Source organism: Emys orbicularis, chromosome 1 (assembly GCF_028017835.1).
Source record: "Emys orbicularis isolate rEmyOrb1 chromosome 1, rEmyOrb1.hap1, whole genome shotgun sequence".
Lineage (NCBI taxonomy): Eukaryota > Metazoa > Chordata > Testudines > Emydidae > Emys > Emys orbicularis.
The window spans coordinates 168750356-168822444 of NC_088683.1; the positions used below are offsets into that span (position 1 = coordinate 168750356).

The following is a 72089-nucleotide window of genomic DNA, read 5'->3' on the forward strand; positions in this document are numbered from 1 at the left end:
GGAACAACTCCAATGAAGTCAATAGAGTAAAACCAATGTAAACTGGCATGAGAGAACTCTGAATCAGACCTTTTATCCCTCTCAGTAGTGAATATATTTTAAAAAGTAAGAAACACTGTTTATTTTACAAACGTTCTGCTATTATTTCACACATTACAAATTCTTCTGGAATACACAATCTATAGTTAGTGCTTGTGAAAACTGTAGACTGTATTGGGCAATCATTTAATAAAAATGATCAGCTTCATGCACTTCTTTATGAATTAACAGCATATTTGTTATATAGTATATTTATTACATGTGCTGCCTGATCCCCTAGTCCCTAGGCAGGTGAAACTCCCACTGAGCTCAGCTGGAGTTCTACCCATCTAAGGATTGCAAGATGAGGAGCCCGGGATTCATACACTATTATTGATCTTAAAACAAACCTTTGCTGATTCCAACAGGAGTTCTTCATAGCTTTATGGGCATTACATGGCTTTATTATCCACTCAGCATCCACATCTTGTTGGCATCAATGTGACGAAGGTCAGCCTGAGATGCCTAATTCAGATACATATCTAGATACATATCATTCAGAACATCTTCCCATTCAACGGTGCTTAGAGCTGGTATTTTGGTTCGACTTGTTAAAGAGATGGGGACCATTTGTACTTAAAACTACATCTGGGTTTGGATTTTAGTTGCCCACACAGAATTCAGGTCTGGGGTTGAAATCTTCTCTAACCTACCCCCAAGCCCAAACTTCAGTTTGGTTTGGCCTCCTCTTGAAATGTGATGGTTTTGTATGTTTTTAGAACTTATATTTAGTATGGTTTGAATATATTTGTAACATGATGTCCATTTCTCTGTCTTACTCCTGTGTTTTCCCTGCTTAAAAATAAAAAAGTTATCGGACAGAGATTGGCAAATAAATCAGAATATTGCAAACTTTTGCTTTAGTTTGCTTTACTCCAATGTGTTATTTTCAAAGGGCCAGATCCTGATGTCACTCAGGCTTTCATCCTGCAAACACAAAGTGTTTGATGGTTCAGGGCCTTAGTAGTTATCTCTTTATTCAGGCAAAGCATCCATTTGATTTCAGTGGGGGTTGATTAAGGGCTCAGGATTTTGGCTGAGGGTGAATTACAAAGATGAGTTGAGAATGAAATTATCAGATTTATGTGTTGACTCATACTAAGAACTGCAAGTATACAAGGATGATGCTTGGATCAAATATTTGATGTCCAATGCAAGTATTATGCCTCACTATGGACACTCCTGCATATTCTATGCATGATCTTTGTTGCATCATTTGTATGTTCTTCTTGCCCTATTGTCAATATAATAGTATGACCCAATAACTGAGGGTGGGTAGGGGTGTCAGAGAGAAATGAAGCTAGCAAAGAAGCAGATCTTAATTTACCTTTTAAAAAATGAATATCTCTTTTTCCCTTTTGTAAAATCCCCCGGCACATGAATGCATTGATCTTCAACATAACTGATTCCCTTACTCCCATTTAAACATTATTTAACAACAAATTAAACCTTAATTATGTGCTGAGTGCCCCGAAAAGGTTGGCTAGTGGGCACGTTCAGCACATATTTATGGTCTTAACTCGGTTTCCAGTTTAGCATTGCAATTCGCCGTTTGGGGATTGCTGATCTGCAGAATTTCTCTCTGCATTTCTGTGGGATTTTTTTGTTTTGCTTGATTTCAGAATTAGAACTTCATGGTATGGTTTGAAACCAGAGAAATCTAAATCTGAAAAGGAAAATAATTCTTTGTTCTTCAGAGTCTATGGATTGTTCTCCCAGAATGATTGTTCTGTCCACTAGTAAACCTTATAGTTGAAGCACATCCTACAGCTTCTTCATCTCCCAGGTGGAAGTATGACCTAACTTCCCTAAGAAGCTATCTAAAAACATATGCTTTTAATTATTGATATGCCTATATTAAAAAAAAGGCAATTTTAAAGACCAGAATCCTGTTGTATCTGTGTCAGAAGACCCAGGGATTCAATGCATTGATGAGAAATAAGGGAAGACTTAGTATTAAAGACACAGGCAGGATGATGATAGTGTCTGATCATTTAGTTAAAGTGGGATATGTTACAATAGAGAGTTGGCCTGGTAACAGGAGGAAGTTGGCCCATATTTAAAATGGCTACTGCCATCCATGTGGTGCTGCCCATTTTAATTGGTATTTGTATTTATTTTTCCACTCATATTCACTGGAATATGAATACTGGCAAAATGACCATGTAAACATATGGAGTGAATAGGACTGGAAGAATTGTTCCATAATTACAACTCAAGATATTTCACCGCATCCATCACTGATACAGACTCGAGGTTTGAAATCAGATACTGTATTTTCTTGAATAAAAGTAGTGATTTCTGTATGCTGTGATTTGTAGAGTCATACATCGTTCAATAGCATTCAGACAGCTAGTAGGCATGTGTGAAAATGCTTGCAAACTTCAAATGTTTTGTAATTTTTATCATGGATTTTTCATGTCAGAAAATTTGTGTTGGAAAAGTTTTCTTCATTATTAATTCCTTTAAAAAAGACATGTTTGAGTCATCCAATGAGGGAGCATAAACAGTATCATGTGAGTTTGCTGATCTGTCATACACTGTGAATAATGATAGATTTCTCTCATAAATTATTTGGTGAATACTTAAAAATAATAAATATATTCATGGAAATCAGGTTTGGCTCACAAATGAATTGTGATCAAAACATAGGGCTAAATTAGTAACGAATCTTGTTTATAATGAAAATCTAGCCAGCCCTACCAAAGAATCATATCAGATCTTGATTTCAAGATGGAAGGATGCGAACAGAAGAAAATAAGTATGATAGACATAGAGCTTATTTGTCCGCTGTAGAAAATCAGAGAGAGGAGCTCTAGCTGGATAATCCACAGACAATTACTTTGCCATAAACGTCAAGTTATAGATTGATTTAAACAAAATGTTTTTGTATTCAATCACAAATAATACATTTAATTCTGGACATTTGTGAAGATTTTCTGGCATGGCAAAACTTGGGAAAGCAGGGTCAAGGTTCCAAAAAATGGTGATAATGATGTTACTGGGAGGTTGTTGTCACCATGATCTATTTCTTTATGATGCAAAGTGTAGAACAGTCAGAACTGCCTCTGTGCTGTGCATATAAAGAACCAACTTGATTCAGTAAAGATCACTGCTAGCTGTTTCTATGTTGTGAAAATTTATTGTTTCATTAAATAGGGCCTTTAATTTGTAGGACCATTTACATTTTGAATTGATTATTGTTTAAAAGAACGGAATAAACTGCAGTTTACAAAATGACTTAATTAACCTGGCTTGATGGGTCTTTTTAAATCTCTGACTGTCCCTTTGTCCGTGTCCTTTCTATTAATGCTTGAGATATTAATCAAGTGAACGTCTGTTGGTGTTAATGGAAGTCTTGTACACAAATTTCACCTCTGCCCCTAAATCCATAGGGAAAATAGAGCCTTTCAAAGCAGAAAATACCATACTTAATACGAGGGAGGGGGTAGGGGGAAAATCATTTAGAAGTAAAATTATTAAACTGTTTAGGAAAATATTTTGGTGTGTTTGGGCCACATTGTCAGTTTTCTTCACAAAGCCAAAGCATTACAGTGTTTTTTTTATAAACAAAACACTTCAAATCATTAAAGATTACTTGAGAAACCCCTCAGCAGAGACACAAATGGGAAAGGAGGACTTGGAAAAATAAATGAGAACTCAGCGTGTGTCAGTCGAAATTGGATCAGGTTTTTCAGCTAAGGATTTCATAGCCATTAAGGATCATATTTCCCTTATGGCATATGTCAGCATCTTTAAAGTCATAAAACTTCAAACTTCAAACTGTCTTTTTGACAACTGACTATATTTCTTTCCTAGGCTAAGCAGCATTTTCAGGAATGTGCTGTGTGTGTTTTTCTTTTTCAAAATAGGCTCAAAGGACTTCACATAGTAGGGTTAAAAAAATAGCAAAATGATGTACACTATGATTAGATGCTCATTTTTTTCTTGTTTAAATAGAAAAAAAATATTTTCTGTACCTTGAATCTAAATACTGAAACTAGACTTAACGCCCACAAAAAAAAAAAAAAAAAAAAAATCAGTCGTGACTTGATTACAGTGTATAAATATCTTCACAATGAGAAAATACAGGATACTAAAGGGTTTTTTAATCTAGCAGAAAGAGGCATTATGAGATCTAATGGCTGGAGATTAGTCAGACAAATTAGAAATAAGGCACATGTTTTTAATGGTGTGGGTGATTAACCACTGGAACAAACTACCAAGGAAAAGTGATGGATTCTCTATCTCTTGAAGTCTTTCTAGAAGATATGCTTTAGTCAAACACACATTACTGGGCTTAAAACAGGAGTAACTGGATGAAATTCTATGGCCTCTGTAATTCAGGAGGTCAGACTAATGATCTAATTGTTGCTTTTGGCCTTAAAATCTATGAATCCGTATCTATATAACAGTCAGCAAATAGACCAGGTAAAATGATGAGGTTGATAATTATAATAGTCTGGCCATATGAGGTTATATAGGTATATAATTTTACATGGACTGTTTGGTGCTGGTGTTGGTCCATTCACCAGCTGGGTAGTCACTAGCACTTTTGTACTGGAGTATTGCAATGAGTACTGTGTGTTTTAATAGACGGTGGACAGGTGATGGGGAGAGTTGGCCGTAGGTGTGCTTGCACCGTGGGAGGCTAGCCCCAGAGGTGAAAGTAAACCAGTACGGACTGGACCGGCTTCCCTGGTGGTGATTTAAAGGGCCCAGAGCTCCAGCCGCTGCGGGGAGCCCCAGGCCCTTTAAATCGGTGCTGGAGCCCTGCCGCCCCCAGGTTGCGGTGGCAGGGCTCCCATGGTGATTTAAAGGGCCTGGAGCTCCATGGCGGCTGGAGCCCCGGGCCCTTTAATTCGCCCCTGAGCCCTGGGGCTCCCAGCCGCCTCTGCAGCTGGTAGCTCCGGGGTGATTTAAAGGCTCTGGGGCTCCCAGCCAGAGCCTCAGAGCCTTTAAATATTGAAAGGCCCCGCCTCTTCCGGTTGGGGCCCGGCCCTGCCCCCGCTCAGGACTCCAGCGTACCAGTAAGTCCTTTAAGTTACTTTCACCCCTGGCTAGCCTGGACTAGTGGTCCCACCAAACACCGTTGTTAATCCAAAATATGGTGTACTAAACTTGAGCCAATGGTTGCTGAGGCTGTTCTAATTCTGTTTTTGCACAGGTTTTTAATACTGCACTCATCACTTGTATTATCTGTCATAAGATCTACTCCATCTCATGTTGTATATAAATATTTCCTTAGGTGTGGAATAAGCAACATAACTACTGAAGATGCAACTGATTATGTGTCTCAGCTTATACAAGTTAGGAATGCGTGCTACTTTTTATACCTCCTTGGAGAAGAAATCCTACACCTCAATGGAAAATAACCAAAGTCCCACCTTTAAATTGTTGTTTAAAAATAAGATGGGTAACATGAAGCTATTGACATTTTTTTATCTAATTTTTTGAAAAACGTAAGTTGAACAAAAAAGTAGTCAGGCCCCCAAATCAGATTGCCTGGGTATGAATATGAAATGAAGGATCCACTAGAGTATATTATACCCATAACAATCTGAGTATGTCTGTCTTTAACATGCTAGTCAGAAATATACAGTAGAATCCTGCCAATGCCTGTTCCTGCCCCTATGAAACCTGTTGGAGTTGTCATTGACTTTAACGGGAGCAAGCTGAGTCCTAGAGATTATGGTGTAGAATGTCTGATTACTGTCTTTCTGATTTAATATGCTTCACTTCAAGGCTCTCTAATTCTGCCTTTATACTGCAGATAAGACTGCAGTTCCCAGGCCAAATCTTGAGGTTCTTCTTCAGTATTTACTCAGGGCCCAATTGTACTCTCCTTATGCATCTGTGGAAGGGACAATCCATGCATGAATCTCACCTCCACTAAATGGAAAGGGTGTGGGCTGCCTCTGCCCCCCCATACATCCATCTTGTCCTGCGCTCCTTAAAAGATGACTCATGAGTGCGGGGTTCCATGAAAATCTCAGAGATGCATGCTACCCCTTAGCTCCTCACACTGGTTTTCGAAGGGTTGGTAGGGGTGGGAAGATGGGGAGCAATTGAGCTCTCTTCCCTTAGGGTATGTCTACACTACGAAATTAGGTCGATTTTAATATAAGTTGATTTTTTAGAAATCGATTTGATACAGTCGATTGTGTGTGTCCCCACTTAAGACCATTAAGTCGGCGGAGTGCGTCCACAGTACTTACATGGAAGTCCAGTGAGTAACAGTAACTAAAAACTGAGTAGGCTCGTTAGATTCTGGACTACTCAAGAGGTTACTGGAGAAGAAGTGCTGCAAAAATTTTTGTTTATTTGGGTCCATTTCTTTCTTCTGTTTTGCTCCTCTCCTGCTAAGACAAATAAAACATCAGCAGCTGAGGCTGGGTTAAATATTTAAAAATTTAGAATTGACCGTAAAATCTGTTTTACATTGAAACTGGAAAGGTTACTGTTATTCAGTGTTTTCCTTAGCTGCTTTTCAGATCAGAGATTTTGGTAGTAAGAAAACCAGTGTAGCAGCTAGAGAGGTAAAGCCAGATGGGTGTAAATCCAGAGTCATTCACTGAGATCACAATGTAACTGGATCAGAATCTGGCCCATATACAGCAGAACAATAATTGCAACTTTGTCCAGCCTGTACTGTGAAAGCAGAGGCGCCGGGATCTTTTACTGCAGGAGAGATGTCATTTTCCTGAATGAAAAATATGGTTCTTACAAAATAAAAATACAAATTGTAGGGGAAAGAGCATTTCCAGCAGTGGGAAACAGAGGGCGAGGAGGAGAAAGTGTGAGAGTGCAGGTAAAGGTTTCTGCAGCAACCCATTTAGCCATTTTCTTTCATAGCTTTTTCAACTCTTCTTGTCAACATTCACTGACAATAGCATCTAAGGAATGAAATAAGAAGGCCAAAATGTGCTCTCATTAACAACGCTTGAAATAAAGTGGGATCAAACTTTTGTGACCGAGCTAATTTGGCCCAGAAGCTGCACAATTGCTGTAAGACCAAGCGTCTTTTGTATGGACCAATCAAAAATCTAGTTTGATTATAAAGTACCACGTCTAATAAGCACCTACTGTGTACAGTATTCCATTTTTTACTCCTTGTTCAAGCAAAGTTGCACAGAAATTAATGGGTCAAATTTCTCCCGATTACACTCATGTAACTCCCTTGACTGTGCTGGGATTGCAAAAGTGTAAATGAGAGCAGAATTTGGTTCAAGATTGTATATGCTCCAGTTGCTTAAATTTTGCTTGGGGGGGAGGAGGAGTTTTTGTATACAGGGAATGTACCATATGAGGCGCTCTCTGCATGAGCCTTTTAAAAACTCATGTTTTGTTGGCTCTGTGGGGCCCATCCAAAACCCAATGGAATTCATGGCAGCTTTTCCATTAATGTCAGTGCGCTTTGGATCAAACCTTGTGCAGGCAGTAAAGATCCATTGGTACTTTTGCGAGAGTAATGGGTTTAACCTAATGTCACTGGCTAGAACTTTCCCTCACCCTACAGTTGTCAACTGTTCTGCGCTATGGCTGCCGTTCGCCATGCTAGAAATGGCTGCGTTTCAGTCATGTTGTATTTATACAGCTTGTGAAGGACTTTGAGATTATTTGGGATGAAAGACTGATGATAGTAATCTGAGTAATGTATCAATAGTACCAGCATTACAGAAACCCAAACTTCATAATTGACCACCTCTTAGAATTTCACAGCATCTACTGTCTGGAAACATACGGAGTATCTTAAGAGCTATACTAGGGTGCAGAGTTCTTTCCTAAAATGAAAATGTTCCATTTCTTTTAAATTCTGCAAGTTGTAGATCTTTTGTCAAACATTTTTGACATTTTGGTAAAGCAAACATTCTTCCTGATTGGCCTGTGTTATATATCTATTGCATATACACTATACCTTGAGGGTTTTCTGTCAGTCAAGGTGTGCTCTAAGATGTCCATTTGTTTTGATTTCGTAGCCTGGTTGCCAAATTTCATTTAAAATAATGTTTTCCGTTTCTATGCAAATTCTCTCTAGTAAAGGCCAGTGCAACTGCAGTCATGCTTCCAAGGGCAGAATTTGGTGATAAGATATAAAAAGACAGATTTATTCCAGCACCTTAAACTTGAGAAGTAACTTACATACATTTAGCTGTATTGTTTTCAATGGTTTACTGAAGCAAAACTGTTGTTCTATCAGATCTATCTAATTTGGCATTACCTCTCCTTAAGTATCTGAAATTAAAAGAACAAAAATACTCTCTGTATTTAACAGTTAAATGCTCTATTAAATCTGTCATATACTTGTGAAGCCTTTATTTCTTAGCTGTTTTAGGAGCTTTTTGTTTGCCATAGGATATAGGTCAACTCTGTAGAAACTCCTATCCAGCAGTCAGAGAAATGGGACCCCCTCTCCGTGGTGTGTTATCTATCTTGTTTCTGATTCCTGGGTAGAAAACCTGAGTGGCTATAGAATCGTTAAATCTTTGCATTAAGTCTCTTTAATGCAATAAACAGATGCATGCAATAACTTCATAATGTCTTGCTAGGTTTTGCAATGGAACGAATATGGTTACTGCTCCTCCTGACAATTCAGGTGCTTTCGGTGACTGCACAGTTCAATGGATATAACTGTGAGGCCAACCTACATAGCAGGTTTCCTGGTAAGTGTTAATGGGCTTTTTAGAATGGGCTCTTTATTATGATTTCCAGTGATGATTATTTTTAAGTACAAAGCTTTAATCTGTAAGAAGTCTAGAAACAGACCTTCACATTAAGGAATGTTAACTGTCTAAGTGACAATGAAACTCCTCTGTAGTTGCATGTTATGCCAACATTAATGGGGAAAAGGCCAAATTCAGTTCTGGTACAGGCAGGTGTAATTACATTGACATCACTGGGGTTTAACCCATTTATGCCCTTATATTATATCCAGAAAGTTCACCAGAGTTAATGTTGCTAGAATGATTGCCCCCAAATTTAAAAGGATTGGCCACTTGGTATAAAACTGGGTGCAGCTAACTTCTTAGACATTTTAAACTGGAATTTTTTTACTTTTTACAATTTTTACTCTGGTTGCATAATATGGTCATTTAGTGCCCCCTTACGACAATACATTTTAAAAAAAATCTAATATTGAGGAAGCTTAAATTAGGGCTGGCACAGAGTTTTGCTATTGACTTCAGGATCAGGACCTTAATAACTAGACACATGAGTAAGCCAGTGTGTGTGTGTGTGTATATATACACATACTTTTTACAATTATAGCTTGGATTTGCTAGCACGAGTCAGTTGTTATTGTCAAAATTATGAGCCAGCAGCAAATCTACAATATGTAGTATTGCTATTTTTTCCATACTGCCAACAGTGTGCTAGGTGCCTGTGGGCATGTTTAAAGACAATAGGTTTGATTCTCGTCTCACTTAAACTGATATAAATCATGGGTAACTCTGTTGAAGTTAATGGAGTTACACATGGTGTGAGAGGAGGCTGAGGGGAGGGATAGCTCAGTGGTTTGAGCATTGGCTTGCTAAACCCAGGGTTATGAGTTCAATCCTTGAGGGGGGCACTTAGGGATTTGGGGCAAAATCAGTACTTGGTCCTGCTAGTGAAGGCAGGGGGCTGGACTCAATGACCTTTCCAGTTCTAGGAGATAGGATATCTCTATTAATTTATTTTTATAGGATCAAGTGCATTGGATCTACCCTAAAGAGTTTATTATCTAAATACACCTACAGGGAGAGCTTGCATTACAAAATTTAACTCTTGTTAGTTACTGACATTGCTAGAGTTGTGCAGCTGTTCACTGTATATGTTTTTTTATTGGTACCATTCAAGGCTCCTTGCTTCTAAATGTTAATGAGGAGACCAACATGTTATTTGTAAATAGTGGCCTGAACTAGATCTTGAATTCAAATACCAGATTCATCAGCGCATTACATTAAAAGTACAGCTTGAAACTTACTCCAGGTTTACTCTACAAACATGTCTACATTTACACCTCTGCAGCTGCAGCACTTAGTGAAGACGTGATCTATGCCGTCGGCAGATCTTCTCCCATGAACATAGGTACACCACCTCTCCAAGAGGCAGTAACTATGTCGATGGGAGAAGCCCTCCTGTTGAGGTACCACTGTCTATGCTGGAGGTTAGGTTGATATAACTACATTGCTCAGGGGCATGGAAAATCCACACCCCTGAGTGACATAGTTATACTGACATAAATTGGTAGTGTAGACCAAGCTTAAGACTGGGTAATTCTCCTCAGACAATCAGAACTTGTGGCTGCCTGATTCATCAGCAGCATAAAGTGGACTCTCATTCCACTTATCTGTCTCCTTTCTGGTGTAGGGGGGCGGAAAAGAGGGTGTGTCTGGCAAAGACAGGGACATGGCAAGGCCAGACGTAATGTAACTTATAAGTATCATTCATGTCAAGAACAAATCATGTCAAACCAACCAGATAGCTTTCTTTGACAAGGTAACAAGTTCTGTAGATAGGGGGGAAGTGGTAGACGTGGTATAGCTTGACTTTAGTAAGGCTTTTGATACTGTCTCGCATGACCTTCTCATAAACAAACTAGGGAAATACATCTTAGATGGAGCTACTATAAGGTGGGTGCATAACTGGTTGGAAAATCATTCCCAGAGAGTAGTTATCAGTGGTTCACAGTCCATGCTGGAAGGGCATAACGACTGGGGTCCCGCAAGGATGGGTTCTGGGTCCGGTTCCGTTCAATATCTTCATCAATGATTTAGATGATGGCATAGAGCAGGGGTCAGCAACCTTTCAGAAGTTGTGTGCTGAGTCTTCATTTATTCACTTTAATTTAAGGTTGTGTGTGCCAGTCATGCATTTTAACATTTTTAGAAGGTCTCTTTCTACAAGTCTATAATATATATCTAAGCTATTGTTGTATGTAAAGTAAATAAGGTTTTAAAATGTTTAAAGAAGCTTCATTTAAAATTAAATTAAAATGCAAAGTCCCGCGACTGGTGGCCAGGACCTGGGCAGTGTGAGTGCCACTGAAAATCAGTTCGCGTGCTGCCTTTGGCACGCGTGCCATAGGTTGCCTAACCCCGGCATAGAGAGTACACTTATAAAGTTTGTGGATGATACCAAGCTGGGAGGGGTCGCAAGTGCTTTGGAGGATAGGATTAAAGTTCAAAATGATCTGGACAAACTGGAGAAATGGTCTGAAGTAAACAGGATGAAATTCAATAAGGACAAATGCAAAGTACTCCACTTAGGAAGGAACAATCAGTTGCACACATAAAAAATGGGAAATGACTGCCCAGGAAGGAGTACTGCAGGAAAGGGGTCTGGGGGTCATAGTGGATCACAAGCTAAATATGAGTCAACAGTGTAACGCTATTGCAAAAAAAGCAAATATCATTCTGGGATGTATTAGCAGGAGTATTATAAGCAAGACACGAGAAGTAATTCTTCCGCTCTACTCCACGCTGATTAGGCCTCAACTGGAGTATTGTGTCCAGTTCTGGGCACCACATTTCAGGAAAGATGTGGACAAATTGGAGAAAGTCCAGAGAAGTGCAACAAAAATGATTAAAGGTTTAGAAAACATGACCTATGAGGGAAGATTGAAAAAATTGGGTTTGTTTAGTCTGGAGAAGACAAGACTGAGAGGGGACATAACAGTTTTCAAGTACATAAAATGTTGTTAGAAGGAGGAGGGAGAAAAATTGTTCTTCTTAACCTCTGAGGATAGGACTAGAAGCAATGGGCTTAAATTGCAGCAAGGGCGGTTTAGGTTGGACATTAGGAAAAACTTCCTAACTGACAGAGTGGTTATGCACTGGAATAAATTGCCTAGGGAGGCTGTGGAATCTCCATCTTTGGGGATTTTTAAGAGCAGGTTGGACAAACACCTGTCAGGAATGGTCTAGATAATACTTAGTCCTGCCATGAGTGCAGGGGACTGGACTAAATGACCTCTCAAGTTCCCTTCCAGTTCTATGATTCTATGTATTGGCGAGTTTTAAAAAAATTAAAGTAAAACACTCCTGTGGTTTAGAGCAGCCCTGCAGCTGCAGTGTTCACAGCACTGCCAGCATGACTGTATGCTATGAGAAGGTTATCTTGGGAAAAGCAATTTCGTCCCTGATGTCGAGCCCGCTGAAACATACATGTGTGTTTTTGATAACAAAATTAGAGCTCATTCTACAGCTGAGCAGAATTTACACTCTGAGCACAGGAGAGGAGAGGAAAGTAGCTCCAAGCCAACTTTCTGTGCCCCTGTTCCTGGTCATCTTGGAGCCAAAACAACTTAGCTAGCCACTGCACCAGATGGCATGCCCACTATATGGTGGAGGGACGAGAATGAGTGGCATAGACCCAGCTTACACCATCTTTATTCCAGATGACAATTCCCCTGTGGCAGAGGGATCTTTGGCTGCCCATTTAGGCTAGGTTTAATTGGGGTTACACTGGCATAAAACCAAAGTGAAGCAGTGGAGAATCATGCCCTTTGTGTCTCAGGCCCATCTTTAATTATTATACGTGGAAGTCTGTTTCAGGCTTCTTAAATTAACTTTTTAACAATGTTGGGTGTACGCTTTCCTCTCAGTGTGTGACAAACTCTGTTAGGATAATCCTTTCCATTGTATATGCATCAAGAGGTGTATATTTGCTATTTGATACTCATTAACTACTCAAACTACTTGTATTAGTTTATTGTGTGCATCCAGAGGATGTGGTTCCCACTCTGAAAATGTCTCCGTAGCAATGGCCCTGTTGGATGTCATGTCTATGGTCTCAATGATTCCAGATAAAATTTGTTCAGTTTACCAGTAAAAAGATGCTTTTCCCCCCTACTGCCATTCTCCAAACTAACCCTGGGATGTGAGTCAAGCTGAGTTATTGTTGGTGGTGCACAAAGCCCTGCATGCTGGACCAGAGGGAGTTCCCCCAGACAGAGCACATCTCCCCAGCAGGCAGGTGCATGAGCTCACAGTCATGTCCATGAACCCCACAAAGCAGAACTACATCAGCTTCACTGCATAACATATATCTGCTCTGCGTGTGTATTCACAGTGTAACAGGATGGACTAGGCTCAGAAGCCTCAGGGTCCTGCCACATCCATCCCAGGAAAGGGGCAGTGGAGCTAAGTCCTCCAAGCCACCTAGAGAGACTGTGCAGGAAGGAACCAATCAGGAGGGGAAGTTGCAAGGGGCTATCCAATCAGAGGTTTCAGGCTAGTATAAAAGGAGCTGCAACGCACACCTGAGTCAGGTTCTTGCTGGAGCCAGAGGAGTGCAGAGGGTGTTCCTGGCTGGCCAAAAGCAATTGCAGCACCACGGACAGCTCAGTGCTGCCAGAGACCAGGGAAGCTCTGTCTGGAGAGCTACTAGTAATAGTGTCTGGGCTGCGATCTACCAGGGTCCTTTTTTCTCATGCCTCTTTGCCTTGAGAACTTGTCTTAGGGCACGTCTTCACTACCCGCAGGATCGGAGGGGAGCAATCAATCTATCGGGGATCGACTTATCGCGTCTACTGAAGACACAATAAAATCGATCCCTGATCGCTCTGCCGTCGACTCCGGAAATCCACCGCGGCAAGAGGCGGAAGCGGAGTCGACGGCGGAGCGGCAGCGGTCGACTCGCCGCCGTCCTCACAGCCAGGTAAGTTGACCTAAAATACGCAACTACAGCTACGCTATTCACATAGCTGAAGTTGCGTATCTTAGGTCGACCCTCCCCCCCCCCCCCCCCGTAGTGTAGACCTAGCCTTAGTCCTTGCCCCTTTCAATCAGGGCTCTCTTTCTCTCCCCCAGACTTCTCTGTCTGGAGAGCCTGTACCTGGTCTTTGCGCTGATCTCTCAGGCTTTACTCTCCCAGGTATTTCTTACCTGGAGATCATGTCTGTGGTCCCTGACTCACTTGCTTCTCCTGGATTTTGGGGTCTCTGTATGCCGATCCTCTAGATGCATCACATAATCATATACTGTGTTGAGCAAGTGCTGTTTTTCATCCTCGGTGAACCAGAGATCTTTGGTCAGCTGCTCATTCTTGAACATGAGATCCTCCAGCTCCCTTTCGGCTGCCTCCAGTTGTTTTGCCAGGTCATCCTCTCTTAGGAGGGAGTTCATGAAGCCTGCCTGTGCTACTCCCCTCCCTATCCTAGTGTCCTGTTCTGTACCCCCACCCTTCTTTCACCTCTCCCCATTAGGGCGATTCTGTCTGGGCCTTTGTGCTAGTTAGCACACTGGTTATTTGAGTCTGAGTTCCAGGGCTCCATCTGTGTTCCCACTGTTCTCTCTCTCTGGGCCTGGGCCAATGCTTCCTGCAAAGCCAAGCACTGGTCCCTCTGCCCCTGGACTTCCAGATGTGCCTGGGCCAACTCCTGCTCTACTGGACCAGCTGGCTAATGACTTTTCCCTCAGGAGATGTTGGCTGCATCCAACTCTTGTTGGCACTTCCTCAGTGGGTCCCTCACATCTGGGGTATTCTGATCTTGCCTTCATGCTCTTTTCTGGGATCTCCTTACCCTGGATCCCAGCCCTTCTGCTTTCCTTCCCAGCTGAGCTTGGACCCTTGATGTCCTGGGTCACTCTCCTGGTCTTTCCCACATGAGGGCTGAGTAACTCCCCAGTCTCTTCCCAAAATCGTGGGCCATGGCAGGTCCTTGACCACACCAGCACAGTTGAGCTCTCCAGCCCTTTATCTCCAGCCCAACTTCTGCTGTGGGATAGACTCGGGTCTCCTGATTGTACACAGGAGACGTACTGGGAGGTGCCAATCCAGGCCAGTTGCCGTCACATGGTGGTCCCACACAATAGTGTATCCATACTCTGAGTCTACCAGACCCTTAACTATGGTTCCTCCCATCCTGACTGTCACTACCCATGGTGGGAACACCCTGATCTTTGGAGTATACCCCCACAGATTGGTCCCACTGTAACGAGTTTAGTCACACTCCATTACTGGGCAGTTCCTTTTAATATGCCTGTGCTGGCCACACCTGTAGCAGACTATCGGGTCTCCTAGCTCCTTCCCACTAGTACTTCCTATAGGCTGCAGAGCTTCCTGGACCCCTTGCTGTTGCAGTGCAACCCCTAAGTCTAGAAGCCTTGGGGCTTTTCCCCCTTGTGAGCTTATGGACCACCAGTTCCATCACCAACTGGGTTCCTGGGTGTGGCATGACCCAGCCACCTCTGTATCCTCCTGCCATCTCCTGCCATCACCTCTGTGCTGCAACCTGAGCTTCCTGTTTCAGCAGGTTCTCCATCAATTGCATCAGGAGGGCCTGGGTCCGCTTCTGCTGCATAGCAGCCCCCTGCAACTGCTGGCCTTCCATCCACAGGTGAATCGCCTCTTCCATAGTCATGCCCCTTGTTGATCAGGGGTTGGTCTGAAAGATCACCACTTCTGATACCAAATATAATGGTGTGGCACCCACCTGTTGAGAGCACCCATTCTGGTCAGGTGTGTCTGCAGTCTTTAAACAGTCCCAGCCCTGATATTGAGCCATACCCCCAGAGCTTCCTCCCTGGAGGCAGTGGTTTTGCCCTCTGTGGGCCCTTATGGCCTCAGGTCTCCACTGGGCCACTAAGTAGTTCAGATCCCCTTCTGGGGGTTTATTATTGTTCAATTGTAGGTCACTTCCCCAGTGGCCTATGGCGGGGGTGGGGAGTGGGGGGTGGAGGGGACCTGGCCCATCCACTACTCTGGGTCTCAGCCCAGGCACCCTGAGAATAGCAGCCATGTGCTGCTCTGTCTCTTTAACAAAACTGCTTTCAGTTCCCTGTGCCACTTCCCCGCATCCCCAGCCTTCACCGATGCTTCACCCTTACCTCAGGGCTCTTATATGTTCATCCCCTGCAGCCATCCAGGAGCTCTTCCTCACTCCCCTGGTCCCTGCCAGCCCTGAGCTGTCTGTAGTGCTGCAGTTCCCTTTGGCCAGTCAGGATCAACCTCTGTACTCTTCTGGCTCCAGCAAGGACCTGACTGTTGTCTGCAATACAGCTCCTTTTATATTAACCTTAAACCCTCTGCTTGGCTAACCCCTTGCAACTTTCCCTCCTGATTGGCTGCTTTCTTCACAGTCTCTCTAGGCAGCTTGGAGGACTTAGCTCCACTGCTTCTTTCCTGGGATGGGTGTGATATGACCCTGAGGCCTCCAGCAGAGGGCCTCTGGGCCTACTCCACCCATCACACTGTGAATACACATACAGAACAGATATATGTTGTGCAGTGAAGCTGATGTAGTTCTGCTTTGTGAGGTTCATGGACATCACTGTGAGCTCATACACCCGCCTGCTGGGGAGATGTGGTCTGTGGGAACTCCCTCTGTTCCAGCATGCAGGGCTTTGGCACAGCTTATGGGCTTGACATGGGTATGGATCATGGAGCCTCTGACCTGCCTCTTCTCAGATGAGGCGAGTAGGGGGAATGGATGTGCCACCAAGTCTATTGCAATGATGAAGGTGTGACAGCAGTCCCCGAGCCTTAGTATGGTAGAGATTACCATTTGTTCCACATGCAGAATTTCCCTTGATGTTTCTTGCTTGGAATTCCCCACTGGCAAGTGCAGAATTTCCAACTGAGAACTGCCCTGCAGATTCCAGATGAAGTTTTGTTCTTGAAAGTTGTTTTGCACAAAAATAATGAAAAAAGGTTGGCAAATATATGCAAGTTTGGCTTCTGCAGGTGTAAACAAAAGAAATAAAATCTCCCTAAAGCAAAATCAGAAAAGCAGCAGTAGCAGCCTATCCATTTTTCATTTGATTATGTTTTTATCATTTATTGCTGGGGTGGCATCTTGCACACCTGTGGCGTTGCATAAATAATCTCACACAACTTTGATTTATGCTGTTTGAAGGTTGATTCCAAGCTAAGGCTTGAACTAGTCTGTTGGATAGAAGAAAAAGTGTTATTCTGATGAACTGAAAATCATATACCTTAATATTTGAAGACTAGAACGTTGTAGCACAGACTAAATTTTGCTGGCATAGTTCTGTCAGCTAGGGGTGTGAAAAAAATAATCACTCCCTTTAGCTGAGATAGCTATGCTGGCAAAACCGCCAGTGTAGACCCAACAATGTTTAAAAATCAAGGTTGATTTTTCAAATTATACTTTCAAGGATGCTTTACTTACATAAAAATGACATTGTTCTTTGGTAACCCTAGAAAAGTTAGCATTGAAATGTAGGGCTGAAATTCATTTACCCATTGAAGTCTTCAGTGTCATCTTCATCTAGGGCGATATATTATCATACTGATCCTTGTCCATGCTGCACTTGGATGTTTTCCTACAAGGGAGGCTGCTTGCCAAACATTTGCAGGGTGGTGTGCATCTGGTCTTTGGACATGAGCATTTAATTAGCTGAAAGATTGATTCATGAGGGCAAAGTATTTGACAGATGGTTGGTGTGATCAGCTCATCCTCCAAGACCCATCCATGCCCAATAGGGGAGGGTAGTTTTGGATGCACTCAATCATCCTGCAGCCATTCCATTGCTTGATAATCTGCCCTCTTGGTAGAAAATGCAAGAGGGCATTGATAAATACACAGCTTGTTGGTGGCAATTTTTCTTTGTTTGTCTGCTTCTTGGAAAATATTCACTGATTATAGCGCTGCAAGTGTCACAGTGTTGGTCTTCAAATGGTAAATTCTGCAGATAAATCCCTGGAGTGCATTTATGAACTCATCAGTGACTGTTTCAGCTGTCCCTTGCTATGAAAGTGCTTGGAAGAGTCTTCAGAGGCTGAATCAAATGCCTTCTGGTAAGATAATTTGGTCTTTCCAACCAACCTGCCAGAAATGTCACATTCTGAAAGGGCATGGAAAGCTAGCAGTGTGTCAGCTTTTAATAGCCCGAGTGATAGGAAAACATCTGTGAGGGACATACAGTGATTCTGTGCTCCAGCAGCCTGCATAAAAATAGAATCTTGTGGAAGTTTTGGGTAGAGTCTTACAAAGAGCACTAGAACATCTGTGTCTTGTGCAAAAATCCAGAGTTTAGCAGCACTTCTCTCTCTGGCACTGATCGCAGGCAAGATCATTTTAGTGTCAGCCTCCTCATGGAAATGACGAAGAAATTCCACTGAGCAGTGCAAGACAGCAGCTTCATTATGCCATGCAATGGTGAAACTCTTCAAGCAATTCTTCACAATCTGGAGCATTTCTCATGCCAGATATATGCTTAACTCATCCTTCATGTGAGTATGGGACAGTAGCTTCTCCATTGTGACATTGGAGATGTTTATGGAGTCAAATATTTTATATTGCACAAGTGTAATACCATGGAGTCTCTCCTTTCTTGTAATATTTTTAATTGATTCCTCTGCATACATGTCAAATAAGAGGTGGACGTCATCATAGGTCCAGTATTTTCTCTGTAGCCTCATAATGAAGTGATCAGCCAACTCTCGGCAAGTGTTAACAGTTTCTGGTTTGTTGAGAGCTTCTACCTCAGCTGTGTCATCTAGATTGCTACACTGAAAGGCCTCTGCTGGCATAAAGTACTGGTCATACTGTCAGTAGATGCTGGCTTAGGAAGACCGTGCAAGAAGTGCATGTTTGCTGTTCACCTAGCAAACACACATTGTTCTGTCGCATTCAAACATCAATTTGGTACCATGGAGAACTTGTACTTGACCTATGTGAGACTTTGGGAAACATCACGATGAGATCTTGACGTGATCAGGAGATGAGCAAACAATGACCTGTCTGTGGTTAGCTCTGTAATAGTCCCTGACACCATCATTCTGAATGTCTTCTTTGCATTAGAGCACAGCTTTAGGCTGTTCTTCTTGATTCTGTAGATTTTTATGAATCAAATGATACCTCCCTTACCTTTCTGTCTTGCCCACGCAGGGGTAGCTCTGTTTTTTGCTGCCCCAAGCACGGCAGTCAGGCGGCTTTCAGCGGCGCGGTCCACTGGTCATGCAGATTCGGCGGCATGCCTGCGGGAGGTCCGCCGGTGCCGCACCTTCAGCGTCCCCACGCCGAATTGCCGCCGAAACCGCGGCACCAGTGGACCTCCCGTAGGCATGCCGCCGAGGGCAGCCTGATTGCCGCCCTCACAACGACCGGGAGGCCGTCCCCCCGCGGCTTGCTGCCCCAGGCACGCGTGGGGTGACCAGATGACAGAGGTGAAATATCGGGATGCGGGGGGGGTGGGGGACGACAAAAAAAAAAAAAACCAAGCCGGCGGCGGAGCAAAACAAAAAAACAAAAAAACCCACCAGAGCACAGGAAAAATTGGTGGGGGCTGGGAACCCACCGGCAGCTCCACGCCGCGCCCCCCCCCCTCCGCACCAGCTTGCCTCCGCTCCGTCTTCACCTTCCCCCTCGGGAGGGGGCAGCACACAGAGCCCCTCCTCCCCAGCCAGAGGGACCTGCCAGGGGGCCAGGTGAGTCCCAGCAGTGCTAGCCTTACCTGGAGCGGCTCCCAGGAAGCATCCAGCAGGCACGTCCCGTCCCTCTGGCTCCTAAGGTCGGGTCGAGGGGGGCGGGGGGGCTCTCTGCCCGCTGCCGGCTGCCGGTGCCTACAAGCCCCGCCCCTGCAGCATACAGCGGAGACCTTCTCGCCGCCTCTGTGCGTGCCTGGGGAGTGGGGCTGCAGCACTCTGCATGCTCCGGCCGGCCGGCGGGCGGGCGGGCGCCGGGAGTTCAGCTGCGCTGCCCCAGGGCCCACGAAGAAGAGGTGAGCGGCGCCGGCAGCGCCGGCTTGCATCCTCCACCAGACTGTCCCCCGATATTGGGACAAAGTGCGTCCCGACCGATGTAAGGTCGGGACGTGGGACAAGTCCCCTAAAATCGGGACTGTCCCGATAATATCGGGACGTCTGGTCACCCTAGGCATGCGCTTGCTGCGCTGGTGCCTGGAGCCGCCCCTGTGCCCACGGAATTACATGTGCTCTCAGACTAAACAGCTGTCTTTGGGTTGAAAGCACAGTTGCCAACTTTCACGCGGTAAATAAGCACCCCGACTTTCACAATAAGGCAAATATCAAGCTAATCCCATTTCAAAACAAGGCCAAAACAAGCCAATCCCTAAGAACCCCAACACTCTATGTGACCGGCGAGGAGGTCTCCGCTGCATGCAGTCTGGGACTGTGGTGGGCCCGCTGTGCAGCTCTGACTCTCTCCCCCCTTTGCCCCTGCTTGCCCCCCCCTTGCCCTTGCTTGCCGGGAACCGATAAAAAAAACAAAAAGAAGAAGCAACAAGCTACAACAAGCAGCAAGCTACAAGCCAAACAAGCTACAAGCCAAAAACTAGCCAACAAGCAACTCACAAGCCAATTAAGCCAAAAACAAGCCCAATTTCTGCGTTTTTAACCCGGGGTTGGCATGTCTGGTTGAAAGGCTCAAATTTTCAATTCAGATGTTTCTCTCTCTCTCTTCTCAGAAATGACCAGAGAGCAGTAGACCTCAAAAACCATCTTGATGAAAACTTCATCAAAACAGATAATCTCTTCAAAATGTTCTGGCTTTGTCAAAGCCGAATATTTTGATTAAATTTTATGGCGTCTGAAGTGTTCCAACTAGCTTCCTTAGTCTACTTTTAATTCAGTTGGTTCTAAGGCAAACTTTTGGCAGCATATGGAAGTGTGCCTGAATAAAACTGAGCTAAGAATCTCCCTGGATGTGGGTCATACTGTTCTGAATCTATATCTATGAATATATATGCCCCTCAGTACACAGTATCTGAGCACTTTGCAGTCTTCAATGTATTTATCCAACAAACACTCCTGTGAGGAAAGACAGTGCTATTATCCCCATTGTATAGCTGGGGGACTGAGGCACAGAGACTAAATAACTTGCCCAAGGTCACACGGGAAGTCTGTGGCAGAACAGGGACTTGAATGCAGGTCTCCCAAGTCCCAGGCTAGCACCACTAGACCATCCTTTCTCTCTGCTCCTGTTGTTTATGAATAACACAAAGGACATGCATGTTGCAGTGGGAGTGTGAAAAATTTGTAAATTAAGCCCACACATGTAAATTACTAGTGTTCAGTGTCATAAATTCAGTAGAAACGAGCCTGAATTAGAGCATGCAGGGAGAGGTGTTAGGGGTATTTGCCTCTGGGTTCAGACTCATCTCTAACATCTGTCCTCTGTTTTTGTGTTGCAGAATGGGAAAATTATACAAGAGTAACCCTAGGTACAGTGACAGGGAAAAACTTGGTATTGGGAAAGGCCAGATTGTTATAATATAATCCAGAGGTAATAAATATATAATTAACAGAGCTAGGGCACTGCTCCTCTTAAAGTCAGTGGGAGATTTGAAAATGACTTTAAAGGTAAAGTAAAAGCACACTTCAAAAGTTGGTAGGAGTGAGGGTGAACACTTTTATTTTGCATTTACATTTGGCTGGTGGTAACACTGCAGGATAAACTTAACTGCACATTCCTGTTGCTATGTCCTCTTTTCCTGCTGCCCCCTCCTCCTTAACATGACTTGTCACCCGTATCTACTGAAGGCAAAGGGCCTGATTTTTCTCATACCTTTGTCAATTGGGGAGTAATTCCACGGAACTCAACAGAATTGCATAAGCTTATGTGTGAGGAAAATCCGAGCCCAAGTCAGCCCAACTCCTCCTACTTGCCTCCCACACCCATTTCTGCACAGTGCTTAATGTCTAATGTGTAGAGCGGGACAGAGTTTGGCCTGTTATGTACTGTATTTGATTATTTTTTCTTTAATGCCACCATTTGAGGCTACATGTAGTGTTGCTGTAGCTGTGCTGATCCCAGGATATTAGACACCCACCTTGTCTCACTATTAAGGCTATCTAAATGAAATTGCCTGGGCTTCTGTTGCATGGGGAAGAGCCAGTGCATTGTAATGGAGATTCATTTCCTTCTGCTGTGGCAAATGCAGCACAACAATTTATTTGAGCAGTCGTAATGGTATAGTATTGACTGAAGTTGTTCTGCCATTTTTAATAGCACTAAATCATTAAGCAAATGCAATAAACTAGTTGTTGTTTAAAGGAGTAATGCCTGCATTTAACATGCTGAAAAATGTCTCTTTGTAGAGCATTGAAAAAAATGTTTAATGGTGTGCAGTCAGGAATGCGTCTGAAGACAAAAGCTACATTATCTTGCACTGAAGCTAAACATAACTATCACTTGTTCCTCTTGCCCAGGGGTTCTCAAACTGGGGGTTGGGACCCCTCAGGGGGTCATGAGTTCATTACACGGGGGGTTGCGAGATGTCAGCCTCCACCCCAAACCCCGCTTTGCCTCCAGTATTTAAATATGTGGAAAATAAAACAGTGGTTTTAATTTATAAGGGGAGGTTGCACTCAGAGGCTTGCTATGTGAAAGGGGTCACCAGTACAAAAGTTTGAGAACTGCTGCTCAAGCCTGTTGTGATGTGTACATTTTTTTCACTGAAGATCACAAGAGTCTTCAGGACTTTCAAACACAAGGCCATTCTTCATCTAAAAATGTTTGGAACAGAAAGATGTGACTAGCTCTAATTGCCATTTTCTAGGTGTTTTGTATTCAAGGTGTTACAATGTGCAGTATGGTAAATCTCCAACATACTTCACTGTATTGATCACTGTCTCTCACAAGCCAACTGATTTGTATTAATGCTAACGCTGAGTGTTCTTAAAAAGGAAAGCTTCAGAACAGTCATAATGAATTACTCTTATAAACTGTTGATTGCACTTCAGTCCTTTAACTGTCCTGTTTGAGCCTTTACTTGGCACCTGAAGTGGACTCTATCCTGCCTCAGATAAGCACTCTCAGCTTCTGTGAGAGTTGTACAGTTGCAATGGAGGGCAGAATTCAGCTCCCTGAATTTCTATTGAAATCAGTGGGAATTACAAATGTGTTTATACAATGCCTAGCACAATGGTGTTCCACAAAAAATAAGGGCTTCAGGATCAGGCCCTATACATTTAACCCTTTGCCCATTTGTATCCCTTGGCATTCTCTCAGTTTATCAATGAGATTATGATTTATTTAATGGTGAGATTTTGGGTAATCACTTAAATTCCATGGTAGATTATATTGCCAAGTATTTTAGTTCTGATTCTTCATCAGCCTAGTTAAAGAACAGATTAGTGAGGTTTTTACCTGATAACACAATACGGATCAAACCCTCTGACAATAGTATGAAGAGTGATTTGATAGATCTGTAGAATATAACCAGACTAGCTGATGTAGGAGTCATCCTAGCATTCCTATATAGTTGTCAAATGAAATCCCAGTTCTTACATTTGCTTTTCCTGTATTTTCCTTACAGCTGAACGAGATATCAGTGTCTACTGTGGAGTTCAGGCAATTACTATGAAGATTAATTTTTGCACAGTTCTTTTTTCTGGTTATTCTGAAACAGATCTGGCCCTGAATGGGAAACATGGGGACGCTCACTGCAAGGGGTTTATAAATAACAACACCTTTCCAGCAGTGGTCATTTTCATCATCAATCTCAGCACTTTGGAGTCCTGTGGAAGCACTCTAGTGGTAAGGCAAGATCACCGACAGATTGTATAATCGCTAGTAGTGCCTGGAATAGAGTGTGGGGGGGTACTCCAGCATTGTATCCTTTACAAAAACCTCTGAAACAGTCTTATACACTTAGTAAAATAGTTCACTACACAAAAATTTGCTTTTTGAAAGAAATGGACAGCTCATCAATTTGAGTGCTAATAAGAAGCCAAGGACTAGGATATACTGGTAGACAACAACTTTATTCTTATAGAGCTAGTTGGGAATTTTCCTTCAAAAGGCTTTTTCACTGGAAAATGCAGTTTCTTCACAATCAAAACTTTCTGCAGGAATGGTTCAATTTTGTGTAAGTTTTCCAAATTTCCATCTGGAAAAATGAAACAAATATTTTATTTGGGTTGGTTTTTCATGGGAATTGTAGTTCAAGCTCCCTGACTGAACTACATTTCCCATGGCACAACATAGTCTGCCCTCTGAGTGGCATGGTGCATCATGGGAGTAACGTGTCTGCAGGTTTATCATGTGAGATGTAATCTGGCCAGGAATCCTGACCCTGAGTGGAGAATGGAGACATCAGGTATCTGAACTACAGCTCCCAAGAGGCACCACCGCTGGGAAATGTTGTGTAATGCTGAATTGACCTGAAACAAATGCTTTGCCATTTCTGAATCAAATGTTTTTAGAACTTCTCATTACAATATTTGAATTTTTCATCCGATTTCAGGACAAAAATAAACATTGAAACGTCGGAATTTCCCACAGGAAGGAAATTCAGATTCTCACTCAGCTCTAATTCTTATTTAATATACTGCGAGTGTATGTACCACAGCTTCTGCTGGATGGTGTAAGACCTGCTCAAATGTCTGATTTATGTTGCTCTGTAGTGGTTGGTCAGCAGAAGGATGGAAGCCTTAATAGTGCTAACAACTAGTTGAGATTCTCTTTTAGCGGAAGGGGTAAATACTTGTGTTTCTAGAGCCAAACATCTTAGACTTGATATGCTATGCAGCATAAATGACAGCTATGATATCTGGCTGTGTGCAGACAGCCACAGATTTGTTATACTCAGATTGTCACTTAAGGCAAGATTCTGGTACCTTTTTTTGCAGCGCTGTAATTTAATTAACTTTAATGGAGTTACTTCTAATTTACACCAGTGTGAATGAGAGCAGAATCAGGCCCGCAGTCTTCTAAACTGTTGTATCCAACAATGCCTCAATCTGTGGGGCAAGCCCAGATTTTAGACTTGAATTTCCTTTTATCCTTTAAGAATTGTTGTTCAACTTTTCGCTATAGGTAGAATCTCTGCGGTATGCTTTCAGATGTAAGGTGGGGGTTTCTGACACACACAGGGATGGTCTGGGTCACTGAAGATGCCAAAATCTTTATTGAGTAATTTACAAAAGAATAACAATTTATAATATTTTGCCAGGTTGCCATTTATAGCCAGAGTTGGTAATGACACTTAAACTTAAGTTCTCCTAGCACTTTCTGTTATATGTCTCTGATTTCAATTGCTTATAAGTTTGCCAAAGTGTTCGGGCTGAAACTTTCTATGTACATTCTCTGTCTCAGACTGAATTTTCTTTTTAAAGGTTCAGCAAAAATAGTTCAGTTGTTTCCAAGGGTAAGGTTAGGAAAAATGGGTAGTGTTGCCAATGATAAGAAAACCCTAAACTGTGTGGCTTTTTTATTTTTTAAAAAGAGCTCTACCCACTCCATAGTTTGGAGCAAGGCCTTGAAATTTGGCAGATAGCTCTAGGGTCAGATAAATGTCTTTTGCTGTCCCCATGAAAATTACCCAGATTGGGCAAAATTATAAACCTCTGAAAATTGCCATTTTGACATGTTCATAGAGCGTGTTAGAAATTTGCTGTTAAAATCTCCGAACATTCCGATTGCTCTGTGCAGGCTCTCATTCCCTTTGGAGCTCCCTATATAGCAAATTCTCTGAATGTGCGCTCACACCCTGCAGGGCTCCCTATGTGTATCCCTATGTGCAAAGACAAAGGAACAGCTTGGGGGGGGGGGAACAATAGCAACCCACCACCCGCAACCCCTATGGCTTAGGAGTGCTGGGCTGTGAGTCAAGAAGAGACCATGAATACTGATCTTAGCTCTTCCAGTCACAGGTGTTAATATACCACACATTTCATAGCCCTTATTGCTAAGCAAGACTCATACCTCTACTTCATGAGGGAGGCAGGCTTCCGTCATTTTACAGATGGTGTAATTGAGAGGCTGTACTTCTAGAAAGGTTGGGAATAGAACACAGAACTCTAATGTGGTAGATTCCCTTGACATCCTCTTAACCATGCCAGCTTTCAGAATTAATGTGTGACATTTGTGTGCTAGGCTGTACTGTCTGTAACCTCTAGGCCACTCTCTCCTCCAGAGCCAGGAACAGAACCTAGGAATCTGGATTCCCAACATTTTTCTGCTGTCTAGCAAATGGTTATGTACACCACTGGCAAAATGTACAGGGAATAAGAGCCTACTATTGCTATCAGGTTTTCCTTTAGTTCAAGAAATCAAGTTGTGCTATGAATCTAAAGGTCCTGGGTTCAAACCCTGATGAACTACCCAGGTGTGCAGTGGGCAGCATGATTTGATGAATTCCTGTTTTTTCCCAGTTTTTCTTTTTTAAAAATATAGGAGATTACATACAAAAACTACATCAAAACAATGCAAAATCAAGCAACAGTTAGGTAACGCCACAGTTAATCTCATGCAACCTCAATGTGACCCTGTTGTGTACATGCATTATAAAATTACATATTCACATACTATTTTCTCCACATGACCATTAACTCACATAGTACATGGGATATATGGTGAATGAATCAGTGGGTTGCAGGAAGAGAAAGGATGTTCACTTGTGTTTTGAAGGCATTGGATGGGGACCCAGGAGAGCTGGGTACTATTTCTGTGTCAACTACATACTTATGTGATGTTGAGCAAATCAGTCATAATGCAGACATGCCAGGGGGCTGAATTAAGGTTACACAGGCAACTTTAATTGTGGCATTGTCTAAATATTGAGTGCTTGGATTTGCAGCATTGGCATTCTTTTAACTTAGTTTTTGTGTGAGTAATTTATCATATATAGATATGCATCTCTGTACAGACAGACACAAGCGTTGACCAGTAATTCAATTGTTCGGCTTGAATTGCTTTACTGTCTCATTAATATCACTTTAAAAATACTATAACTCTCCCATTTCCATCGTCTATTATGTGATTTGGAATCCTTCACAAGCCAACATACCAGTAGTGGCCACGCATCATTTCAGTGAGTGGGATTCTTTGTAAAATAACTTCATTTTCAAGTATTAAAAGCTCCCATATTTTGTTACCTTTCAAACTGAAAAGAACTGCTTCTTCAGCTCCCCTCCCCCGCCCCCCAGTGATCCATGGGAATTCATCAGGAATGGTCAGAGAAAATGCCCATCTGAAAAATTATTCACGGGACCTCAGGACATTCCAGATCTGTGTTTTAGGTGCTATGGTGAGCCATATTTTGCATTCAGTCAGACCCCTGTAATCCCAATTGACTACAGGCTCTGCAGGTAAAATAGAAAACAGAATCTGATTTAGTAAGCCCAATTCATCCCTGGTGTACTGAATGAAGTTACACCAAGGTTGAATTGGGCTCAAACTGGCAGAATTTTTCAATGTGTTTATATTTTTCTTTCTTTCTCTCTCTCTCTCTTTATGTGCTTAACCTTCTGGTAATGTCTGTTTTCATACCTTCCTCAACAGGTATCCTCCGTTCCAGGCATCAATGCATATGGGAATGTATCAGTGGTACAGATAGGTAACGTTTCAGGTTACATAGATACGCCAGATCCACCAACGATCATCAGCTACTTACCAGGGCTTCTGTACAAATTTAGCTGTAGCTACCCATTGGAATACTTGGTCAATAATACACAATTGGCTTCGTAAGTATGCTTTTCATTCATTCGTATATATTTATATGTATAAGGGTGAGGGTATCTGTCTCCATGCATCTGCACACCCCAACATTTATCTCCATAAAAATCGTGCTCTTGTACTGATGGTGAAAAAAGTAAAACCAAGATTGTGGGAAGAAGTGGCAGGGTGAAAGGGGAGACTGAAGAAAGAAGAAAAGTTTACTAGAGGATCTGTATAATAAAATAATTTACCAAAAGCTACTGTAATTTGTTGCCTGACTAGTGTAAAAATTTGCCTTCTAAATGCATGTGGTTTTATGACCGAATAGTACCTGCATACACATTTTAAATTTCCTATGCAATATAATTTTTTTGTGTAGGGTAATCTATGAATATGTAGTGCAAGGAAACACATTTTCCATGAGTAGACACACTACATCATGGAGAACTGGTTCTTTTATGCCATTTTGCCTTTCTGCTAATTATTTGCCTGATTCATGTTTTTAATAGCCTCCATTACTTCCAGTATAGTTAAGGTCCTGTTATTGTCTCCACTATAAATTCCTATTTTCAGAGGCTTCTAACACAAACCTTAAAAAAATCACTCCTTATGATGTGTCTCAAGAACTGAAATAGGAAAACACAAGCAAAAACAAACAAACAAACAAAACCCTTAAACAGTTTCTGGTTTCTAAATCTCTTTTAGGTCATCAGCTGCTATTTCTGTAAAAGAGAACAATGGGACATTTATCAGCACTCTGAGTTTGCTGCTTTACAATGTAAGTATAAAATTAGTAAACAATTTATATGTAATATTCTCTGAATTACATGGCTGCAGCTCTCATTGACAGAGCAGAATTAGGCTCCTTATGTGTTCATTATGTTCTATGTTCCCCGGAAGGGAAGCAGGCCTTTCATACAGTTGTCATTCATCTAATTATTACCTTGTGCTTGTCCTTTTTTTTTTTTTTTGGAATGTACCTATTGTCTCTCTTCTTAGTGTCTGCCCTGAATGACCTACCATCTCTCTTCTTTTATTCTGCGTTTGCACAGTGCCTAGCGCAATGGGGTCCTGATCAACAATTAGGGCCTCCAGACCCTATCGCAGTACAAATTATAATAAATGATGCACTAGAATTCATATCTATTGCATATTGTACCTGCATATTATATCTATTCTAAATATGATCTTATAACAATATTGATATGTTAAATTTCTCACAAACATATGTAGATTCAAGCCTTGTCCAAGTATGTTGACCATTTTAAATAGGAGTGAAGTATGCAGGATTTCCCCCCAGTCTATACATCCATACAGGTGCTTTATTGCATGTACTTTGGATACTGCACGGGTTAATATTTTTAATAACAGCTTTTGGCTGCTGACACTTCTCTCATACTTTTTCAGATAATTGGGTTTGAATATACATCACTGTATAAACTTTTATTATGTAAATATGGACAACGACAGTAAAACGTAAAAAATGTGCGGACTTCTATTTATAACATCAACATTAATCCCTGAAATCTTTTTTGTTGATTAAAATTTTTATTCATACATTATAAATACCTGATTTAAATATCAATTTTTCAATCTATCAAGCAACATTTTTGTAAATTATGAATCTGTTTTTCCCCGCTTTATTATTCATGTCATCGTGATGCTGAGTTATAATTCATGCAACTGATTTAAAAGTCGGTGCTTTTTTCTTGGAATATAATGAGCTATAAATATTGTAACAGGACATTTTCCAAAGGCATTTTTTTTAAATTCATGTTTTTAAGTTTGTCATTTGGCAGAGCAGAGTTCTTAAAAACAGATTAAAATGTGTTAGAATGAAGATTATATTTCTCTCATTTTTAAATAAATGTGTAGTCAAAAGGCAAGAGAGCCAACTTCCTCAAAACTACAGGAATTGAATAGTGGATAGGAAGAGCCATTGATAGTTTCTGCAGTGAGAGAATAATAACATGAATTAATATCATGCCAGAATATGCCCCAAATGAAGTGCCCAAACTTAAAGGGCCTGATCAATAAGGTCAGATCCAAGGTATTTAAGTAATTAAGAATGAAATCATTGGTAATTGACTCTGGGTTTTGATCTTGTGAGATGCTCCTAGAAGAAATCCTGCAATTCACAGAAGCACGAAAAAGCAACCAAACAAAAGTATTAAGATAATCTTAGCAATTGTAACTATTTTTAGGCACTTGTACATAGATGATCTATACAGTATATTTTACTCCTGTTATTAAAGACCAACATTTACAAATGCAGACCCTAAAACCAGACATTTAAAGCCATATTTAAGTATATAAGAGTCCTGCTTGTCAAAGGTGTGGTGCATTTGTAGCACCCAAAGACTCTGTGGCCGTGAAAATCAAGTTACTTTTTAGGTGCCTAAGTTCAGACACCTATGTTTGAACGCTTTAAACAGGCTGTTTGTTTTTTGTCACTTATTTCTCTAATGTTTATACTCCTTATCCTCAAATCCCTCTCTCCCTCCCCCCCGACTTGTTGATGTTTTCATTTGTTCTGTCCAGGGGCGGCTCTAGGCACCAGCAAAGCAAGCAGGTGCTTGGGACAGCCCATTTGCAGGGGCGGCAGGATCCATCATGGGAGCTGAGAACCAACAGGGGGCCCTGGGAGCTGTAGTTCCTTTGTTAGCTCCCTGCCTATAGAGCCAGTCCTGGAGCAGGGAAAGAACTACATTTCCCAGCATTCCCTTGGCTGCTATCAACAGGAAAGGGAGGGGGAGGGAGTGAGGTAGCTGAAACCTCATGCTGCAACTTGCTGTGAATGGAGAGCTCACTGCTAGAGCGGGGTGGCCCTGGGAACAAGTGTGCCCAAGGAGTAGAAGGCTTTGGCCCAGCTATCCCCTTCTGAAGACATCCCCAGACTGGATTAGGGATACTGGTGTGACCTCACCTTGCAGCCCCCAAAGAAAAATTGGGTGGACTAAATGGACAGTGCACCTCTCTATCTGAAGCCTAGCAAGGGAGGTACGTGGATCCCACTAGAATTTAAAATGAAAAGTAAGGGAGGGGAGACTCTGGACCTGGGCAGCTTTAGATACAGAACCAGGCACGTGGGAGGATTTCCGCGTCTGAGCCATGGAAGCAGAAATTGACTTTTCCTTTCCAGATTTAGCTAATATTCAGAAAGGGAATCTAGCACCTGCCCTCCAGATTTGAACACCTCAAAATTCAGGAGTGCTCAAACTCAATTCGGGCGGCTGTTACTTCATTTCTCCCAAATCAAATATACTGATCCACTGTAACTTGCTGTAGAAAAAGTAGGATAAAATTGATCAAGAAATGCTCCCCAATGGTTATTAGGACTGGAATTGCTATTTTCAACAGCCATTGCCTTTTTTTTTTTTTTTTTTTTTTTAGTTTTATTTGTTTAAAAGGAAGACAGTGATATTGCATTGGCAAATTCCCCATAGAAACAAAGAGTGGAACAAAAGAATAATAAAGGCATCTTAACTTTTCCTCATTTATGGAGGACAGTCTTATAATATGCATCCAGATATCCTCCAATCACACAAGCTGAAAACTGTTCCACTTTACTAGAGTTCTGTAACCATATGGGAACCAATCCTGTCTGTGTTCTGTGCACATCTAAAATTCCTGCTCAATGACCCGCCCTGGGAGCGAGTTACCAGTGACCCAGGGCTGAGGCAGAAGGAGGGTACAGTTGGCGGGGGAGAGCCCAGGGCTGAGGTGGCAGGGGGTGCGGGTGGAGAGGGGAGAGCCCAGGGCTGGGGCAGCAGGGGGTGTGTGGGTGGGGGGGCACTGGTGGGGGGGGAAAGGGGGAGCCCAGAGCTGGGGCAGCAGGGGGTGCAGGTGGGGGGGAGAGCCCAGGGCTGGGGCAGCAGGGGGATGTGGGGGGTAGCCCAGAGCTGGGGTGGGGGGCAGCCAAACATTTTTTTGCTTGGGGCGGCAAAAAACCTAGAGCCGGCCCTGGTTCTGTTGTGCTACTTCGTGCCTTTGCCGTGTGTGAATCCATCTGCAAAATTTCTGGACGCAAGTATAAAACTACCCATTATGGAAAAGACCTAAAGAGATTAATAGGGATTAAGGTTTGGATTTTCAAAGGAGCATAAGGGATTTAGATACCCATGTGTAAATCTTTGGGTGTGACTGCAGCATGTGTAGCTCAGGTATTGAGTTAGCTTTGCTCCAATTAGTTTGCTAAAAATAGCACTGTTGTCATGGCAGCACAGGCAGTGCCACAGGCTAGCTGCCCAAGTACAATCCCTTCTTAGTCCCTGGGTAAATACTCAGGCAACTAGCCCATGCCACGGTCTCTGCTGCTGCAGCTATATTTAGCAAGATAGCGTGATCAAATTTAGCTATACGTGTTGCAGTCGCCCCTCCCAATTGCAGTACAAGACCTGTCTTTAGACTCCTTTGAAAATCTCAGCCTAAACCAATAGCGATCTATAGAAATTGCTCTAAAAATCTGTAGGACATAATAAGAGTGAGATCTTTTCTACAGATTCTCTTAACCAACCTAAAAATTTAACAGAGAAGTACACCCCTGCTATCAAATTCTACCGCCTGGTTTAAAAGTTCTATAGCCAGTTTTCTCTCCTTCTCTTTAATATTCTAAAGGACACTTCCATAGGGGTGAAGTATATAGAAAGTTATAAATTCTGTTTTTCATTCCATTAGAAAAATCACATGCTTTGCACATTTAATTTAATATTTTCCAAACTTTCTGGTGTCTGCTACACCATCCTGGTTTTATTGTGACACAGCTTGTGCAAGGCAGGACTTTTTGAAAATGTGGACTGAGTCTTGGGTATCCTCATCTCCCACTAGAGATCTTTCTCCCATATGCTGAACCTCTCCCACCAATCCCTTCTTTCTAATGCTCATCTGCAATATATTAAATGATGTCCCCCCTAAATGCGTTTTGTATTGCTAAATTATGTCTTTGTGAACGGGTTCCTACTTCAGCTCCTGGAAATCCTGGCTGGTAGGCCCTCTTTGTGAATTTAGCAGCATACACAGAGCACCAGGGTACCTCCACCAAGTGTCTTTGATTGTTTATACTCCAGGTACATCACAACATGGTGAGAGTTATGCTCCCTTCCTGCTCCCTGTCTCAACTATTTACACGGCTTGATTTCTTCTCAGGAGTACCCAGCTGGTGAGCTAATTACCTCATTAGCTCATCAGGCTCTCTACAGGTGCAAGTGATCCCTTTTACCCTTCCAAATCCAAACGACCTAAGTCCCTTCTACTCTAACTATACCCAGTGCCCTGGGTGTTCTAAGTGACCAGGGTGCTGGCTTCCAAAGAGCTCAGTTTATAACTGCTAACAGCACCCTGTCACAGTCTGACACACCATATTCATTTTACAACATTGTACAAGCTGTGATTCTCTCTCTCTCTCTGTACACACACTTACACTAGTTTGGTAATGGAGCTTCTGAAAGGAAATCATTTTTTTAATACAATCTTTGTTTGTTACCCAACACTTTTAACGTGTCATTTCCCACTAACGCTGCATTGTGGAGAGCAAAACATCTGTTCTAATCATCTGAGGGAAAACTTGAACTATGCGAAACTTGATAGCACTGCTGTTTCCACTAAACCAACTGACCAAAAAAGCTTTTGTGTTGCATGGTGTTGGTATTGCCATTGTGTTACAGCAACTGTGTGTTTGTTTTTCCAGGACTCAACCTACAGCCAGCTGCTGGTTATCCCCAGTATAGGTTTACCTTTGAAAACAAAAATATATGCAGCAGTGCGAGCAACCAACCTAGATGGCAGGTACAGTAAAAGATGTTGTTTCTTCCCTTTCTAATTTTTGCAGCTCTTGAGCAGCATCAATCACCATGTAAATTTATAATTCTGTATGGCTCTTTTTTTTTTGGACAGTCTTTTATATTGAGGCTTGGTAGAATTTGATTTTTTTTTAAATAATTTTGTTGGATAACTGATTATTTTCAAGCATTGCTTTTTATTAATTTAAATTTTTACAGGTGTGAAAACTACGGGAGTGTCAGACAATAGGAGAGTCAATTATTTAATGACAGTACACATTGAGATTCAAAAAGTTAAATCTTTATAACTGTTAAAATACAAACTGTCAACATCACGTCAAAATATATAAAGTAAATATCCTTACATCAAACTCTAATAAGTTCTCAAGCAGCATTTTCTTACTTTTTCTACATGTACATTTTGAGTATTATCGATGGAAATGTTTTTTGTAGATTTGTGTCTGTATGGTGAAATCCATGTTTACTGATAAAAATCTAATATTTCCAAGCCTATTTACAAGTAATGAAATGGTGAATCACTTCCCCCTGTTGGACGGAATCAGATCTGTTTTGTTATGTGTCACAGGCCTTTTATTGGTAATCATCAACAAAGATTATCCTTGAGCTCAAGGGAGGGAGTCTTGGGCTTTTGTAAGAGGAGGAAACAAAGGAAACAAAAGGGTAGGAATAAATGGTCAGTTTCCAGAATGGAGAGAGGTAAATAGTGGTGTCCCCCAGGGGTCTGTACTGGGACCAGTCCTATTCAACATATTCATAAATGGTCTGGAAAAAGGGGTAAACGGTGAGGTGACAAAATTTTCAGATGATATAAAACTAGTCAAGATGGATTGCAAAGAGTTACAAAAGGATCTCACAAAACTGGGTGACTAGGCAACAAAATGGCAGATGAAATTCAATGTTGATAAATGCAAAGTAATACACATTGGAAAACATAATCTCAACAACATACAAAATGATGGGGGTCTAAATTAGCTGTTACGCACTGAAGAAAGAGATCTTGGAGTCATTGTGGATAATTCTCTGAAAACATCCACTCAGTGTGCAGCGGCAGTCAAAAAATCGAACAGAATGTTTGGAATCATTAGGAAAGAGATAGATAACAAGACAGAAAATATCATAATGCCACTATATAAATCCATCGTATGCCCACATCTTGAATACCGAGTGCAGATGTGGTCATCACATCTCAAAAAAGATATATTGGAATTGGAAAAGGTACAGAAAAGGGCAACAAAAATGATTAGGGGTATGGAACAGCTTCCGTATGAGGAGAGATTAAAAAGACTGGGACTTTTCAACTTGGAAAAGAGACAACTAAGGAGGGATATGATAGAGGTCTATAAAATCATGACTGGTGTGGAGAAAGTAAATAAGGAAGTATTATTTACTCCTTCTCATAACACAAGAACTAGGGGGTCACCCAATGAAATTAATAGGCAGCAGGTTTAAAACAAAGAAAAGGAAGTATTTCTTCACACAACGCACAGCCAGCCTTTCAAACTCTTTGCCAAAGGATGTTGTGGAGGCCGAGACTATAGCAGGGTTCAAAAAAGAACTAGGTAAGTTCCTGGAGGGTACGTCCATCAGTGGCTAATAGCCAGGATGGGCAGGGATGCAAAACCATGCTCTGAAGTGTCCCTAGCCTCTGTTTGCCAGAAGCTGGGAATAGGCGACAGGGGATGGATCACTTGATGATTACCTGTTCTGTTCTTTCCCTCTGAAGCACCTGGCATTGGCCACTGTCGTAAGACAGGATACTGGGCTAGATGGACTATTCGTCTGACCTAGTATGGCTGTTTTTATGAGGATGTAAATCCTGTCCAATGCTGCCATGAAATTCTTAGTGGAGATGATGTGCAGCAAAGTGATACCCATTGAAGTGCTATGTGGCCACCGATTTGTAACAGCTTCTTTACTGTGGAACAGATGGGTGTAAAATCATGTTGGTTGAATTGTATCATTCATACACTGTGCAGTAATGTAAGTAATGCAGAAAAATAAAAACTATTATGCTGACATAGAATGGTCTCAGTGAGAATGCAGGGATTCTATACATGGCTCATAATTGAACACAACTGTGTAGGTTCAGTTCATCAGCTAGTACTATCAACTTGTACCTCAGGTTTTTTTAAATCTTTTTCTCTGACAATTATCTTGCTCCTCATGCAGATGGAATGTTTTGATGGACTATTGTTACACCACTCCATCTGGTAATCCCAATGATGAGCTTCGATATGATCTCTTCTTTAGGTAGGTACTTTGCAAATCCAGCATTTGTATGTAAATGCCCTCCTTTTAAGAGTGCAATTATGAGCCTCTGTATGATGGCGTGATGCTACATTTCTTGACGGGCATGAGGTTTTTAAGGAAGGCCCAATGTCTAAGCTCGTAAATAACTTATTAGTCACTTACCTAGCTATTTGTGTACATAAATATTGGGTAAGTGTGCACAGGCATGAAAATTGTGTGCACCAATGTAGATGTAGAAATAGTCATTTTGTGTGCACATACCGGGGCCTTCTACTCAAATTTCAGTGGGTATGTATTAACGTTTATTTTAATGCAAGCAAGTGGGAGGATGCCCTATGGGTAGATGATAACCATCTGACATGTCTAAGGTGCTGATTCAGGAAAGTGCTTAAGCACAAGCTTAAGTGCTGTCCTGAATGGCAATCACTTCCTGAACTGGGACCTTAAAAAGGCTAGCAAAGAGCAGCTTGGTGTCTCAGCAACACCACAGATTAAATCAGATCAGTGGCTCTTGATGGAGCTGCTACCTTCTTTCAGAGGTGCTTATCTATATAAATTAGCTTACCTGATAACTTTTTGTTTCAGGTCTCATAATTATTTGTAGATTTGAATTTAAATGGAACCTGGAGCTGAGCTACCTTAGTTTTGGTTTTGATGTTGCAAAATACACAATTCAATACTGCTTTAAAGAAGTGTGTGAGAGAGAGACATATATACATACATACCCTTTGTGGGCCTCTTCAACAGTGGCCCTCCTTTCAGCAGCCACCACCAGTTGCCTTCTTTCTTGTCCCAGGACTCCTCTTTTCATCCCCCACCAGCAGGCCCAACTCCTAGTCACCTGACTCCTTGTCAGGTGACTGGACTTATTGCCTCCACCTAGGGAGGCAGGCCAAATCTGGCACAGGTTCAGATGAGCTCTAAACCCTCTTAAAGGGCCAGGTCAGTTTGTGACAGAGTGCCCTTATACATACAATGTCAAGCAGACTTGATTTCCAATTGTCAGTATTGTTGGGTCCCTATCTGCATTAGCTAAAATGCAAAAGCAATGGGACAAAATTGTGCTCTGGCATAACTCCCACTAATGTCAACGGGTGTAAACACTGCAGGATCAGGGCTAGTTATCTCACATCCTGTGTGTTCCAGACAGTCTAAGGCAAGTGAATCACCTAAAGAAAATATTGGAGACGTGGCGTTCTTGAACACAGATCCTTTTTAGTGTTTCTAAGAATAATTCTGACTCTGAACCTTTTGTTCATTGTCATTCTCTGCCTGCCTGTGCATCTGAGCAGTGCTCACTGCCATGCCATCTCAGCACTTGACCTACTATAGCACACATGAGACTCTCATAGCTGCCCATTTTGGACATCATGGTGCTGTCTTGTTTTGCACAGATCTTAAGCGTTGATCTTGTTACTTATAGTCCCTTATTCTCAGTTAGGGGCTATAAATCAGAGGTACACATGGTTATCCCAGTTTTAATCTTTTATAACAATTAGCTGTGACAAGGACCCACAGACCACTGTAATTGAGAATGGCAAGAGCCAGATGGGCCGGTTTTCCTTTGAGGTGTTCCGCTTTGTGAAGCACAAGAACCAGAAGATGTCTACAGTCTTCCTCCATTGTGTGACAAAGCTGTGCAGAACGGATGACTGTCCCTTTCTTGTACCTGTAAGTTTTGAGGGGGGCTCTGTCAATAATCTTTATGAATCTGTGCTGTGCCAGAAGCAGAACTGTAGGACCATTCTACACCTGTAATTTGCAGATGTATAGGGGAGGTGGAGGGCATCTGGGTTGTGCAGATGAAGACAGCACCTAGAATTTGAACTTTTCATCTGTCTCTAGAGAATGTGAATGCAACAAATGAAGAGTGGCATTTCAATGTCATCACCATTGTGTGACGTAACACTGGGAACTGTAAAGCTCAGGGGAATTGGGCTTGGCATAAGGAGTGTTCACCTTTAGGTCTCTGGGTCAAATCATGCCTCGGATGATAGAGACCAAAGGTGACCACTGTCAGAAAGCCATTCAGATAGTTTATGAAAAATGAGCTGGTGGTCTCAGTATAGCTCCTAGAAAAAGGTTATTTGCATCACAAGAAACCATAAGTGTGTCTTGGGAATGACATCAATAGAAAGCTCAAGGATAGAGAATAAGTTTGAGCCTTAGACTGACCTATCCGCTCATTTCTAGATGTGATCCCCACAAAACAAAGTTGAAGAACATTCATAGGGTGTTTGGGGAAATGTTGCATGATCACTTCCCCCTGCTATACCTATTTAGTGGGTAGAGTTTGAGTCTTTGATACCCCTCACCTGGCAGTAGAACTGGTCAAAAATATTCTGATAGATCATTTTTTCCATCAGAAAATGCCACTGAAACTCAAACTTCCCGTGGGAATATGTCTATTTTGATTAAATTTTATTTCAGGAAAAAAAATGTGTGAGTGGGGGGGAGGAGGGGGGAATTTTGATAAGGTCAGAACTATCTGTTTGACATTTTTAGAAATGACCATTTTGATTTTTATTGTTGAAAACAACATTTCATTTAGACATTTTTTATAATAGAAAAATGAAAAGTTGAAATGGAAACAAAACTATTTGATCAAAAGAAAACGTTCTGATATGATTTTTTTTTAAATTTTGTTTTGTGGGAAATTTTAAAATTCTTTGTTTTCATTGCAATTTGGAATTAAACAAATTTTGAAATTGCAGAATTTCCCGTGAAATGGAAATTCTGGTTCCCACACAGCTCTGTCCATCAGCTTTCATGACCTCTAAAAATGTTTGATAGAAAAACCATATAAAAATTTACTCATCTAAGCCCCAATTTAGCAAAGAACTTAAAGCATGTTCTTAAAGTTAAGAATGTGCTTGAGTGCATTGCTGAATCAGGGCCTGAAACATGAAGTATGAAAAGAGTCAAATTGGAATGATTGATTTGAGATCTCAGCATGGTTTGCATCCCTAAGCTATGTGTGTCCATGGTGGATGGGAAAGAGAGGAGGGTGAATTAAGGATGGATTACAGACACTCCAATGTGAGACTATTCTAATATGAAAACTAATAATAAAATTTCAACCCAACTTCATGCTGTTGTTCAGAATATGAGTAATCCAACATAGCTGCCCTTAAAAAAAAACAAAAACTTAAAGGGTTTTCTAGGATCTCAACTGTCATACTTTGTATGTCCCTAGTCTAGCACATAAACATCAGCTGGGATGGGGGCTATGAACAAAGCCTTGGTAAATTAATTACTGAAAAGTTTATTATACTGTAATATGGATATTGTACATGAGAGCAATGCAATTCCATAAATGAATGAGGCAAAATACAACTGGAAGCCAGTCATTTACAACATGCACTCTTAGGGGATATTGCATCTCTTTTTATTGCAAAGTAATTGAATGCATACAAGAAATAAAATTGTAGTATCACATTTAAAAGAGCTGGCATTAAGAATGGAAGCACAGGAAGGCAATAATTCTACTCCACTCTGAAACTGTGATTGTTTTGATTAACCGCTCAGATTTGCAGTAACAGAGAAAGAAGAGATGCTGTTAGGAGAACAACTTGGAGCGCTCAGAGCACCTCTGGAAATGCTGTAATCTCTGCTGGCCCCATCATTACAAGGAGCGGTAGGAATTCTCAAACCTTTCTGTATATTGCAGGAATTTAAAAAACATGAGGAAATGCTTTGCTGTTTAATAAGCGTTTGCAGTGACTCAAATAAAAAACCCAGCTAACTTATTTGGGTCTATTCCTACTGCTAGACTAAACTTTCAAGTAAAAGTTCTGAGCCAATTGTTTTGGTCATATATGCACTCAAAACACCTAATGAAGTCATTGTGGATTATGTGCATTTGTCTGAGGCCACCTTAGGCACCTAAACTCAACAGGCTAAATTCTTGTTGGTCATACAGATTCAGCTTCCATTGAAGATAATGGAAGGTGCACCCATCTAAGTAAGAAAAAAATGAGCCTGATTCATTTTGCTTAAAATCACAGCTTAAGATGGGAAAGCCACAAAATGGAAAAAATTGTTTAGAAGCTAATGAACACCCACTCTAACACTGACTACTCCTTGCCTGGCTCTTCCACTTCCATCTTAGGGTATGTCTACACTGCAAAAAATGGTGTGTTCTTAACTAGGGTTAGCTCACTTGATTTAAGTTAGCAGTGAAGACACAGGAACTTAGCTCTTAACTCACTTTAAAAGTTTGAATTAAAGCCTATAGGGCTGCTAACCTGAGTTAAAACCCAAGTGGCTGTGCATTCACTGCTATTTTAACCCAATTTAGATAAGTTGGGTTAAAATAAACCCGAGTAAAGAACACACCATTTTTTTTGCAGTGTAGATGTAACTTTAATGACATTAACTATGACTTGCGTTGGTAATATACTTTTTGCTCAGCTTTCAGCTGTAAAGAGAGCCTGAGGCAAACAGTTCAGGTTTTCAATTTAAAGACGATTGCCCAGATTCTGTTCTCACTTAAACTGATACCTATCCAGAGTGTAATTCCACTGATTTCCGTTCTCCTAGAATTTTAAAGTGTTTCAAATACATCTTGGAATTTCTGAGAAGCATTAATTTTGTGAATACCTGTGGTAACTAGTAAAGATAAAATATTTTGAGCCAAATTCTGCTGTCAGATGCATGTAAGTAACTGTCATTGGGTCAATGGTTTCAGTGGAGTCAGTCTGGATTGAAACCAATGAAACTGAGAGCAGAATGTGATTCCATAGAGGGAAAAGAATTATTAGGACCTTAGGACTAAATTGTCTCCTTTTGCTATGCAGTGGTGGATGCATGGACATATGCAAGAAGATTAATTTGCCCATAGAGAATTGAGAATGTATTCAGTTTTTTTGTATGTGCCTGGTTAGAAAAGGTTTTTTTTAGTAGAATTGGATGAATAATGCCAAAAAATTCTGCACATGCTCATGGCCCTTTTGAGTTCACTTTTCATGAACGTTCACTTAGTTTAAAAATATCTGGGGAAAACTAATTTCAGAGTTGCAAGCATCAGGAAACTGAATTTCAGATTTGCAGTTATTTGATCATTCAATCGGGGAATAGAAACAAGATGGCAGGATTTATCTGAGCAGTCATAAGCAATACAGCTCAAATTTCAAATATTTGGGATCAATCTATAGAGTTTACAAAAATAGAAAAATATTAATCAGTTGCCTTTGGATACTGAATACATTCAAGTAAACCACAAAAAGTTCATGGATATTCCATGAGCAGAAGAGGTGGCTAAATTCTTTAAATACATGATTGTTGAAAATTCTTTGCTTAGCTCTAGTTTAGCCATGAATAGATATGAAAAGGGGAAATAGAGGAGACTAAGGGGGGATATGGTAGAGATATATATAAAATCATCAGTGGTGTGGAGAAAGTGAATAAGGAAAAGTTATTTACTTGTTCCCATAATATAAGAACTAGGGGCCACCAAATGAAATTAATGGGCAACAGGTTTAAAACAAATAAAAGGAAGTTCTTCACACAGCGCAGTCAACCTGTGGAACTCCTTGCCTGAGGAGGTTGTGAAGGCTAGGACTATAACAGGGTTTAAAAGAGAACTAGATAAATTCATGGACGTTAAGTCCATTAATGGCTATTAGTCAGGATGGTTAAAGAATGGTGTCCCTAGCCTCTGTTTGTCAGAGGCTGGAGATGGATGGCGGGAGAGAGATCACTTGATCATTACCTGTTAGGTTCACTCCCTCTGGGGCACCTGGCATTGGCCACTGTCAGTAGACAGGATACTGGGCTGGATGGACCTTTGTTCTGACCCAGTATGGCCATTCTTATGTTCTTAAATAATCATTTTGCAATTCTCGTCTATTTCAGAACTGGAATTCAAACATGTTATGGAATATATAGAGGACAATTTTACTTTTATTTCTGGCTTTTAGGTTGCACAGGTAGGAAAGATAGTTGGGTCTATGAAGCACTGGACTATGACTTGGGAGGCCTGGGTTCAGTTCCTGACTGCCACAAGTTTCCAGCATGACTTTGGGTAACTCAATCTACCTTGTGCCTCAGTTCCCCTTGTGGGGAATGGTACTTCCCTACCTTGAGGCTAAAATCTATTAATGATTGTAGGGCTGTCAGGCATTATGGTTATGAGGAGCCATATAGAAACCTAGATAGTCACAAGCAGCAGCAATCCTGTCTCACTCATGTATGTTTTAAGCTATTCTAACACTGTGCCCTTTCACAGAGACCTTGCACTTGTTTGTTTATCTATAATAAGTCATTTTAGACAAAATACATGGTTTTCTCTCTGCGTACGGAAACAAAATAGTTATCTACTTGTGAAGGCAAAAGTGTTAAAAATAATGGTAGCCGTTGTATGTCCTAGGCTACGTCTACACTACCCGCCTGAATCGGCGGGTAGAAATCGATCTCTCGGGGATCGAATTATTGCGTCTCGTCGGGACGCGACAATCGATCCCCGAATCGACGCTTGTACTCCACCAGCGGAGGTAGGAGTAAGTGCCGTCGACGGGGGAGCCGCAGAGGTCGATTTGCCGCCGTCCTCACAGCGGGGTAAGTCGGCTCCGATACGTCGAATTCAGCTATGCTATTCACGTAGCTGAATTTGCGTATCTTAAATCGACCCCCCCCCCCCGTAGTGAGGACGTAGCCCTAGTTAAAAATAAATACAAGTCAGGACCTTGAAATAAATGTACTTTTGAGCTGTGATTGAGGCTTACAAACAGAAAAGCAAAAACAAACAAAGATAAGATATTTAGTTTCAAGACTGACAATGGGGAGTAAGTGAAAATTAGGGAAAAAACTTAAACGCATCCCTAAAAACGTAAACTCATCCTTCTGTGCTCCTGTTAAGAAAAAAGTTTGTGTGAAGGAGGAGTTTTCTAATGCTTTGTAGTCACAGATTTCCTTGAAGAAACGAAGATAAAGTACCTCCACCATTGCAGAGATCCTTCCCCCTAATACAGCAAATGGTGAGAAGAAGTAGTTCCTGCTGCATTGTTTTGGGTCATATTTTTATGAAATGGGACATAAGAGAATTAGCAACACGTTAAGATAACTGGACCTTGAATAAAGATTTTTTTTTTTTGCAGCGTAGTAAGCGGTGCATAAGACCAATATCCTCACAGTAAAAATTAGGACGTTTCTTATAGTTAATGTTCCTAGCCTGACTTGATCAGAGACATTGATTGTGACAAGCCACCGTTTCCAACACAGTTGCTGAGTTTTAGGATAGTCCTAACTTTATTTTTGTCTGGTTTTAGTGGGAGTGCAGAGAGGATGCAGATATTGATGTCTCTAAAATATAATAGCTCCATTTTTATATTTTTATACAGATGAGACACCAACCAACAATTCACAGCTAGGTAAGTTAATCAGAATAAGAAAAACACAAAACAGGGGTATTACAGGAGTGCTACACTAATGAGTAGGTAAACCATTTGGATTCAGCTATATGTGTTGAAGTTTTCCTTATTACCATTAATTTAAAATGAAAAAATATGAATGTGTTCTAAAGAAAGCAATTGGTAAATCTGGAATGCTCAGTTAAATTCATATGCCCAACAGTTTAGCAAATTCCAATCTCTACTATGGAACTGAAATTACAAATCAAATGCAACCCTATTTATGCTGCTATGGCACATTAGGAAACAGTGCAACTACCAGAAGCAAAATGACAGGTTTACGCAATAAAGTCATTTCCTACAACAGATTAATTGAACCACAAAATGGTCGTTATGGTGCAGCCTAGCCTGGCTGGCTTCACAGCTCAAAAAGGTAAAAGAATCCTGTTTCAGCTCCTGTAGTCCCTGACCTTTGTCCTGGATGTAACCATAGGAACCACACAAATGGTCTGTGGTAAGGCAGATGGGAATGGGCGACAGGGGATGGATCACTTGATGATTACCTGTTCTCTTCATTCCCTCTGGGGCACCTGGCATTGGTCACTGTCGGAAGACAGGATACTGGGCTAGATGGACCTTTGGTCTGACCCAGTATGGACATTCTTATGTTACAGATCCCAGTGCTTCTGCTCTGGTGGTTGAGGAAGTAGGCTGTATAGAAAAATAATGGGGTAGTATAGGGGAGAGGAGGTCTTCAGATTGTCAGGGTGCTCCTCCTCCTGATCACCTGGAATTCTTTTGGGTGGAGAAATAAATCTGTAGTGTGTTCCTGGTTTCTCTGTTACTGTTGTCTGGCTGATCACTCTTTGTCAATATTTACTAGGGAACCATGTAACAAAATTCAGCTGCTATCCCTCATGAAGCCCAAGGCAACTGGGAGAGAACCCCTCCCCTCCCCCAGTTCTCCTTTCCTCCAACACATTTGAATGGTGGGGACTCCAGAAGCATGTTAAGGTTCCTCCTCCATAATAAATTCATGTATAACAGAAACCTGGCATTAAATAGAAAGATTTAGTGTTCCTGTCAGCTGACATCCTGCACACCTGAGTATGGAGTTCAGGTCAGCTTATGCGTTAAATATTGTCATCTTGTCTTACACACACACACACACACACACACACACACACACACACACACACACACACACACACACACACACACACACACACACACCCATCATTGTAAGTGTGTGTGTGAAGGAGCTATGCACCTGCAGCCACTCCCTAAATACATTAGATAGACTTAATGTGCAGTTCAGTATCAGCCTGTTAACTGTAATTTTTGTATATGAAGGCGTTGTGGCAGGAAGACACAGCTCTGCAGAGAGAGATTCTGATGAGACCTTTCTGAACCTTTTTTCTCTTGCAGCTCATCCAAATGGACCTCCTTTCCAGCTGAACTCAGTCACCAGTGCACTGATTTCAGGAATAGTCATTCTAGGGATTATGAGCATTTTCTTTTTTGTATGTTCCCTCACCCTCCTGCGCAGGAAATGGCCCAGCAGCTCAGTTTTGGGTGGCGTACGAAACCCAGTTTTCAACTAATAGGAACAATTAATTTGCACTTGTTTTGGGGGTGGGGGATTGCCTTCATTGTCCATGAAATATACTTTGTTATAAATTTACCAAGGCAATATTCTGCCTGTATCAAACTTCAGCTAGTCTTATTTGTAGTGTTATAGACTTTATTGTATAGCTAAACAGTCATAGTGATGGCAAGAATCCTACGTAATTCCTCTCATTTGTGTTTGTGATCAGACTATTGAACATTTTGCCTGTGGGTGTACTGACAATAAAATTGGTGTCCTACTTCTAACTGGGGTCTTAAAATTTAAAGATGCTTAAGAGAAAACACCTTTAAATACACCATTATTAAACCAGGCCTGGCCAACCTGCCACATTCATGTTTAACCACTGCTTTTGATAAAGACTGCCTCTACTTTTACCTTTTTTCTGTATTTACCCACTTTATTGTGGGAGCTTATCGAGCAAATTATTGTAGCTCAGAACCTACATTTTTATTTTCTATCTGGACTAAAAATAACAGCAGAAAGAATCAAAATAAGTGGACAGTGATTATCATTCATGTGGAAATGGGATCATATGACATAGTGGGCAGAAGTCTGCTCCGTCTTCTAATTCCATTGAATTCAGTGGGATTGCACACAGTTTAAGTCGAGTCAAAATTTGGCATGGTATCTGTCTGTCAAATTGTTTAGTGCTGAAAATTCAAAGCCGTTCCTAGGGCACAATCCTGTCATTCACTGAGACAAAAAACTCTCACAGGGAAGTCTTTGACAACTTTAATGGGAGCTTGCCTGCATCATCAGTTGTTCAATTTTTGCTAAGCCTAGATGCAGTCTTAGATGCAGTCAGCACTGCTATTGCCTTGAGTTAAACTCTGCTCTCATGGACATGCTAGGGTGAAAAGAATTTATTCCTTTATTTCTAAAACCCCTCCCACCCCCGAACAACAACAAAAAACCCCAACAGTTGTCCAGCCAAAAGGATGATTTAGGGCTAAATTCTGCAGTTTGAGCAAAAACCCCACTGAAGTAATTTGAAAGGACCAATTCTGTCACATCAGTTGCACAGTTCAAAAAATAAGGTTATCCTTCCACACAGAACTTTCCACAGAGTGATGCTTCCCTTTGGCTGTTTCCCCGATGAACTAGACTTCCTCCCTGTTTGAGGGAAAGCCTTGCAAGAACAGGCCATGTGCCTTACCAGACTCTCAGCTCCAGCTAATCTGATAAACCTCAGATCATCTGAATTAAGTGTGAATGATCATGTGTCTCTTTCAATAGGTGTCTATGAATAGGAATTTAGGTACATCTATCCAGGAATCTGGAAGAGGATATTGGTACTGATAACAAGCGAGGCAGTGGTAGATACAGTATATATATACAGTTAGGATTTGGGTCTAAGATCAGTAAGTAAATTCTTAACTTCACTTACCATGTACTGTACATATTGGCTCAGCAGCACCTCATTGTTATTTATCACTTTTCCCCGTATTAATGATGTGTCTGCTTTCTAGGATGTGACACAAGTGGTTAATGTTCAGGGGTCTCTGAATCTCAAGACTAAATGCAAATACAGACATGTCATATCACTCTTCTCTGATCTAGACAATGCTGTATAAAGGCCTGTTCAGAAATTATCCAGCCTGTTGTAGTGTAGGATCTTTTACAACAACACTGTGCATGTTTTCCTCCAGTCTTAATACCTCAGAAACAATTTTTTGCACTTCAGGGGTTAGGTCTGATGACATGTAAAACATGATTGTTTAATAAAATAAACTGAAGAAATATCAGAATAAATATTTGTCTGAATGTCTTTCTTAGAGGCAACACATAGGAGGGGGCATGTGGGGGTCAAGTGCCCCCCCCCAGATTGGCCTGTTGGGAGTGGGGAGGCCTGTCCTCTCCCTGCTCCTCCCCCGGCATGCTCTGCCCCTGTCCCTGGCAGCCGAGTCCGGGCAGGGAGAGGGTCGCCGCTGCCTCCCCGCCAGGTTCTCTCAGGCAGAAGCGGATTTGTCCCATTCCCTGCCCAGCTGCCAGGGAGAGCAGATGAACGTGCAGGGAGGAGGCACAGAGAGAGACGGCTGGAACTCCCCCTGCAGGTAATGTGGGCGGGGAGAGCATGGGGGGATGGGCACAGGGCAGTGAGGTCACTGGGCAGAGGAGGCACATGAGCGGTCACATGTTGTCCCCTTTAGATTGTTTCCCCCCCGATATGGGGAGGTACCAGTCGTCTATGGTTATTGTCTTGATTCTGTTTCAAATTAAAATACTTCATCCTACAGACGTGAAAATTGGGATCACATGTTTAAGTAAATTTCTTGTATTAGAGCTGGGTGAATTTTTTTTTTTTTTGCTTGAATAGTTTATTTGCCTAAAAATGCAAACTGTTCATGAATTCTGGTCAATTCAGCTAATAATTTCTGCTGAAAAGTGTGTGTGTGTGGGGGGGGGAATGCAAAAAAGTCAAAATGTTCATTTTTATATATTAAAAATGAAATATTTTGACTTCTTGTTTTGAAATTTAGCTAGATTTAATTGAAGAAAAGTGGTAAAAAAACACCTCAGAGTGAAACATTTTGTTTTGGGCAGAATTAAATGTTTTGTTCAACCCAAAAACAAATTTCTGTGGTTTGTTTTTGTTTTAGAAAGAAAAAGAGAGAGATTGTTTCAGAGCAACCTGACATTTTTTTTTTCCAGATATTTTGGTTCGGTCACTAAATCAAAAAATCATTTTACTGGTTGAGCTCTAACTATGATGTAATCTAAACAAACATCAGATAGTCATAGTGAATCTAAGAGGAGTAGGGAGAAACTGGAGATTTGCATCTGGAAATGAGTGAGATTCAGATTTAAAGGCTTATGATTCATAGATTTATTTTTTTAAGGCCAAAAGAAACCACTGTGATCGTTTAATCAGACTTCCTGTATAACCTAGGCCAGGGGTGGGCAAACTTTTTGGCCTGAGGACCACATCAGTGTTCCGAAACTGTATGGAGGGCCAGGTTGGGAAGGCTGTGCCTCCCCAAACAGCCTGGCCCCTGCCCCGTATCTGCACCCTCCCACTTCCCACCCCCTGACTGCCCCCCTCAAAACCCCCGGCTCATCCAACTCCCCCATTCCTTGTCCCCTGACAGCCCTCTCCCAGGACACCCCACCCCTAACCGCTGCCCCCCCAGGACCCCACTCCCTATCCAACCCCCCTGCTCCCTGTCCCCTGACTGTCCCGACCCCTATCCACACCTTTGCCCCCTGACAGGCCCTCCAGGACTCCCATGCCTATCCAACCCCTCCTGTTCCCCATCCCCTGACCGCCTCCCCCCTGAACCTTCGCCCCATCCAACCGCCCGCTGCTCCCTGTCCCCTGACTGCCCCCCGGGACCCTCTGCCCTTTATCCAATCCCCCAACCCTCTTACCATGCCGCTCAGAGAAGCAGAACTGGCAGCCGCAGAGCTGGCAGCAGGGCGAGCTGAGGCTGCGGGGGAGGTGGGACAGCAGGGGAGGGGCTGGGGGTTAGTCTCCCCAGCCTGGAGCTCAAGGGCCAGTCAGGACGGTCCCGCGGGCCATAGTTTGCCCACCTCTGACCTAGTCCATAAGACTTCCATGAATTAATTCCTGCCTCAAATGTAATAATTGGGGTTGAAGAAAAACATTTTTTCTAGAAAACATCCAGTCTTCTTTTAAAGATTTGCAGCGATGGAGAATCCACCACACCCACTGGTAAATTGTTCCAATGGTTAATTACCCTCACTGTGGAAAAAATTGTACCTTTTTTCTAGTCTGAATTTGTCTTGTTTCAGTTTTCAGCCACTGGATCATGTTACACCTTTGTCTGGTAGACTGAAGAGCTCTCTATTATCAGATTTCTGTTCCCCATGTAGATTTTTATAGATTGTGATCAAGTCACCCTTTAATCTTTTCTCTTTGATAAACTAAATAGATTGAGCTTCTTGAGTCTTTCACCATAAGGCATATTTTCCAGTCCTTTAAGAATTCTCTTATGATTCGGGTAACACCACTGAAAAACAGTAATAGTTGTTATTGGTGGGGGAAAAAAATTCAAAGCATAACCTGTGATCAGTTCAATACATTTGTTATATCTTTGAGTCCATCTCAACTCTTGAAGGGAAGTACCGTAAGGGAATTGTTGTAAATAGAAATCAATTATAATACACCAGACCCTCGCTAGAACGCGCGTCTGTATAGCTCGAATTCGCATATAACGTGGTCGCGGCCGTGGATCCCAAATGTAATTACTTTAATTGCAATTCATTTTAACGTGGTCCCCGCTATAGCGCGGTCCCCGCATTAACGCGGTACTGCGCATGGATCCCAAGTCCCATGTTCCAGCGAGGGTCCGGTGTAGTTAACAAGGAGCCACACACTGATATTGTGCTGCTGCTATAGTACAACAAAGTTACATGTAAAAAGTATTTGGCTTAGTAGATGACAAGTTAGTTAAAATGTCCAATATCAGGTTTAACCCCCCCCCCAAAAAAAAACCTATTGCCCCGTGTTGTATGTTCTGCTATGTGAGTGAAAAATGCATTATGTTCTAACGACTACACCATGCATGTCAGTGGGGAAATGATCAAGTCCCTAGTAAATAAGGTACCAGGCTGGGAGTCAAACCTGGGTTCTGTTATTGAAGGTCCTATTGATGGGCAAGGCACTTAACTGCTTTGTGCCTCAGTTTCCTGATCTGTCAAATGGGATAATACCTACCCCATTTGTAAAACACTTGGCGATCTACAGGTGACAAGTGATATATAACAATGCAAAACTATTATTGTAATGTATTGATCTGGCATTGGATGTTTATTTATTTATTTTGCATACCGTAGCATGGGAGCACACTTGCCCACTTCTTGGGAGCGCACTTGTCCATTGGGAATAAAAATAACCAGAAGAGGTAAGTCTTATTAATGCACATTTTGTTGATCGCATCCTTCTGTACTAATGCTACACGTAGCTTATGGAAGCAATGTCCTTAAAATATGTATGACCTTTATGCATGTAATGTCATGAGAGCACCAAGCAGTGGTATCAGTAACCTTAGTGGAAGTACATCAGATACGTACAGCATGGTACACAATAACACAAATCCTGTAAAGCAAGCCTTTAAAGTTAGTTTCTATAAGATTTGCCATTATTCCAAGTATTTGACATATTTTTCAAAAACAATGGGGCCAATATAAATTAGAAAAGCACTATAAGGTCATCTGATTTTGTGACTTTTTTGCAGTGTGAAATCTCAGCCTCATCACACATAATGGGACTTATGTGAAAATAATAGACTAGAAGAATGTTTAGCTGTGCTAATAAAACTGGTTGTATAATGGATGCACATGATATTTCTGTAGACCCACAGGGTAACTCCAGCTATTAAAATACTCCTGGTGAACCTAAATCCACCTTACAAGCTGGTGATCTTAAAAAGCTATAAAGTCAGTGAACCAATTGATTGGTGGTTGGTAGAATAACCACAGAAGCTTCTGAGGGTTGGTCTAGATCCAAAGGAACTTAATAAAGCTATAGAGAGTTGAGTACTTTTGACTCCCTACTTTGGAAGAAATAAATAGCATAACCAGCTGGAGTTAATACATCCAAGCTGCTAATATATTTCAGCTGATTTTGGCAAATAGCCCCTGGATCAGGGTATATCACATTTCCCACTCGGTTTGGCAGACAATGTTTCTGACGGCTGCCTTTCGTATCTCTAGTGTACCAGGGTATTCCTCAAGCGGGTACCATAGATACTCAAGTGATTAGATGATACTCTAGCCTATAAGATCTCCTCACCTGGAGGGCAAACAGAGTAGAGGAGCACAAATATTAAACTAAGGAAAGTTCTCAATCATTTGCAGATTCCTGCCACTCCTTATGTAAGTGACTCTTGAAATCTTTCCAAGTGCCTTCAGAGCAGAGGTGATAAATTTTGTTGGGGGAAGACAGATCTACAAATGTATGTGACTAAATTTCCCCAGTTACATACACTGGTATTCATGGGGTCATGCTCTTTATTTGTATGAGTGCTATTTGTGAAAATGTGTCTGACTCCAATACCTTCTGTGACTTTGGGCTACAGTCAGCAATGAAATCGTGTACACTCCAGTATGAGTTAAAAAAAAAAGATGCTCTTTATATGATTAGGAAACTCTCTCCACAAATTGAACAGCTCATGAAACCATATTGTATGAACATTATTCATCTGAGCCATATGGTGGATGCTTATGAATAGGGCTCGATCAGCGCACAGCTACAGATTTACAGCTGCAGAGGACCTCTGGGTCCTAGGCATGGGTTGAAATGCTCATGGTATACTTTAGGGCTGCCTGGTGTGATATGTGAACTACTTTGTGATAAATTAGGATGAAGCTTTTCTTTAGCAGCCCCTGGCCTAGGGCATTTTACATAAACCACCTTCTGATTTAATGGAAGATCTACATCCACTATTCTCCTATCTCCCTCTGCAAACACACAGCCCAGCTCTGGATGCATTCTTTATTTCCCCCCAATGCCCTATCATGGGGCTGAAGACAGATTGCTTTAGAGCTGGCAGAGTAGAAGAATTTGGGACAGATGCGGTGTGGGAAAAGATCAGAGACTGAATCCTGGACCTAATAGTCAGTGTTTGTTTAAATGACTTCACAGACAGGTCCAGAGTTGAATTAACAAGCCTTGTTTACAAATAGCAAATACATTAGTAGAAATCAGGAATGTTTTGCAATTGATTTGCAAACCAAAAAAGGCCTAAATTATCTGTGTTAAAAGATGAATTAGCATTGGAAAAGGTGCAGGGAAGGGCAACAAAAATGATTAGGGGATATGGAATAGCTTCCGTATGAGGAGAGATTAAAAAGAGAGGGACACTTCACCTTAGAAAAGAGACCGCTAAGGGGCGAATATGATAGAGGTCTATAAAATCATGAATGGTGTGGAGAAAGTGAATAAGGAAGTGTTATTTACCCCTTCACATAACACAAGAACAAGGGGTCACCCAATGAAACTAATAGGCATCAGGTTTAAAACTAACATAAGGAAGTATTTCTTCACACAACGCACAGTCCACCTATGGAGCTTGTTGCCTGGGGATGTTGTGAAGGCCAAAAGTATAACTGGGTTCTAAAAAAGAATTAGATAAGCTCCTGGAGGGATAGGTATGGCCATTCTTATGTGTTTTGATTTGACTAACACTGTGACCAAGATGGCTTTTTCTTGAATACAAGAAGCAGAATGTAGCATCTCTGCATACATCTTTTTTTATTTATCTCTAAAAACAGTTCTCTGAGGTTGTTTCTGTTCTTAATTTCCATATTTTGCACATAAATGAAACTTTTTTTCAGAAAGATTGTGCCTAAGGATATCCCCAAGAATATAGCTTGTGCATCAGACTCATGACACTCACATCGATGTCTTACAGAGCCATTTCCTCTCACTGTTAAGAATCTGCATGACATCCACCTCTGCTATTTAAAATGGATCACACCGTCAGATTTTGCAAGTGCTTTTTCCTCAGCACATAAGAGAATTTCTTTTATCTCATGTCTCTTCATTCAAAACCAAAATGTTGTTCCTATGCTTGTTGTCATGTTGTCAGGCTCATAATTCTTAGCAGGCAGTAACATCTGTTTGCACGGTCCTGCTTCAAGGAGCATACATAAGTTTTCTGTGAAGTCATCAAGTGGTGAATTGAGGAGGAATTTGTCTAATTAAACAGCTGGGTGGTTCAGTGAGCTGGATTCATCAATGTGATAATAGGTAGTTCTGGACAGTAGTTAACATTCATAGTGGCAATTAATAGTTACTGGGCCAGGGAAAGAGACTGAGAAGGACTCTATAGCTTGCTGGTTCATTAGGGCACTCACCTGGAAGCGGGGAAGCTCCTGCTCCATTGACTACTTAATAATTCATAAAAAGTGGAACAGCTTCAACAGGAGAGAGTGAGAGAACCTCACCCCAGAATGTCCCATACCTCAGTGATTAAGGCCTTTTCTAAAGAGGTCAGAGACCCAAGTTCAGATCCCTTCTGCACAGCAGGGAATTGAGCATGAGTCTCCCACATCCTAACCACTTGGCTAAAAGTTATGAGGGTGGTGGTGGCAGCACCTCATCTTCCTCCAACTGTTTTGTGAATCTAGTCCTTTAAAAATGCCCCCCAAAATATTTTGGGTTGAAGGGCGTGTTTTGTTTGCCCCAAAATGGATTTTTTTGGTTTGCCAATTTTTTTTTTTTTTTTTTGTATTTTCAGATGTGGGTTGACCCAAACCAATTTGTTTTGGAACGGCCAGAGAACCCAAAAATCAGCTGTGTCCAGCTCTAACTCTGAACTTGTGGGAATGCATCTAAACTATGCAAATATGGGTACATAAACTAAAGGGGAAATCACTGAACAATAACCTCTCTGAGTGTCTGTGTTCTCTGACTTAAAGTAAATACACAGCCAATCAGTGAGAAGAATGGAATAAAAAGACCATGGGATTGGGTTGTGAGAAAGCATGATACATTTAGTATAAACTGCCTCAGGAACTGTAGAAAAAGGTCCGACACTCTGGATTCCAGGGAAGAGATTCAGCTGGGCATCTGGGTTACAAAGGTTAATACCCCGTGTCATGAACAGGAGCCACTATCCTCCAACTTCAGTGGTTGCTGGAACAGCTGCTGAATTATATTGCAACTCCGTGTCCACTCTTGGCTGTGGCTTCAGCTTCTTGAGGCAGTTTGTGGCTGGGATGAAGTAGAGGAGGCTGGTCTGTATCAGGGAGGCCAGCCTCACGTGGAGGCTTCAGCAGGCTCAGAACTGTGCAAAGGTGAAATCTAAGCAGCCTGCCCTCAGTGCAGATCAGATGCACACCAGGATATGCCTCATTGTTTTTGCAGCGTTTTAAAAACCACAGGAAACTATGGGAAAATTGATTATCAATATTTGTAGAGAATGGTATTAGTATATTGATTGGTTAATCACCTAATGCTGCTGGGGCTGGGAGTCTTTAATTACGTTAAGCTTGCTAAATGAAGACAAATGTATATTTCCACCAGTCCAAACTTGTGGTTGCGGTCTCAATCAGAAAGATTTTATTGTGGATAATGTTCTAGGGCAAGTAGAAAACAAGCCTATACCATAGAACTGTCTTAACAATAGCTTTGGCTATAATTTAACCCTTTGAGAACATAAACATTGCTTGAGATAGGGGCATGAACTCTACAATAATATTTTGTATTTGCTTAGCACTTCTCATAAGAGGATCTGAAAGTGCTTCATAAATTCCTTAAGCTTCACCTGCATGAGTGATATACAGCGCCTACCATTAAAAGGGGAACATATGCCAACAGTTACCAAACAATAGTATCAGTGAGATAATACAGTATTCCTAACAGACTTTGAAATAAGTGGTCTGACAACTGCTGGTAAATGTTGACTTTTTATTATAGGTAGGACCTGGTAGTGCTGCTTTCGCTTTTGCCAAACTTTATTTTGGCTAAAATTTCCATGCTGGACTTCTGCTTCACACGGGTTTTTTGTTTCAACTAAAACAGCTCAGCCGTTTCTGAGAATAAGATTAAGGGGAAATACATTGTTTTGTCCATGTTAGAAAGATTCTTACTGTTTTGTTGAGAAGCTCTAGCGCTTCTATGTGCTGGAGAAAGGGTTTGCAAGTTGGGAGGGTGGTCACACTGGTGCCAGGAATGTGCCTTTTGCCATCCCCATGAAAATTTGCCTCAAAATCGCCATGCTATAAACCTCAGTAAATAGGAACAGAGTGAAATGGAGATAGGATTGAGGGTGGTGGGGGATAGGAGCAGAGTTGGAGGGGACATGAGTAGAGGGGTGGTTAGGTGCAGAAAGTGAGGAGAGCTGAGGTGGGGGAAGGGGTGGAGAAGAGTGGAGGGCTTGGAGGGCAAGAGCCAGGACCTCGGCGGGTGATGGTGGATAAGAGAAGATGGGAAGTGGGGCAGGAGCTAGGATGAGAGCACAGAGGCAGAAGTATCTGTAACCACTAGAGAACACTGCCCTTCAGGACTTGGAATTAAACCAAGGAGTCCTGAATCTCTACCTTCCTCTGTTGTCAGCTGTGAAACGCACTGGCGAAGTGTATGTCTCATCCCTCATGGCACATAAAGGATAAAAGCCTACTGCTACTACCAGTTACTCTGTTAGCTCCCGTGGTAGACATTTGTGCTATGTATCTACAAGTCCTGACCCAGCTGGTAAGCCAAGATAGGGGACAATATTGTTACACATGATAGAAATTCTATTTTTTTCTCAGTTTTTTTAAATTAGGAAATTACATCCAAAAAACTACCTTAAAAGAATCTTGAGGTAGCAATGTCAAGCATTCAAAAGTTAGGGAATGCCACAATTAAGACTGCCTGCACAAAGTTAATTTGGCCCTGCTGTGCATTATGCTATAGTCTGTAATTATATAATCAAATACTATTTCTCCACAAGCCTCCAGGGATTCATTCCACAGTGCACAGGATGGATGGTGATCTGAAAAGGAATCTGGGTTTGGTGGAGAAGGAGGCTGTTGTCTTGTAGGGCCTCTGTCTCATTGCTGCACAAGTTCAAAACTGTAGTGAATGAGGCAGGGGATTCCAGGAAGAGAAAGGAGGGTCTCATGGGTAAGACAGTTGAATGCTGCCCTGGAGGACTGGATTCTTTCTCCGCCTCTGCCACAGAGTTCTGTATGACAGTGAGCTAGTCACCTAAGGTGTCCTCTTAGACCAGACTGTTCACAGGTGATTACTAAGGGTAAAACTACACTGGCAAGTTTCTGCCCCACAAGTTATACCACTTTTATTAAACCGCTGGAATTAAACCGCTGTTGCGTGTCCACACTGTGCTCTTTGTGACACTGGAGAGCATCCACATTAGTAGCCCTTGCAATGGCAAAGACAGCAGTGCATTGTGGTAGCTATCCCACTGTGCAACTGGCTGCAGGCTGCTTTGGGAAGGGTTTGCAATGCCTCATGGGGCAGGCACAGTGTCACATGATGCAGGTTTCCCAATTTCATTGTTCCATGGACATCCTACTACATGGCCAGCTGCTTTTCAACTGAAGTGGGGGCGGGAGAAGAGTGTGTGACAGGTTGTGTGTGTGTGTATGGAGGGCAGGGAGAGAGACAGCGTGTTTTGGGGGACAGAGAGTGTGTCAGCCTGCTGTCTTGTAAGTTCAGACAGTGGCAGGAAGCAACCAGTCCTGGGGGAGGGAGAAACCCAGACATCAGCCCCCGCCTCCCTCCCTGGGCTCTCTGCACACGCACACACCCTTCCCTGCCTCTGTGTTAAACAGCATGAGAATTCAATATTAATGGTTTGCTTTGTGTCCCGGAGCAGATCAGCACAGCACCCAACGGCTGTCAGAAACGGAGCTTTGAAAGGGGAGGGGTGCATGTCTCCGGGGCAGCCGAGTTCAAAACAATGGGCAGAGTGGCCACTCGAGGCATTATGGGACATCTCCGGAGGCCAATTACAGCGCAGAAAGCAAACAAGTGTCTACACTGGCAATAGAGCACTGGAGCCTCTGCGCAAATAGCCTTATGACTCTCGTCGAGGTGGTTTTTCTGCAGTGCTGCAACTGAGGACTTTCTGCACACAAATTGGTGTGGCTATGTGTACACATCTGCAGTTTGAGTGCAAAAAGCTGCTTTACTGCGCAGAAACTTGCCAGTGTAGGGGCTGGTCTACACTATGGGGGGGGGATCGATCCAAGATACGCAACTTCAGCTACGCGAATAGCGTAGCTGAAGTCGAAATATCTTGGATCGAATTACCTGGGGTCCACACGGCGCGGGATCGACGGCCGCGGCTCCTCCGTCACCTGCACTACCGCCGCTCGCTCTGGTGGAGTTCCGGAGTCGACGGTGAGCGTGTTCGGGGATCGATATATCGCGTCTTAACGAGACGCGATATATCGATCCCGGATAAATCGATTGCTACCCGCCGATATGGCGGGTAGTGAAGACATACCCTAGATGAGCCCTAATTGTTTGTCCCTCATTATCTGATGCCCAAAGTGAGACACCTGGGGTCAGATTTGTAGCAGTGCTGAGCTGTCACAGCTGCAACTGAAATCATTTGGGAGCTGTCCTTTGAACATACAAAGTTATTTGGAAAATCAAGGCCTAGGTGTTTCAGATTGGTACATTGCCTTTCAGCTGTTCTGTTTGGGGCTGGTTTCTAGGGTGACCAGACAGCACGTGTGAAAAATTGGGACAGAGGGTGGGGGGTAATAGGAGCCTATATAAGAAAAAGACCCAAAAATCAGGACTGTCCCTATAAAATTGGGACATCTGGTCACCCTACTGGTTTCACATAAAACCCCAGTGTCTCAGTGGCATTACTCTGATTTTATACCTTTTGTAAAATCAGAATCTGGGCCTTTATAGTTAAGAAACTAAGTCAAACAGTTCAAAAGGCAACCCCCTTTCCCCTACCCCCCCCCCTTCAGCTGTTTATTCTTATGATTTTGACAGGATTGCTCTGGTGCTAGAGAGGCTGAATGTGATCCTCATTGCTTTGTGAGTTTTTCTCAAGAAGAAATCACAAGGAAAAGTCCTAGTTCAGACTTCTTCTTGCTGCTGTGATTGACTCTGTTAATTGTGCCTACAGGTGTGCCAGGGACAGACCATAATCTCTCTTAATGAGGATATGCAAACTACATGTTTTTTCACTGCCTGCGGCTTGATAGGACAAAGCAACTGAGCTGGATCCTTGCTGCCATTTGTACGGCATAAACCCAGCACCCCCTGTGAGGCATATGCCTGCGACAATTTCAAGGCAGTGAGCATACAATGCAATAAATGTTAACGTCCACGTGTGTTGATTCGATGTGGTGAAAACAGCTCTGCAGTTCAAGCTCCAGTGCACCTCATAAATGGGTCCCTACTTGAATCGTTGACTGAAACACTAAAAAGTGCCTGTTTTATGGAAGAAAATGTGGATTTTTCTGGCATAAATGATATGCTTCCTTTTCTTGCTTCTCTCCTTATCTATGTTCCTCCCCTTCCTTTTCTCTGACACTATAGTTTCTTAGCCCTTTACCTCTCTATCCTTTTCCCCTTCCCTCTTCCCTTTCTTGTTAGTCTCCTTCTTTCTAGTTCTTTCTCAGCACCTCTAAACCACAATCCTTCTTCCATTGGTTTCACCTTCTACCTTACCAATAGTAAGGAGCAAATAATTAAGAAATCAATTTGCAGACACCTAGAAGATAACGAGGTGATAAGTAACAACATGGATTTGTCAAGAACACATGGTGTCAAACCAACCCAATAGCTTTCTTTGACAGGGTAACACACCTTGTGGCTGGGGGGAAGTGGTAGATGTGGTATATCTTGACTTTAGTAAGGCTTTTGATACTGTCTTGCATGACCTTCTCATAAACAAACTTGGGAAATACAACCTAGATGGAGCAACTATAAGGTGGTTGCATAACTGTTTGGAAAACCATTGCCAGAGAGTAGTTATCAGTGGTTCACAGTCCTCCTGGAAGGGCATAATGAGTGGGGTCCTGCAGGGATGGGTTCTGGGTCCGGTTCTGTTCAATATCTTCATTAATGATTTAGATAATGGAACAGAGAGTACACTTATAAAGTTTGTGGATGATACCAAGCTGGGAGGAGTTGCAAATGCTTTGGAGGATAGGATTAGAATTTAAAATGATCTGGACAAATTGGAGAAATGGTCTAAAGTAAATAGGATGAAATTCAATAAGAACAAATGCAAGGTATTCCAGTTAGGAAGGACAATCAGTTGCACGCATACAAAATGGAAAATGACTGCCTAGGAAGGAGTATTGCAGAAAAGGATCTGGGGGTCATAATGGATCACAAGCTAAATATGAGTCAACAGCATAACACTGTTGCAAAAAGAAAAAGAAAAAGAAAAAGCAAACATCATTCTGCGATATATTATCAGGAGTGTTGTAAGCAAAACACAAGAGGTAATTCTTCCACTCTACCCCATGCTGATTAGGGCTCAACTGGAGTACTGTCTCCAGTTCTGGGTGTCATGTTTGAGGAAAGATGTGGACAAATGTGGAGAAAGTCCAGAGAAAAGCAACAAAAATGATTAAAGGTCTAGAAAACATGACCTATGAGGGAAGATTGAAAAAATTGGGTTTGTTTAGTCTGGAGAAGAGAAGACCGAGCGGGGACATGATAACAGTTTTCAAGTACATAACAGATTGGTACAAGGAGGAGGGAGAAAAATTGTTCTCTTTAATTTCTGAGGATAGGACAAGAAGCAATGGGCTTAAATTGCAGCAATGTAGGCTTACGTTGGACATTAGGAAAAACTTCCCAGTTGTCAGGGTGGTTAAGCACTGGAATAAATTGCCTAGGCAGGTTGTGGAATCTCCATCACTGGAGATTTTTATGCAGGTTAGACAAACACCTGTCAGGGATGGGCTAGATAATACTTAGTCCCCTGCGCTCATGGCAGGACTGGGCTAGATGACCTCTCGAGGTCCCTTCCAATCCTTCAATTCTATGATTTGTGTTCACTAGCTCCTGATGCATATCACAGGGCCAATATTAATAGCACTTCTGGGGCAGTATGTAATGTGTCGAAGGAGGGGAAACATGAGGACAATAGGCAGAAAATTGTTAATTTTGTGGGCTTGTGGAAAGTGCTTGATGATGGAGTTTCAGAAAAATCACAGTCAAAGTCAGGCCCTGCTTTATCGCTGAAAAACACTGAGTGGGGCTTTCTTTTGAAGACTATCAGTTACCCCCTAGCTCAGCTGGGATGTGTCTCTCCTTCCCCCCAACTCCAGGAAGTACAGACACGCACACAAATCTTGAGAAATGGTGTGCGTTTGTGTGTATTTAATTGTAATTTGGTGACTTAGTTCATGTGAGCAACGCCAATGAAATAGGAAGCCAGAATTAGAATGGTGTGCATAACTGCTTGTTTTGGGTTAGTGGCTGAACTGAAAAATTTGAAAGAAAATTTTCAGGTCAAAGAAAATGCTTCTTTTAGTTTTAGATGGTTTTATACCTTTTTAAAATTAAAATTGAAGTAAAATTTCTAACACTCACTTCAATAAAAAAAGTCAAAATATTTTGTTTTGAAAATGTCAAAATGAGACGTTGATTTCAGAAATTTTTTTTCTGAAAGAAACAATTTGGTAGATTTGACATGAATTTGTGAAATGTTGTAGAATATGCATTTTCTGGTGAAAAAACTTTGTCTGAAAAATGTCACCATGTTCTACTGCAGAATATCAACATCAAAATGACACGGTAAGAAACCAGATATAAGTGGCCTGCAACACTTATTTTATTCATTCTGTCCTTTGATCTCCAATACTTTGAAACTGCAGAGAAGAGAGAGTTCATTAAAAAGTGACCAAGATTAAAAAGGCAAGGATTTAGTTTCAGGACATAAAGTGAAGCTCTTGCAGGGCAAGTGTATTATTTCCATTGGCAGCAGTCTAGTTACAATATTTGAGGTGAACCTTCAGGCCCCACCTCCAGCACAAACAGAGTCAAGCTGGGGGATGAGTAGACTAGAAACCTGTCACCCAGGGTGACCAGATAGCAACTGTGAAAAAATGGGACAGGGGATGGGGGGTAATAGGCACCTGTATAAGAAAGAAAGAAAAAACGGGACTGTCCCTATAAAAACAGGACATCTGGTCACCCTACTGTCACCTGATCTGGATACAACAGTTCTCCCTCCCATCCCTGTGTTGATGGAACATTTAATTTTGTTCATGAACCATGATAAAACCATTCCACTTGTAATGGAGTAGTGTCAGAGCAGTGGAGGGGGCAAGCTATATTTAGCTTAGGGTTTTATACTGCTGCCTATGGGTATGTCTATACTTACTTCCTGGTCCGGATGTAAGCGATCGATCTTCTGGGATCGATTTATCGCGTCTTGTCTAGACGCGATAAATCGATCCCGGATCGATCCCGAAAGTGCTTGCCGTCGACGCCGGTACTCCAGCTCAGCAAGAGGAGTACGCGGCATCGACGGGGGAGCCTGCCTGCAGCGTCTGGACCCGCGGTAAGTTCGGACTAAGGTACTTCGAATTCAGCTACGTTATTAACGTAGCTGAATTTGCGTACCTTAGTCCGAAGTGGGGGGTTAGTGTGGACCAGGCCTATCACTATAGTATCTAAGGGTCTGAGTACACTGCAATTAGACACCCACGCCTGGCCCGTGCCAGCTGACTTGGGCTTGGGCTGCGGGGCTGTTTCATTGCAGTATAGACTTCTGGACTCAGACTGGAGCCTGTGAGGTGGGAGGGTCCCAGAGCTTGGGCGCCAGCCCGAGCCCAGAAGCCTACACTGCAATTAAACAAGCTCTTAGCTTGAGCCCTGAAAGCCCGAGTCAGATGGCATGGACCAACCACGGGTTTTTAATTGCAGTGTAGACATACCCTGGGCTGGAGGTATAGGAGGTAGCCAGTTACAGGGCCGGCTCCAGGCACCAGGCAACCAAGCTGGTGCTTGGGGCGGCACCTGGAGGGGGGCGGCGCGGCGCTCGGGCCGCCAGGGAGAGCGGGGCCACAGCCAGGCTCGCCGCCCTCCCCGCGGCGCTCTGGCCGCCCTCCCCCCCCGCGCCCTCCCCCCGGCTGCCGGGGGGAGAGCAGCGAGCCCCTACCGGGGCTCGCCGCCCTGCGCTCTGGCTGCCGGGGGGAGAGCCGAGCCCCAGCCGGGGCTCGCCGCCCTCTCGCCGCCCTGCCCCTGGCGCTCTGGCCGCCGGGGCTCGCTGCCCTGCCCCCGCCGGGGCTCACCGCCCTGCCCCCGGCGCTCTGGCTGCCGGGGGGGGGGGAGAGCCGAGCCCCCGCCGGGGCTCGCCGCCCTCCCCCCGGCGCCCTGCCCCCCAGCCGCCGGGGGGAGAGCGGAGCCCCCGCCCCCCCGGCGCCCTGCCCCAGGCCGCCGGGGGGAGAGCGGAGCCCCCGCCCCCCCGGCGCCCTGCCCCAGGCCGCCGGGGGGAGAGCGGAGCCCCCGCCGGGGCTCGCCGCCCCCCCCCCCGGCGCCGCCCCCCCCCCCGAGGGGGGGGGCGGCCGGAGGCTTTTTTGCCTGGGGCGGCAAAAAAGCCAGAGCCGGCCCTGGCCAGTTAGGGCCCTTTGTCTCACAGGTCTCCTTGACAACAGGTCCTGGCAGCTGGCCACCATGCCCTGGACACCGTTGGACCCTAATGTCCACCTCTCTGGGGACAGCTTATAAAATGCCTCAGCTGGCCTGGGGTGGGAGAGTGGGGCACAACTGCACAAAGCAAGACTGTTGACATCCTGTGACATCACAAGGAAAACACTCTAGTTTTAGGATACAGACACTTCTAATGCTACTACTGTACAACATGAGTTTATTTTCCATGGGGTCTGTCGTACAAGCTGGATCCCAAAGGGGTTAAATGGTCAAGTTTAAATAGTAGCGTAAATACAGAGGGAGAGACAGACATTAAAATATGCAAGCAAGCGTGAAACGATGTTTTTTCAGATGAAACTTGAAAATGGATCAGACCTTATTCTTTTATCTGAAACAGTGTTTTCAGTATAGGTTACAGCAGCTACCAGCAAGCCAAATCAGAGTCACAGACAACAGGGCTCAGTATTTTATTTTTGAGCACATAGAGACTAAACTATAACATCGCCCAACAAGCAAATCTTTATGACTGATATACAGCTGCAATCAGTTTAACGGTTGTGATATTTTGTTCCTGAACCAGCAGGTTTCCAAATCAATATAAGTCAGCATGAGGGAATGCTAAGTTGCCACTGTTGTAAGTTAATGTTAGCAAATTTACTGAGGCATCATATAACTGGAGCCATTAAGGTTAGTATACATAATGTCATGGTGTCAGCAATGTAGATGTAAGCTCAGAAGCTGTTCAAATTAGCATTGCTTATAGCATTGTTTATATCCGGCTGTGTTGCTCATAATACTGATGTTTGGGGAAATACTTCTTTGGCAGTTGTCACACTTAACATCCAGCTGTCGGGAAAAGAAATATAATGGCGTTAAAGATCTGTATTAAAAATGAAATGAAATGGGTGAAATGTCAGGAATTGATGTGCCTGTGTGTAAATAAATAGCCTGAAATTCTTGAGCTTATCACTTGGCTTTTGTTTGGAAGGCATGAACGTGGTGTCCTGCAAATTTCAGTGGTAGTTCAACCCCCAATCTCATCTTGAGACCGGATCATCCCAAGAACAATGTGAGAAGTCTGAACCCCGCAAAGTGAGTTAACATTTTATAGAGTGCCTGTCACCATAAAACTTGACAGGGCTGTGTTACATCCACAGGATGAATTTGGGGCGTGGAAGTTAAACTCCTATTGTGGTGTGGCATGAGAAGGTGAAGAGGTTTTGCCACAACACACTTGTGTAATAGCTCTACGTTGTGTTGCATTACAATGCGGTGCTTTTATTGTTGCATCCTGGTGCCATTATATTTCTCTATAAGCAAAAAGATGGAGGATATTTAGTTAGCCCTACACCAAATTAGCATTTTTGGGGCACGTGTGTGTGTATGGGGGGAAACTACTGTAAGGTACTCTTTCACTAGTAGTGAAACTGCAGTTTGGAAGCTAGTAGCAGCTCTAGTAAGGATGTGCATTTTATTTCATATTGAGATGAATTTATTCTGTGTAGACAAACAGCCATATGAAACAGATTAAGTTTTGAACTGAACTGCTCCCCTTCCAAGCATAAAGCCTTAAAGTCTGTCTCTGGAGGGAACTTTCACTCTAAATATATCCTCCTGAATTCAGCCCTGGTGTTAATTTGTGCAAATGCCAACATGGTGCATGGATAATTGCCCTGAAGGTTTGAGGGAGGAGAAGAATCCAGTGGCCTGTGGACCTGGAATCCTGCAGAGCACCCCCACAGCAGTTTCCATGAAGTTAGGGGGAAGGAAAAGTCACGTTCTTTTCAGTGAGCCCCTCACTGGGATCTGTGGGTTTTGGCTTTTGTCTGCTAAGGGAAGTGGAGCAGGGCAGGAGCCATAAATTGTAGGGAATGCTAATATAGTATGTTAACGTTACTGTACAATCAGTCCTCACCGGTCTCCTGAGCTGTCATCTAAAAGGATTCTGTGACCTAAAGACTGGTTATTGGAAAGTATCTTACTTTTTATAATCAACTTCAGCCAGATCAGCACCCAGGCTGAAAGGGGTATACTTGAAAGAAATGTCTAACTTAGCAAGGTACAGACTTAAGGGTATTTGGGGTTTTTGTTTTGTTTTTTGACCTCTATATGCACTTTATTAATAAAGAAACATCTGTTAAGATGCTTATGAGTGCAATGGACTGTAGTGCACAGTCTGTTCCACCTGCTTTTTCTCTAATAGATAGTATATCCCATCAACTGTTTATAGGTGAAAACCAGGTTAAACTACAGAAATACCTTGGATTTCCCTCGGGGGGAGGGATAGCTCAGTGGTTTGAGCATTGGCCTGCTAAACCCACGGTTGTAAGTTCAATCCTTGAGGGGGCCATCTGGGGCAAAATTGGTACTTGGTCCTGCTACTGAAGGCAGGGGGCTGGACTCAATGACCTTTCAAGGTCCCTTCCAGTTCTAGGAGATAGGATATCTCCATTAATTGAGCATTACCATTTCATTTACATTTGATAGCAGAAACATGACCTTTGTGTTTAATCTACACTAATTTTGCCTTTACACGGTGCACGGACATGCTCTTGGGTGCCAGCTCCTTAATCAGGCAAAATTCCCACTGAAGACTCCTTCTATTCCCCAATGAATTAAATAAGGGGACTTCGAGTTGGAATGGGCCGTTTGTGTCATGTGGACTCAAGCTGAGCCTATGGGTTTGGGTTATCCCTTACAGCTCAGAATTCTTATACACGAACAAGAAAACGATGTCTGCAGAAGCAGAGAATGCAAACTGTTCCTCCCAAAAGGTTGAGAGTTATTTATGCTAATTGATTCACTGCTGCTGAGTAGCTGGTAGGGAGGATGAGAGTAATTCTGATGAATAGATTCATGGCTTTTAAGGCCAGAAGGGATCATTAGATCATTTAAATTCATAGTTTTCTAAGACTAGAAGGGACCATTAGACTATCTAGTCTGACCTCCTGTATATCATAGACCATAGAATTTTATCCCTTTACTCTTTATAGATCCCAATAGCTTGCATTTGACTAAAGCACAACTTCCAGAAAGGCATCTTACGTGTGTCTCATATAAAGCAAAAATAGATTTAAAAAAATGTAACAGCGCTGATAAAAGTAAAATAAAGATGTTAGTATTGTGTGCATTTTTATACAGTCATAAAGTGAGAATTCACCAACAATTACTACAAAGTGGTATCTTAGATATCACAATGTTCCTGTCGTTAGAACAGGGAGTATCTGCATAACCTCAGATACTCTTTTTCATAGCAAGCACTATATATACTGGTGAAACTTGAATTTATGGACCGTTTGATAAGTTCTAAGTTTTTGATCTCATTCTTCATACAGTGGTTGCAGTTAAAAATGTTTCTTTTTAATTTTCACCACTAGATAAGACAATTCTACCTGTCTTCGAATGGGTAGAACAGGTGTTCCATCTCACTTACCCTCATAAAGCTAAAAGGAGCTTAACTGAGGCCATTGTAGCTCAGTGAAATTTGCCCAGTGCACAGAAGCACATAACAAGGTGAACAGGATGGTTCAGATGCAATCAAAATGGAAAACAAATCCAATGTCTGAATACGCGGCAAAGATACGTCCTCATGGATATTTTGGTTGTCTCACTCTTATGATACAGCAGAGATTCTAAAAAGTTCAGAGAAGAATGTAACATTTCCATGGTCTTTATCTACTGTCCAGCCACGTAGGGCCAGATTCTGCCATCCTTACTCATGCTGAGTAGTTACTTTACTCTGGGCCTGATCCCAAACCCATTGAAGTCAATGGGAATCATCCAATTAACTCAAATGCGACTAGTTTGGCTGAAGTTAGTGGGAGCGTCAGAGGAGCAAAGTGCTATCCACCAGGAAGAAGGTATCAGAAGATGGTCCTTGGTTGGATAAGTGGAGCTAGAATTCTGGGTCTTCTGCTCTAAAAACACATGGCTTGATTTTTTACTTTAATGGAAGTTGTGGGTGCTGGGGACCTCTGAAACATCAGACCAATAATTTCCTATCACTGGATAGGGAATAGTCATTAGCTGTCAATTTACATCTCCTTGGCCCAGCAATTAGAGATCAATTATAACCACAAACACTAGAAGGTCTGACGTTCAGTTCAGTGGAGGAGTGATACTATGCACATACCCTCGCCTGCAGGGAATATAGGTAGAGTACATAGAAGTGTGTGTGTGTGTGTGTGTGTGTAATGACAACACAGTCAAAACACTACTCATTTTTCCTAGAGAGAAGAATGTGGATATGTCTACACTGCAGCTCGAGCTAGTGCACTAAACATTGCAGTGTGGACATTGTGGCACCAGCAGAGGCCTGAGCTAGCCATTCAAGCCTGGACCCATGTGACTCCCTTGGTCTGAGCTCAGGTGGCTAGCCCAAGTCCTGCTGGTGCTGCAATGTCTACATGGCTCTTTTTAGAGTGCTAGCTCAAGCCTCACTAGTGAGAATCTGGCTACCTGGCCTTGGAGGCTCATTCTCAGCTACAGTGTAGACATACCCTGTGAGTAGACATGCCAAACCCGTGAAAAATTGCAGAAATTGGGCTTGTTTTTGGCTTAATTGGCTTGTGAGTTGCTTGTTGGCTAGTTTTTGGCTTGTAGCTTGTTGCTTGTTTGGCTTGTTGCTTGTTGTAGCTTGTTTTGAAATGGGATTAGCTTGATTTTTGACTTGTTGTGAAAGTTAGGGTGCTGATTTACTACGTGGAAGTTGGCAACTGTGCCTGTGAGGCAATTTGATGTAGCTAATGGAAAGTGGCCCACTCTCCATCCTATCATGTATTTATTTTAATTACTTCAGTGGGAGCTGCAGGTGCTTAGCACCTCTCAGGATCAGGCCCTTCAAGTGTTTCTCATCCTAGCACCTAACTATAAGAGTAAGGGGATATTTAACAAAATGGAACAAGCAATAAAAGGAAATACTATTTTACGTCCTGTACCATAGAGTCAGCTCAGGGAATTTGCACTCACAGAGGAGTGTTGGGCGTCCACAGAAATAATTCAATAAATAGTCATTGAGTCAAATATTGGATTGTCAATTCCCCGTCCCCAGCAAAAATAAACCTCAAGCTTTTATGACTGCAGGTAATCCCTGTTTTATTTAGCTTTATTTTGACTGTATCTAGAAATGCAGTAGCTGACCATACATATGTTTATTACATTTCACAATTTTCTAACGTTTCTGTATTGTTGATGTTCCGTGTGAGAAGGGCAGTATAGAAAATTGAGTGGAAACAGTGCAGTGACATGTAATAACTTGAGCCATCCTGTTAATGCTTGTGAGCTGTTTTTCTTTCCGTACCAGAGGAGACAGATGTGTTATTTCATTTGTCAGTTGGTGGTAGGTGGAGGGATGGGAGAACCAAATGGCCTGCAATAATGGGATGGACTTAATCCATGCTTAGTAACAAAAGCAACAGCAGCATAAAAGAAAAAGGAAGTCTCTGTTAGCAATAGCCAAGTTGCCAACTAACCTCCTTCAACATCAAATGATGTATGGGTAAATCAGAAGTATTATTTGGAAAAAAAGATATCTTCTAGGGGACACTCCTGTTATTTCTTATAACAATAATCTATCAGCGGATACTAGAAAGTCAATATTGTGTTTGTGAGAGGCCATTGATGTTTTAGGAAATTGCTTTGCTTTATTTTGCTTGTGCTAGAGAATTTCCATTTATTATCTGAGACCTGGCGGTGATTGATTCTCGGAAGTGGGTAGTGACATTTGAATAGTCTGAGCTGCGCTGACCTACTTCCCATAATAGCCTGATAAGATGCTCCACAATGGATTGTTCTCCAGAACAGATGTATCTGGAAAAAAAGCATTTTGCTTCATAGGAAGTTTAATCTCATCTCTGCCTCTTACTGGCTATACTTTAACTCGAACATTTAAGGCGTAAGGATTACCCAGTGGGGCACACTGGTGATGACAACACAATGCATTCTTGCCTCGGACTCCAGACTTTATTTTCTTTGGTTGTTTGCCTCTACCTTCTGCCTCCTTTTTACCTCAATCCCTGTGCTGTCAGCCTCAGTCTCCTTGCCCTTCTTGCTCCTCATCATCCTTTCTTCTCTCCATCTCCCTCCCTTTACCCTGTGTTCCTCTAGCTTTTCCTTCTCCCTTAATCAGAAGAACACCCCTCTATCTGTGAATCTGGCATGACTTAGCTACATTGCTGTCTTTAATTTCATCTTAATTTTTGGAAAATGGAGCATTCTAGCATTTAATCTGAAAAGAAAAGCAATGTACAAGGTATATCAAAATTATACAGATTTTGCAAAGAAATACTGAAAAGGACAAACAAGGTATGTAAAACGTTGGGCTTCGCAACCTTTACAATTGTCCTTTTGAGTCAAATAATGCTCAATAAGTCTCTCTAAAGTTGACTGTTTAGTATTTTAATGTTGAGGCTGTTTACATCAATAATTTATTTCCATGTAACTGAAATTCACAAAAGGGCTTTAAGACTTTGGCTGTTGTTCAAATAAATAGGAACAAATGAGGCGTCTCCATAGTTTATTTTTTCACTGAAATAAAGCTATAGCTCATTAAGGAATGAGACCATGGAAACGAGCTCCTGCAATTAAAAATACCTTAGATTAGTGATGATCCATTTCAGGAAAAAAACAAACAAACAAAAACCAACCCAGCCAAAACCAAAAAATACCATCTCAGAAAACATCTTTCTATTTGCACTAATCTATTTTGAATAAAACAAAAATCAATTTGGTGCTAAGGCTTTTTTGTTTACAGAAATCCCTCAACGGAATCAGGTTAAATAATGGAAAAAATATTTTTCTGCCAAGAGGGTGTATCATTAAAACAGGAATCAGACAAATGAGACCCTAATGCATCTTAATAAAAACAATATATTCCCCTACGCATTCTAAAATCCTGAGGCTCTACACATTCTTTATACTTTGGCTGGCAGCTATGTGAAGCTCAATTATAATTGCCCACCTTCTAGCGCTTTATTGCACCTACAATGACTAGCTACTGCAGACTGTTACAAGAATGTTGCAGTTTTCTGAAAGCATTATATCTTTTGTACATGCTCCAGCGCTGTGTTCAACCAATTAGAAATGTAATGATTTCACATGGGTCTCCAACTGTTAAACATATTTTTCTGGCCTAGCTATTATGCTCTTTTTCTCTAAAAATGTGCAGTCTTATTTTGGAAAATAACTACAATGTGTAAAAATGGCACTTTCTTACTCAGCAGGTCTGCCACGTGTGTGTATTAAGAGTTCTATACATTTACTTTAATGAATAAAACAAGTGTTTATTATCCTATACGCCTGTTAGCACTGCAGAAACCATTGAACTACAGGACAGTGACCTGATTCTTTTCTGGCTCATGCATAATCAGCAAAATTGTTTTAACTAAATTTAGATAGCAGAATCTTTATTCTTGATGATGCATGAGCCAGAAAGAACTCATCTTAACTTTCAAGTACCAGGCTGGGTTTGTATGGCTCGTAGCTAGGGCAATACAAATATTTTAACGTGTAAGCTGGTCAGATTTGATTCGGAAATTATAAAGGACAATAAATGTGGATGCTCACTGGGTCAGTTTTACAAAGTCACTTTTCAAAATCCCTAACTGCATGAATAAGGTGATATCTAGCTCTCTCTAGATTTGCAAAGTCTTCCAAACTGGTGTACCATTCAGTTATGTTATATTTCATAGTACTTAAAACAAATCTTTTGGCAAAATCATGCTGGATTTTGATGTAAATAACCAATATGGTTTTTCTAATGTTCAGGAGACAATTAAGATCTTTGGTATCTGCTTATTCCACCTGCCGCATTTTTTGAGACGATCACTTCCTCGATTCCTACATTTATTTCTAAGCTGAGTTTCAATTTCAAATAGAAAACCACCCAGCCTGCACACTGATGTAGTAACATCGTGGTTTGCCATATTGACTACAGTACAGTACAGGAAATAAGAGTGTGACGATTTAGAAATGTGTGAATATTTTAATGTTTTCACTCAAGCTTATGTGGGAATTTGGTGTCCAGAAGTGCGAAGGATCTATAGAACTATCATCAGTCATAATGTGAACAAGCATGATACAATACAAGCTTTGGCACTGCCAGTTACTTCTTAATTGTTTGACACTTGGATAACGTTGTGATGTATGCCTTAGAAGCACCTTAGATATAGTGGATAGATGGAATGCACCTCAATTCTTTGGCCTGTAAATTCCCCCACTGTTCCAGTATTGGCATTCTTTGAGCAGAGACTGCAATGATAACAAGTTGGTCTTCAGCCCGCTTCTGAAGGTAGGGAGAAGTTGAAGCAACCTCTTCTATATTTGCACTGTGTGCGAACCTGAAGGCCAGGCCTTTCAAAATTCCTACTGTACTGTGGTGTAGAGGTACTAAGGAGATCTTATTCATGACAGAGTGTTTTTTTGGAGTTCACTATGCATGCTCCCCATTGCCTGGTCCTGCAGTGCCACTAAACTTGGCTTTTTGGCTGTGTCTGGGCATTACCAGGATCTGGCCATTTTAAAAACATTTGTTAACCCAAGTGAAGCATTTTAGCAGTTTAATATGTATTGATTAGCCATGCTAAAAGAGCAGTTGTATAAAGCCAGGTGATAAATCTAATTCTCTGACATTTAATTCATCTAGCCAGCCAATTTTTATTTGCACTGCTGTGTTACTGTATGTGGTCATGAGAAAAAGGAATGAATAAAACAGAGCAGAACAAGATTTTAGATCTTAGTTAGGAGGAAAGAAAATATGCTGAAGCTTTTTCTATGGCCCTACTGATAATACTGTTAGAACTAATTGTTGGCCATGCTGTTAGGCAAATGTATGTCTTTAATCTACTGAGGGGAAATAGATAATTGAATTTGTAGTGAGGCAGAAACCTAGCAAAATCAAATGTATGTTCAAAACATTGCCCACAAGTTTAACTAGAACATTAGGGGACAGTGTTCAGTCGTGCCAAGGTGGATATATAAAGGGAATTCTATGACCTCTTTCTTCATCCCCTGCACTCGAGCCAGTGAAGGACAAATTGTCACCATATTTTCAGTCTAATGCACTAGCATTAGCTCAAAATGTTGGTTCTCAGCAAACTCGTCCTCTGGCTTTGTCTGTCATGCTTGATCTGTCTGAGCTGGAAGAAAATATGTGTCGTGTTGTTAAACCAAATGCAATGTTTTTAAATTGTTAACTACAATTTAATTACCATCAGTCTCAGTGGACTTACTCTCTTCTATACAATATTTATATATGTTTATTATACTCTCCTGATTAATGCTTATAATCAATTCCTGCATAATGGAACAGAATGTAGAACACAGTTAGCCTAGCAGAAAAGTCAGTGCAAGATTCCTTTACTTTTCTTCAGCATAAAAAGCAAAAATCGACCACTGTAACTCAGCTGTCCTCTTCATGTCACCTCTTCCCAGACTCTAGGGGGCCCAGTTGTGAATCATAGTGGGGTTTCCCAGGGAAGCCTTCCTTATGTCCCTGCCCATCTCTGCTGGAAGATCCCTGGCAGTGGAAGTGGAAGATGTCATTCCTTGGAATCCATCTTAGCCTACATCTACACTACCAGTGAGGGGTGTGAGTCTCACTCTTGCACAGACATACTCGCTGTCACTCGATAAATATAAATAGTAGTGTAGCGATGGTAGCACAGGCAGTGGCAGCAGTAGTATGGCTAGGCCATGGCAACTACAAACACTCCTGAAAATGTACGTGGCATGGCCAAGATGAGCTGCCACTGCCTGAGCTTCTGCAGCTACACTACTATTTATACTCGTGATAGCTCTCAGCGAGCTACCACCAGTGTATGTGTACACAAGCAGAGGAATTACACCCCTAGCTGGTAGTGTAGATGTAGCCTTAGAGAGAGAAGATTCTAGACTGGGAAGTGAAGAGAGAGAGAAGCTGTGTGTTGCCAACTCCAGCACAGCTAGGCTTCTCCCCCAGATTGCTGATGATGCCGCACTGCACCATGTTGAGGCACATCCTGCCTTGATCGCTGTTCCAGACAGCAGCCTGACTCCTGCTGCCCAGGCTGAAGAAGTTCCAAGAGCACCAGAACCCCCTGGACACCAAAGGTGAGCATCTCGGCAAACCTCACAGAAAGGGGAACGTCGATTACAGCAGAGTTGGAAGCTACTGTGACCTCTCTCCCTTTTGTAGGAGTATAGTTTATTACCATAATCCAGACACAATGTAAATTACCCTACCCTTAAACACTCACGCAGCATGCAGAGCTCTCTGATGACATCTCATGGAAGAGGGTAAGTGCGCTGAGTTAGTGTAGTTTGTGTTAAGATATTTGTATTGTTCCTGTGTCATTTGTTGTACATATTGTTTAATTTTTAATCCAAGCTCCTTGTCCTCTCCCACCCCCTTACCCATTAACAAACTTGCCAAGTCTCATGAAGTTATTGCATGTCTCCCAATATTTGTTGTTATTTTCTTAAAGCCCCAGTTCCTGTAGTCATGTGATTATGTGTGACTCTCAGGTTTCACTTAGAGAGTTTCTAATTCACTTGGTTGTAGAGAGATCTTTAAAATGTGAACCCCAAAGGCCAATAA

General features: G+C 42.2%; 1 protein-coding gene across 1 annotated transcript; it reads left to right on the top strand.

The window, feature by feature from the left end:
• Positions 1 to 8635: 8635 nt before the first annotated feature.
• ZPLD1 (zona pellucida like domain containing 1) lies at positions 8636 to 44431 on the top strand. Its single transcript, XM_065423617.1, has 10 exons — positions 8636 to 8741; positions 23307 to 23527; positions 27275 to 27456; positions 28136 to 28208; positions 33117 to 33214; positions 35398 to 35478; positions 36978 to 37149; positions 39007 to 39115; positions 42819 to 42848; positions 44256 to 44431. Exons 1-10 carry the CDS (start codon positions 8636 to 8638, stop codon positions 44429 to 44431), a joined length of 1248 nt encoding a protein of 415 aa, XP_065279689.1.
• The last annotated feature ends 27658 nt before the right edge of the window (positions 44432 to 72089 follow it).

Coding starts and splice junctions, on each gene's coding strand:
- ZPLD1 (XM_065423617.1), top strand. CDS start 8,636: ATGGAACGAATATGGTTACTGCTCCTCCTGACAATTCAGGTGCTTTCG. Junction 37,150..39,006: donor ACTGTCCCTTTCTTGTACCT/GTAAGTTTTGAG, acceptor TTAACCGCTCAG/ATTTGCAGTAACAGAGAAAG. Junction 42,849..44,255: donor AACCAACAATTCACAGCTAG/GTAAGTTAATCA, acceptor TTTCTCTTGCAG/CTCATCCAAATGGACCTCCT.